At 44.2% G+C, this 70,749-nt stretch overlaps 5 protein-coding genes across 5 annotated transcripts; 2 read left to right on the top strand and 3 right to left on the bottom strand.

Annotated features, from left to right (window-relative positions):
* Window positions 1–8,767: 8,767 nt before the first annotated feature.
* tbx22 (T-box transcription factor 22) lies at window positions 8,768–14,566 on the bottom strand. Its single transcript, XM_068740557.1, has 8 exons — window positions 14,428–14,566; window positions 13,758–14,001; window positions 12,572–12,673; window positions 12,316–12,490; window positions 10,679–10,843; window positions 9,728–9,792; window positions 9,391–9,476; window positions 8,768–9,309 (listed from the first exon to the last, which is right to left on the bottom strand). The coding sequence occupies exons 1-8, from the start codon at window positions 14,564–14,566 to the stop codon at window positions 8,768–8,770; spliced, it is 1,518 nt and encodes a 505-aa protein (XP_068596658.1).
* Window positions 14,567–28,783: 14,217 nt separating this feature from the next.
* LOC137894821 (integral membrane protein 2A-like) lies at window positions 28,784–32,603 on the top strand. The gene is made up of 6 exons (XM_068740291.1): window positions 28,784–28,923; window positions 29,217–29,354; window positions 30,120–30,305; window positions 30,398–30,508; window positions 30,999–31,143; window positions 31,458–32,603. The coding sequence occupies exons 1-6, from the start codon at window positions 28,852–28,854 to the stop codon at window positions 31,550–31,552; spliced, it is 747 nt and encodes a 248-aa protein (XP_068596392.1). The 5' UTR covers window positions 28,784–28,851; the 3' UTR covers window positions 31,553–32,603.
* A 2,270-nt stretch (window positions 32,604–34,873) lies between these two features.
* On the bottom strand, window positions 34,874–37,427 carry p2ry10 (P2Y receptor family member 10). The gene is made up of 3 exons (XM_068740801.1): window positions 37,243–37,427; window positions 36,987–37,167; window positions 34,874–35,788 (listed from the first exon to the last, which is right to left on the bottom strand). Exons 1-3 carry the CDS (start codon window positions 37,425–37,427, stop codon window positions 34,874–34,876), a joined length of 1,281 nt encoding a protein of 426 aa, XP_068596902.1.
* Window positions 37,428–41,886: 4,459 nt separating this feature from the next.
* Window positions 41,887–43,185, bottom strand: lpar4 (lysophosphatidic acid receptor 4). The gene is made up of 2 exons (XM_068740428.1): window positions 42,607–43,185; window positions 41,887–42,524 (listed from the first exon to the last, which is right to left on the bottom strand). Exons 1-2 carry the CDS (start codon window positions 43,180–43,182, stop codon window positions 42,036–42,038), a joined length of 1,065 nt encoding a protein of 354 aa, XP_068596529.1. The 5' UTR covers window positions 43,183–43,185; the 3' UTR covers window positions 41,887–42,035.
* A 5,952-nt stretch (window positions 43,186–49,137) lies between these two features.
* On the top strand, window positions 49,138–51,192 carry LOC137895092 (gastrula zinc finger protein XlCGF57.1-like). The gene is made up of 2 exons (XM_068740578.1): window positions 49,138–49,309; window positions 49,453–51,192. The coding sequence occupies exons 1-2, from the start codon at window positions 49,138–49,140 to the stop codon at window positions 50,829–50,831; spliced, it is 1,551 nt and encodes a 516-aa protein (XP_068596679.1). The 3' UTR covers window positions 50,832–51,192.
* Window positions 51,193–70,749: the final 19,557 nt, after the last annotated feature.

Below are 70,749 nucleotides of genomic sequence, written 5' to 3' on the forward strand. Positions count from 1 at the left end.
ACGACTTCTATTGGACTGATCACAGGTGGGGGTGAGAGTTATCCAATAGTGGTCAGGTCAGAACCCTATGGCATCTCCGTGCCAGGGCAATAGCCTCGCTCTGAGTGTCGGCAAAACCAAAGAGCTGAGTTTGAATTAAAAGACGACACGGGGAGAACGTCAGGGAGAGTCAGCAGCTTTGTTTCTTGGGGAGCCAGACAAAGGTTCATCTTCCTCAGATGGCTGTGCAGACTCAACATGGACTTCAGGATCCTCAGTAGCTTCTTCAGGGCCACCGTAGATGCACGTCGATGCAACAGCGCCATCTTCGTCTGTAAGACCGGACAGTACTGCCCTCCATGGAGAACCTCAACACACGGAGGAAAAGGGAGCCATCAGAATCAAACCTCGAGCTGTTTCTGCTGCTGTTGGGTCGATGGTGCCGCAGCCTCCGGGCCGCACCAGCAGCACCAGTGACGGCTTCACTCCTTCATGCCACAAGACTGCTTGACAGCACACTATAGAATACTCTGCAGCCGGAATGGTGCTAAATTGCACATTGTATTTTATTTTATTTGTATTGGTTTACTTTGTTTTTAATCTACTTTTGTGCATATTCTATTAATATAAATGTAAAACCTCTATTTTGTAATTTCGTTTTATCTATGTATCAGTACAGTACTTTAATGTCGGGGGGGGGGGGGGCTGTGAAAGGAATTTCAATGCCAGCAACTGTCCTATGTGAATGTTGGGCACATGACAATAAAGCTATGATTGATTGATTGATTGATTGAAAATTGCAGCGACTGTTGGGGGGGGGAATGACAAACTTTTTACCTCCAGTTCTCAAGTCTTTACAAGTGAGGAGTGAATCATGAATTTCCATCCACAGCTAAAGCGGCTTCTACATTTAGCAGGTCTTTAGCTGCTGATAGTAAAAGTGAAGAAAGCCATCATGGTTTTTGAAACGGACTCATCTTGAGGAGGAATTATTTGTCTCAAAACATTACATTTCTTGTAAGAGACCAGCACCGGTGCATCTTGGGTAACAGCTTGCCTTCCTGCTTTACATGTTTCATGTCGCCAGGATGAGCTCTCTCTGCGGCTGTCCCGACTACGAGACCAGGCATCATAACAACACCTCAAAAGAAAAGGCCAGGCGGAGCGAGAAAAGGTGGGGAAGAAACTGAAAAAAAAAACAGGTGTCATGTGCTGGAAAGTGCTGAGCCCTTCCTGTGATTCGGCGCGGTGTTGCTGTTGGGAGATAACTACCACGTTGAGTCGTTCCACAATGTTATTAACGTGCACAGTAATGTTTAAATGCAATGCTGTGTTCTCCTGTAAGGCTGCACATCCAGGGCATAATTCCTGAATGACATTTGTGACAGAAATAGTTTGTTGTTTAATAACTAATACCTCATTCCTACACACAGCAATTTGTATTTCTTGTTTCATTATTTGCTCTAAACGGCTGCAGTGACCATTTCTCTTTTTGCTAAAACTTGTGTTATGCCTCATATTACACGCATAAATAGGTGCTTATACTTCCTGTTGAATTCTAGCTGGAACATTTTTGCTCTTGCTGCATGTAGCAATAACCACTCAAGTGGCTCACTAGTTCTTAAAAGCCAGAACAGGATCATTAAAAGACGTGAATACATCTCAATTGTTTTTGCTGTGTTTATTTTGTGTTTTGGAAGACGCATGCATCCCTGTGTTCTCTCTGTCCCCACTTTTCCCCACCTAACCCCTCCTCCCTCTGTCTCCCCCAACAGGGAACAGATGAGAGGTCAAAGGTGTCACCTGTAGAGGAAGCACCTTTAGTCGCTCGCATGCCAGCGCCTCATTACAAACACACGCACACATTCTGAATTCACCGTCTCCCAGGGGGGAGGCGAGGCGAGGCTCAGCTGGGAGCCATTACAGGTGCTGTCCAAGCACACACAAATATCTGCGCATGAAGACACCCGCAGCCCCGTGGCTGATGGAAGCCTTTCAGAGTGACATGCTGTCACCTCTGACCTCTTTTGTGTCCTCCCCTAATCATCATCAGCACAAACCTAACTACATTCACAATCATCAGTGACCCCGGACTGCACATCCCATGCACATGTGTCTTAGAGTTATTTACAACAAAAAGAAAAAGTCACCCAGCAGCTGCCTGACATTATAATTCCATGTCCCCTATGTTATCATCTATTTTCAGTTTTCAATGGCTGACCGTTAATTATGATTAAGAGGAGGTAAGTCTTTCATATGTACTGGGATGCTTCTTCCAGATGTTCTGGAGACGGCTCCCGTGTGAGCGTGGCTCTGGGAGGAAGCTGCTGTCCTTGTTTATGTGTGTGTCAGGGTGTTGATTCCGACTCCTTGGGGAGTGGTTCCTGCTTACAGGCAGGGATCACCAGTGGACCGCTGGTCTTGTCCCCTTGGCCCAACTGTCTGCCTCCTGCCCTCCTCACGTGGGCGGAGCTGCTCAGAAGCACACACGTGCTTGGCTCTTTGAAATACCTCTAATTACAACAAGGGGGATTGGTTAAACTGATAACACACAGGATCTGAAACATCCACACAGTGAGTCATGAGCTGAGATTCGTACAAACATTTAACCCTTCCAGAGCAAATTTAACGCAAATTCATTCTCAGGCTCAGGTTCTCAAATGAGATGATTTTGTTGCTCTGTTGGGTTAAAGTGAGCATCTTCAGACCAGCGGGAAAGTTGTAATGTTTTTATGTTATAATTTATTTTATGAATAAAACACAAGTACAAACAAATTAACGATGAAGTCATTTTTATTGTGCTATTTGTTTTCAATGTCTTTTATTTGGAAATTGCCATTTTCTCTACGATTAGAACAATAATTTGATAGTGGTCTAAGCAATGATTAGATGCACTTCATTGACGACATATATTTAGAGAGAAATTATTGAAGTTGTCCCCATTGAAATGTACTTTCTCCCGTAAACGGGGGGATGTAAGCATAACGTTTCATGACAAAATACTTGCTTTTAGTTAATGACAAATTGAATCTTTAATCTGACACAGATGAGCCTAATTTGTAACCTTGTAAATGTAAACAGTAAAAAAAAAATATAGTACAAAACTAGCTAAAACAAAAGGCACCACTTCCATTGTTGGATGCAGAACGTTTGTATAAATGTATGATATATATTAGAAGATGGATTCCAGTCTGTCAACTGAGAATCAATACTATTGTTTGAATATTTGGGGGTTATTTTTAGCAAATGGGTGTTTATCCTCTTTGTTATATTAACTGCTCTGTAGTAAATAAAATTTCTCATCACAGTTTTGTCACAAATCAAATGGCAAAATTTCATAAAATGAGTTTGTTCTGTTTCTTTTCTTTTTTGCCTTATTCCTCCTCTCAGATATAAGTGTGAACTATTCTATTACCATTCCTGAAGGGTCAGGTCAAAGACAGGAAGTCAAGCTGATTGGTTCTACTCGGATATCGATGGACATGTGTGACCAATCGCTGCTGCGCATAGCTTCCCCCTTAGTTTCCATGCTGTCGCTGCTGCTGCTAAGTGTGTGTCTAATCGTTGCAACCTTAGGCTTTCCGTAGTTTCCACTCCTCGTGACCATTTCTTCCTGTCAAACGTGTTAACGCTGCCTTTAATCAGTTTTATCGTCTCGCGTACTCACATACACCGATACAGCTGACCCTATCCATCCACGGCCTGCAGGGGCACGCTTCATTAAGATTTCACCTCACCCCAGTATAGCCGCCCTGACGTCTCTTGCAGTTAAGCACCCTGTTGACTCTGTCCGTCAGGCTGCAAGTTTGTCTTATTTTTCTCAGGAAATCAGTAAAGCCAACCACGTTTCCTTTGAGGATCCGGTGTTGAAACCCTAGAAAGTATAGCATGTAAACATGTACCTGAAATAAAATCTACCTATAATTTAATCCCTCTTAGTTGTATTTAGCCTGAAAGCCGACAAACTTTCAGATAAAAATGCTGTATACTATATAACCATGTGTCTCAGTCGGCTGGTTGTATGAAGTGACTGTGGATTATGATCTGAATTTGAAGGGTTAATAACGTATCACTGCTGACATGATGTATGTCTCCTGATAATAACAGAAGCAGGAAATGAGATCTATTAATAGGATTTATACCACTGGAATTATATTATTATTACGGCAGCGGATGCGACTGTTTAGTGTGTGTGTGTGTGTGTGTGTGTGTGGTGCATATGGTAAAACACTCTGCAGGTCTGCTGTTAGTCACACTCCTGCGTCTCAAATTGAATTAGCGTTGACAGCGCGCAGCACCAGCCGCGTGTATCTGTGTGCAAGATGGGGGCACGAGCTGTTGGCAAGTGTGTGTGTGAAACAGAAAAGAGAGAGGCCCTACCCTCCCTGAAATCAATTAAGCGAGTATAGGTTTGTACTTCTGGGGGGAGGGGGGAAGGGGGGGCGGGGGGGGGGGGGGGGGGGGGTGCACATCCTGTAGAAAGCAGCCCAGATAGACAGCACCATCTGGGGCAGCAGGCGGGTCAACCCTGGGCTGAGACATGAAAGAAGTAGGGCACGAATAAGAGGAGAGGAGAGTGCAGGCCAGCGCTAAATCACTCGTTTCTCTTTGCCCTGTACCCTTACCCCAGCCCCTCATCTGCCACCCGATACATCACCACGGAGCATCGCTCTCCCTCAATCACTTGCCATCTCTCTCCTTATTCTCCCATTTCTTTGCTGTATTTTTGCCAGGAGTGATAGCCTGTCATACACAGGAAACAAAAAGAGGTAAGAGTGATCCATCCCTCTGTCAGAGATAGAAGCGAAGAGAAAAAGAATATCTCACATCTCTTGTTCCATGAGGGTTGATTTATAGGTCTGAATAAACCAATACCAGAGTGGCCCTCACACACACACACGTGCACCTGTAGAGTCCCCTCAGGCCCCTCGGGGGGAAGCAATGAACACACACTCTGTTTTAGGGGGAGATGTGGCCGAGTGTGATGGACAGCCAGGGTCAGAGTGTGCGTTGTGTTTGTTGGTCATGAGTGGAGTGCTGACAACCACCCTGCACTCAAGAAGCCACTGAAGACAAAAGAATCATTGGAACGGGTAAAGGTAAAGAAAGTGAATTAGATTAAGAGGCCCATGGTAAAGCATGATAATTCAGGTAAGTTTTAAGTTATGGTTTTAACATCGAGGATGAGCAGCACGAAATGGGTAAGATTGTGTTGCTGTGATGGGAGAAGGAATCAAGTCTTTCAATCATGTGAACGTATCAGCGCCCTCAGAGAAAATGTCAATAGTAGTTAAAATGTAAACGTGAATGTTACAACACAAAAGTATTAATAAAATAAAAGCATTTTAATGATATGAACAGTCAAAGTGAAGCTTATCTTATGCAATGTAATAGGGTTTTTTTACTTTATAACAAATACATTTATAAAAATGTTTAATTTTTTTGAAGTTTATGAAATTATTTTTTATTTATTTTTTCATATTCTGGTATTTTTTATGATATTGTTTGATCATTCTTAAGAAATAACAGTAACATTTAAATTGTAATACTTGCATACTGTTATTGGTTGAAGTAAATCCTGTGTGTTGTACCTAATAAATACATACAGTACATTATGAATAATGTACTTTATATTTTTAAAGAATATATTTACTTTATATTTTTATATATACTTCTTTTTGTTAACTTTAGGATGGTCTTAAATCAGTACATATTTTATATACGATCATATCTTTTGCATGAAAAGTCTGAAATGCAATTTCAAATCAAATCAGAAAATTAAGTCACGTAAAAATGCTGGTGCTGCAGTAATTTTTTGGAATCTATTGAACAAATCCATCTTAACCCTGTAAATAATAAACACATCCAGAAGTGTTTGCTTCACAAGAGCCAAGGAGAAAATATGAAAATAAACGAGTAACGAGTAACGAGTAATGGGAAAAAACTAGACAAGCTGTGTAATTCACACACACAAACACACACAAATACGACGGCCAGTTGCCAGGACCCGTGTTTATGCAGTTTGTCCTCCGCTAAGCTAAGGTTTGCCCTTGCAAAACAGAGATGTGTCAGCATGCACAAGCCTGTGCAGCCAGCCCTGCTGCAAGCGGTACGCATACACACAAATACAAATCAACATGCAAATCCACTGAGGCTCCCGGCTCTGTCAGCGCGCCTGTGATCTAATGACCTCCGACTACAACACAGGAACTTTAGTTGTAGCCAAAGACAAACTGACGTGCAGATGCTTCCCTCAACATAAGAGACGAGAGGAATTACATCCAGAAGACAAATTACGTCCCGAGCAGCGTACGCACGCTTGACGGGGGAGCAGAGCAGCGCTTAATAACTGTTAAACTGCCCTTGCTTTTCACATTACTCACTCAGTGTAATGCAATTTCACCCACAGCTGGTTTCACTTTCAACTTTCCAGCTGAGCTCAGTCACATCCCATAATCTGACCTGATAAATAACCGTCTTTTATTGAGTTTGCAGAGAAAATAGAGTCCAGTATAAACCTCCACCTACAGAGCCAAATGCGAGTAAGGGCCGGAGGGCCTGAAGCTGACTGTGTGTGTGTTTGAGGGTCCGCCTGTGAGGGAGTGTGTGGTAGCTATTATTAGGAGATAACTGACACATGTATGTTTGTGTTGTGTGTGTGTGTGCGTGTGTGTATGTGTGTGCTTTGTATGTTAATCTAATGAAGGCAGAGCGTATACACACGCTGCTCGGTGCAGAGCGTTTCTCCCGTTTCTCCCGTTTCTCCCGTTTCAGGATGCCATTTCACTTGATTGGAAACAAATGACTTCAGGGTCAGGTTTCTCTCTCTTTACCGCCTGTCCATCACTCTGAAACGGCACAAAGTCGTCCCTCCTCCTGTTATTCCAGCATTGAGTCGGCACGGCCTCCCTGTTATTGCAGCCGACGCCTTCGAGAGGATTATGTTGACACATTATCAAGCAAATGAACAAAGTTGGGGGGGGGGCGTGTGGTAATCATAGACAGGGTGATTAAAGGTTAACTTAACGCGCTTTTCAAACCAGTTTAGCAAGCTAATGACTTAGATAAGGGAGCCTCGCGGTGCTCCTTACACTCATAGCCGTTTTTTAATAGCAAATGATCTCTGATTCCAAACATTAGCTATAGCGTGCATCGACAGTGCTTAGCATGTGGACGTGACTGTTTTAGGAGACTTGCTCACAACACAGCATAGTTACAGTTACGTATCAGCTAATGTCATTATTAAATGACAGCTTGTGTCTTATTTTATGGAAAGTTTTTGTGTCTTTTTTTGCAGAGCAGCAGGTGCGGAGTTCAGACAAACTGGCGCGGAAAGCAATTTGTCTAATTGAAAGATCAGGAATTAGCCGAGTTAAAATGATTGTCCCTCGTAGCCAAATGTGGAAATGACAGACAGTATCAAATAACCGGCCCGGATTTTCGTGTCTGCAGACAAAGGCCGGGCTGTTTGATAGCACAGCACCTGCCTGCCCGCTGAAACACGTGGCCATCCCTGCCTGAGCTCCTCAATTAGCTCCTTCCTGCTATTTCCACGTCGAGCACGCATTAGCTCACCGCCATGCGTGGCTATGACAAGTAAATTGGTGTTTGGTTATGACCGTTTGTCGGGAAACAGCCGATTTCCACCCCCCCTCCGCTTTTCCTAAACCACTGCTCCTATAGCTCTGCTGAGACGGAGAGAGGATGGGATGGTGCCGAGTTGAGTCTGAGCTGAAGGCAGGAATTATCACATCAGTGGCTGAACGGGCGTGCCCCCCCTTTGGTTTGGACACACACAAAAACACACACACACACACACAATTATAATGGCCCATAGCAGCTAGAGGTTCTCATTCAGGACACTAAAATTTTCTGAAAACCTTCCATGTGTTTCCGAAGGTTTTTACACAGCGGTATTGATTTACTGTTGATCCTTGAGCAACGTTCCGGCTGCTTTAGAAGGAACGGGGGCCTTATTGCAATCCTGTTAGAGACTGTGCCTAATAAAAGCCTGCACAGACTAACCTTTTCACCCCCACGCCTCGCTGATTAGTCCTGTTATTGCTAATAAAGTACAGGAGTGGAGAAACTGTCCGCCTGAATCTCGGCAGCTGTCACTTCCTCTCAAACAGAGACCTGATGATGAGCTCAGGTTTTCAGCCAGGGATCAGCCTGACACTGAAGTCTGAGTTTAGAGCTCGAAAAACACAAAACATATTTTTGGTTCAACATTTTATCATTACAACGTGTCCATCAACGTCCGTCCTGTCGCAGAAAAAAAAAAAACACCGGAGGACCTCAAAAGACATTTGTGCATCATTTCTTATTTAAAACTATATCGTGTTGAGAACATCAGCGTTTCTGCTACGTAGAAATATACTCCATGTTCATTTATCTCTGTTTATACAAACTATATGTATGAAAAATATAATATGTATGATATGAGCAAAAAAGAAAATCTGAAAAAATACTTCAATGGTCAGTTTAACATTCTCATGTTCGTTAATAATGTTGCCTCAGGTCCCATGTTCTGCTCTGCTCTAAAAGAACTCATACTCTCTGGCCCACATTGCAAATCTACATCCTGTCTCTGATCGCTCCATGTCGGACCTTTTGGAGTGCACGCTGTGACCCCGCTTCAGGTTGAGTGTCTATGCTGGTAAATCCAACACAACGTACAAAGCAGTCCCCACATTTACAGTTCTGCTTTTTAATACTCCTTGGATCTCAGTTTTGGGCCTTTGTTTTTTTTTTTACAGGGCCGGAGCGTGAACGTTGGGTCCAGCCGTCAGAGGCAGTGGTTGGTGGTCGGATGCCATGGAGACTGCCTCAGCAGACAGCCCGTGGCGTCTTCAGCTAGCTTGCCGTGCCGGGATATAGCTGAGAGTTGAGGGCTCAGGGGGAGGCTGTAGCGGTAAAGACAGTAGGGCCCCACACTGTCAGGGAGGTGAGGGAAGAACGAAGGCCCCTGAGGGCTGATTGGGCAGTTGAAGGGGAAGAGGCAAGGAGAAGTCCCAGGAGGCCTGTGCTGACACGGGTCCTTCCAGTGAGAAGGTTTCTTTGCCTGCAGTGCTGAGAGGAGCTGGAGGTCTGTCAGAGGAGACAGCGACGGCAGGCCTCTCAGTCTGTCCGCTCCCAGCGGGGAGAAGGCTCTTCCGGGCAGTGCGGAGCTCGGCGAGGTGTCGGAGGCTTTGCCGTAGAGCGGAAGTGCAATGGCTTCAAGAGCTACATCCTGGCAGGACAGCGCAGAGACAGCGAATGGGTGGAGGGACAAAGAAGGGGAGAGAGGGAGGAGATTCTTCACGCTGTTGGTCGGTGAACCTGAGCCGCCTGTTGAACAAGATACCAGACACTTGAGCCACAAAGACAAAACCGGCCTGTAGCAGAGAAGCAAAGAGAGCTGGGCGGCACCTTGGAGTTGTATAGTGAAGGGCTTGAGGTCCAAGCTGAGAGGGCCTCTCCAGGGATACGACTCCAACAAGCCATCCAGAACTCCCCTACACACACACACACACACACACACACACACACACACACAGTCTGTTAAAGCACTACAAATGTCATATTTCTGGTATTTAAGTGTTGGCTATAAGAGGTGTAAAATTCTGCCATCCACAGTTCAACTTCATCTGGAGGTTTTATGTGGTGTCACATGCCAATGGTTAAAACTTAAAAACCTCTTCACTCAGTTTAGCGAATACTTTTTTGACCTGAAACAAGTGTCAGTGTTCGGTGAGGTGTTCCATACCTATTCCTTCCCGGGTCTCTGAACCCCTTGGCGAACGGGTTCCTGTCGATCTTTAGTTTTGTAATCTTGGAGAGAGGAACAGACATGGTTTAGAGTGGACAGGTCAACTAGTGGATGTGCTAAGCTAGCAACGAGGGGCAGTTTTACAATTGCATATAGCGAGCAGCAGAGCTCTCCCTATAGGGGAGCTTATCATGTCAAACCGGGCTATCTGAGGTCGTGCAGTTTTATTTGGTGCTTTAATGGCGTTGTGGAATCCAGCACTTGGCCCAGTCACAGTTCGTTATTGAGTTTCCATAATAATATGTTCGCTGATGGTAAAATGACTCCTGATGAAAAAGGGGGGGGGGGGGGGGGGGGGGAATGGTAGCCAACGATGGCGCGGTCAGCTTGTCTGCACAGGAATGCTCACAGCAGCTCAGACCAACCGGCCTACAGAGAACCCGCACAGAGCAAATTATAAATACACTGTTACTCCAAAGCTGAGCTGAGCTGTCGATTGGACGACGGAGGGACAGTCAGACAAACAGCCGAGTCTGAATGATTTAGAATGGAGCAACACCGCCACCTTAAACAGGGTGTTTGAAATGCAATGCTGTGTGCACACAAAGCCATTGGAAATATGTCCTGCCTTAATGTTTCTGCCACAAAAAAAATATTTAAGTAATAGATTTAAATCAATAACATTTATTTTAATTTTAAATAAAAGTTTATAATGCAAATAACAAATAAAATTTTGTTTTCCCTCTGTGTTTTGCGGAATCCAATAGATTAAAAAATTCTTTTTTTTTACTTTTTGTGTTTTCCTCTTGTTTAGATAAAGGTTCTGCAGGATCAGTTACCGTAAATATTCTATAGGTTCAGTAAAGCATTTATGTGATCAGTTAAATGTCCTTTTCACGCAGTTAAAGGTTCATTTGAGCCAGCTAAAGGCACCATGGGATCGGTTACCTGTTGGTTCTGATAGGCTGTGACCGTGGTGAACTCCGTCTCCGGGAAGGAGAAGCTGTGAACTCCTTCGGCAGGCAGCGACTGTATCTGTGACAAGTCCAACCGAGGGTCGTGCCGGATGATGTGCACTCGTGGCTTGTATTTGTGCATCGACTGAAGGATTATCTGCATGAAGAGCATGTTTTCAATTTTACAAGTTAGGCCTCAATTACAGAATTTAACAGAATAACTTGTTTTTTGTGATACAAAAATAAAAAAATAGAGCCACAGCTTAAGTTTATTACTATTATATAAGTCATCAGATATTTTTTGGCCATTGTTTAGAATTTGAAATGTCAGAGGATAGTTAGGAAATCACCATCCTAATATCCTGAAGGTCAGCGTGATGTCATCAAATAGCTTCTCTTGTGCAAAGTTATCTAATTTTCTATCACATAAAGGGAAGCAACAAATCTTCATTGATCAGAAACTAGAATCTGACATTTGACCTTTCTGCCAGAAAAATTTATGACCTCTATTCACTCTCTAAAAATTAATTGTTGTCCTTAATTAACGGATTTAGTCATCAACGTTTATTGTTTCAAAGATGTGTTTCATGTGCAAATAATTTAAAGACTCGCAAATTAACTGTAATAAAGAAATAAAATAGAATTATGAACAAAAATAAGTCAAAAATCATCAAAACTTATGAAAACACATTAATAGTATTAAAATATATAAATGTTATACTCAGATTCAATGCAGATGTACTTTTCAACCACTTAAAAGAACAAATATTGTAATAATAACTAATCTGACAAACAAATAACTCGTTTTTGGTTCCGTTATTTGAATTTGAATTGAAAAAAATGTAACAGTTGAGCTTTTATTTTATTTTTGGAAAAGTACAATAGAATACTCAAATAAATATTAGGACTTCTGTGGAGTTTTTACCTAGTAATGATGAGGCAAAATAAAAATAAAACTAATGTGTACATGAATTCCATATATAGAAGGCATGCAGGGATTTGTTTTTCAGTGCCAAACATCATCAAGTCGCAGTTTCAGCAGGTTTAACTTTAAACCCAACACGAGCTCCAGCAGATTTCCAAAAGCAATTTAAGGTGATGATCTGACCACAGCTTCAGAGATTACGTGTCTGTTTTAGAGAAGCTTCAGCTGGACTGCTAAATTACTTTCCTTCACTGTATGGACAAATATTGAATCCTCCCAACTCACAAATTTCAGGGTGTTTTTCTATAAACACAGGGATCATGTGAAAATCCTCCCAGCAACCACAACATCTCTGAACCTTCAAGGGAGCTCTGCAGCCGAGAAGGATTTCCACTTCCTATAGCCCTAAAACACACGACCGGTCCCTCTAAATGTAAAGTATACGTGACTTTGACAGCAATCTGGGCACTAAAGCAGCCAAAGCCATGACTAAAGACTAAACTGCTGGTTCTTTGATTAAATTACACCAAGAATATTCGGGGGATTAATAACGGTCTTTTAATTATAACTCTATAGTACTCCCCAATAAAAAAGAAAAAGAGAAAGAAGCATTGACTGATCTATAAAATTCTTCAACTTGTGAACTTTGTGGTAACGATCAAGGGGAAAAGCAGAAAGAGAAAGCAGGACGTGCGCAGACCTACATGTCCCTTATCGTCCATCTCGTTATTGGTGAGTTTGACCCGATCAAAACTGATGATCTGACGCATCCACGTCTCCCCCGAGCACGGCGAGTCCGTGTGCACGTAGAGCCTGGGAGAGATGCAGGAATGGTCCGTGTTTCCAGCCACCATCCACTGCGAGCTGTGGTACACGTACCTGCATGCAGGGTTAATGCACAGGAGTAAATACACTGATAGGAAGGATAACGAGCGCGGTTAATGAAACACACACACACACCTGTAGCGTTTGGAGTCCACGGGCATGACGTCCATCGCGACGTAGTATTGTTGGCACGGGTCCAGATTGCGCACTTTTACGCGCACAGAGGGGAACATTCTCCTAACGAGGAGAGAGAGAAGAAACGCAATTAAAAAAGAAAAGAAAAAGACATTCAGAATAAGATCTGGAATAAGAGTTTGAGGCAGAATCGTTATCACGAGCAGCGGGGGAGTTCAGAGGCGCGTTCAAAGACGCTGAGGGGCAATGAGGGCAACTTCACTGCTGATATTTACAGCTTCTGTTGTCCGTATATTTAATTAAATTACATTTAGATTTCAGAGAACTCATTTTTTGAGATAAAAAGAAAAAGAAGCAGAAGACTGGCGACTTCTTGGCTAATAGAGTCCTTTGAAAGTAAAAAAAAAAAATACATTAAAATACTGTAATTGAATATACCAATAATATATCTGTCATATGACTTCATTAGATATAGCCTTATTTTTGAAAAACAGTTTAATTCGGTTGGACAAAATTTCTCAGATTTCAGTCAACCTCAAATCACCTCACATGATGTTTCATCTTTTTTTTTTTTTCATTTTCATATTCCAAAAATATCTGCAAAATACAGAAAATTAAGTAATTTGTACATTCCTGTCTCGTTGCAGAAAATAAATCTAACACCAATTCTGTGTTTTAGTCACCGACAAACAAAGTCTTGAATTCAGGTCAAATTTGACAGCTCTGCTTTACGAGCCGTTTTACACAGATAGACACGCTGAGCAACAGACTTTTATATCACTGATAATGACGCCTGTAGCGTATATTCTAAAGAAAAACTACCAATTACAGTATATCAGATCGAACTCATTTCTGATTGCACATTTATTTTTACTTTAAATCGATCTTGACATTGAGATTGTAGCTCCTGCTCTTAAACAAAATATTTTTTTTAAATATATACAGAAACTATGAAGATTTTTTTTAAGATCCGAAATTAATCTATCACATTTGGTTTAAGACTATGTGTATAGTTGTTACCGTTTGAACAACTAAACACTTAAACAACATTTATATCATTACGACCCAGTTTTTGCATGCATCAAATACTTTTAACATGACTCAGGTATACTCAGGCCTGCATTTTCAGCAGCATAATAGCTGAACTTCAAAATCCGCCTCTCTCTTATATCCACATTTTGTATACCGGCCAGCTTTGGTGATGATCATCTCGGTGCCGATCTCGTAGAATCTCTTCCACAGCTCGGAGCCCTGAAGCTCCACACGGGCCTCCCTGGCCGCGCGTCCGCCGCTCTCCTTCGACTTGTTCTCCTCTCCGTTGGGGTCAGCCTCCTCAGCGTTGGGTCCCCCCGGGTCAAAAGAGGACTCCTCTGTCCCCGTCGGTGTCGAAGCTGCTTTCTTCTTCTGACTGGCTGGATGCTCGTTCAGGCCTGCAAAGTTGCGGAAACCGGAATGTAAGAATATATGCCTGGAAATACATGCAATTATACGTGACACTTTGATCTCGAGCATAATGGACAATTCACCCGCGACTTTATTTTTGGAGGCTACCATTATCCTTTAAGAATAACCCGCAGAACGGCGCACAAATTTGCTATTTAACATGTAAAATGTTTGCAAAAATCAAATTTGATATGATAGTTTCGTTTATTTAACTGGTGGAATATGACATTTAAGGACGTCACCATGTCCATATGTTGTCACCAGACTTCAAACGCATGGACATGCGTTTGAAGTCTGGTGACAACATGTGGACATGTCAAATTAAATAAAGATCTGAAGGGGGGGGGGGGGGGGGGGGGTTCTTCTTTTCATGCGTAAAACGTGCTTTTGGTAATGGTGACGTCCTTCCTCACCGATGAAGACGCGTGTGTCGCCGCCGGTGGCTGCAGCTGTACCTGCTTCGTGTCCCTCCGACACTTTCATCCTCTTGCACGGTTTCCCGACCAGCGACTCGACCGAAAACGCGTGAGCCCTGGAACTAAGACCTTGCATCTTTGCAGAGACGCCGAGACTCCCGTGTCCGCGCGTCTGAACTTCTGGGTCCTCCGCCGGTTCGGTCCGAACTCTTTCAGGACGGGACGGGGAGCAGCAGGCAGCAGCAGGAACAGCTACAGCAGCACCTCAGGGGAGCTCCACTTCTCACTCAGCTATACTCCGTGCGCGGTGCGTAAATTGATCCAGTGAATCCCCATGCACGTGTTCGCGCCCTCAATCCAAAACTCCTTGATTGCTGGCACGCCTCTCCTTCCCTTTCTCCCCCCTTGGAGGGCTCTGAGTCTCCCCTTTCTTCTCTGTCCCACGGAGTTACTTCCCGTCCGCGCGTCACGGAGAGGGAGGGAAAAGCGCAACGCGTATTCCTCCACATGGGCCTGCGCTATAAAAAAATAAAACAAAAACAAACCTCATATTCCCGCATTAAGGGCTAGCAGAAACATATATCATTCGCTACAGAAGCTACATTATATTTTTAAAACTTATCTTTTGAAACTCATCATTGACTTTTGTCACTGTGAGCAATTTGAAAGGTACAAATTGAGCTAATCGCGAGGAGGTGGCTCCTGAATTCAGTTTAACTGTGATTTAACGAGGTAAATGTTCCACTACTAGACAAAACGGGTGACTAGTTACTATTATATTAACTAATAACAGTTGACATATTTACGGGGCCCTTTGATCTCGGCGGACAGGTGCCACCGGTGCAGGGGGTGACGCTGCTGATTTAGCTGAGCAGAAATACTTTCATTTCAGGCTTCTTGCATCTTGTAGATAAGTATAACATAAACTCACAGAATTGATTGAATTAATAGTACAAATAAATAAATAAAATAAAACACAGCGAAACAATGATAAAGTTATACACGCAGGATTTACGTTTATGTGAAGCACATTATAAGAATATATGTTTTTTTAATTTATTTTTAGGTTTGACCTGTGCGCTTCTCCCTCATTTGGACATCCGATAGTAAACGTTTAAGAGCACGTCAGGGAGAGTCCAGAGACACAAATATTTAAGTCTTTTTAATTGCGACCATCTGTTAGGTATAGAATACCTCCATGAAACTTGCTGCTTTTCTGTTGAAGCTATGCATTTCCTATATTAATTTGAAGGCTTTCCTTAAGGCGGTCTCTTGTCTCCCGTCCCTCCGGTATACAGGAGTAGACTTTTTTTGTTGTCTTTGCGGTGCCCGGTGAGGTTGTGCGCCAGTCTGGTTCTCATAAATGCATGGAGATCAGATGCAGTATACACGACGCACGGAGGAAAGCTGGGCCGTAATGACAGCTCGGGTTTATTACATTACTGCTCGACATGAAATAGATCCGCTTTACACAAATAAAAGTCAGCAAAAGGTTCTATTTAAAATGTTTTTTAATCACTCGATGTAATGACTGGGAGTAGAAAACAAATGAGGACTGTGTTTACGGCACGGTTGGTTTGGTTAGTGATGGAAATCTCTGACAACAGCCGGGAAATGGAGAACTATGACCAACCGGAGTCACATGCGCGCTGTCATCGGAAGCTGTTTGAGCGCTGCGGCCTGGATTTATGTTTACTCTTTCCCCAACTCGTCGTTTCTGTCAATATTGTAACAAAAGTGATGTCTGCCTCTGCGCACCTCTCTGCGCACCTCTGCGCGCCTCTGCGCACCTCCAGCGAAATAGAAAGAGCCTGCGCACAGTGCGCACTAGTCTCCAGTGTGAGACGTTACTTGTCCAAGTTGTCTCCAGCAGTCAGCTGATAAATATCCTCGTCATATACGATTATAAATTGTCAGCCAAGTGACGACGGGCGCGCATCCAAGTGACGCCTGACAGGAAGTTTCAATTTAGGGATTCCGCTGCGAATCTTTTGTCGCATTCAAGGATGTTTGGCACACACGTGTTTCCTCTTATTTAACAATGCGCGCACGCAAAGGCGGAAACAAGAGACCCAAATCCAATTTAGTGGGAGCCTCGGGTTTCCATTAATGCGGAAGTTTGCAATTAGATTTTCCGATCATTTTCCGCCCACACCGTTGATTTCCGCCTTCGGGACTTCATTGATACGGGACGGGATGGTGAATAATCGGCTCCCAGATGGGCCTTTCGTTGCTTATGTTCCACTCGCACACTGAGGGTTACTTATTTTGGCCAATGAAAAGTAAATACTGGCGTCCGCCCCCCCCGCCCCCCCCCTCTTTTTTTTGTTTATTTAAATACCAATGTTATCATGACAAACACAAGGCTTTCGTGTTTTTACGTGCACGTGGGTGTGGGTGTGCTGAGGGACTAGTGCCCAAATAGTAATCGTGATCATCCACAGGCGTCTGTCTGTACTGTAAATGTGTGCATTCTCAACTGTGTGTGTGTGTGCGCGCGCGTGTGTGTGTGCGGGCGTGCGTGCGTGCGTGCGTGCGCATGTGTGTGTTTATAAACAGGCCTGTCTGTCTGTAGCTCAGTGCTGAGTGGATGTGACGGCCCCTGATGGTTTGTTTTAAGTTTGATCCTCATGCAAAGCGCTCTCTCTCTCTCTCTCTCTCTCTCTCTCTCTCTCTGTGTGTGTTTGTAGGTGTGTGTGTGTGTGTGTGTGTGTGTGTGTGATGGCTATTCTGGGCATCGGCTGCTGGAGCGGATGCCCACTCATTGCCAACATGTCAAACGTCCACCACCCGATCGCTGTGACACGTGGAGTGTTTGAATGCGCTGTGTGCTGAACACACTTAGCGTGTTGCGCCGCTAAATGGCTTGAGAGTTCTCAGGCATGCGGGAATGAAGGCTCACCTTGACAACACACACCCTACTCTGAGAGCACGATGTGCTAATTGTTGCCAGCGAGAGTTTTTAGCCTAGATAACCTGATCTTCCTCAGTGAGGCGTGTGTGTTTGTGTGTTTGTTTGTTTACATGTTGTTTCTGGGTCTGAAGAAGACGAGAGCAGAAGCCGAATGCATGCGATGATTCAGCGCTTTCTGCAGCGCTGAACAATTACGGAATGACAAATTCCTTCGACCCTGACATGTCGTCAGTGTGTGAGTGTGAGTGTGTAGTATCACATCTGCTCCTCCTAACCCCTGTCTTGTCCCTCTCTCAGGGGGGGGTGCAGCTGTCTGAGGTCCAGAGTGTCTCAGACTGTCAAGCGCCTGCAGGGATGCTTTCATGGCTTCTGCTTCTGCAGCAGCTCGAACGGCACAGTTGTTGCAGCTCTGATCTCACTCCTCGCTGCCGGTTGACGTTAACTTAAGGGGGCTACCGTGCAGCACATCTTCATCCTTCCTCTTCAGTCACCGCTGAAAAGGATCCAAGGTCTCTGCTCCAGCTCAGCACCGAGAGACGTGTGTGTTTAATCCGATTTGGCTGCTGATGACAAAGAGGCATTCATGTCGTCTGGCTGCTGCAGCGTTCAATCAGCCGATCAATCAATTTGTCCAAGATGAATGTAATTCACAATGCTTTATAATAAAGGCAGTATAGATGTTAGACTGCTAATGTGATGTGAATATAGAATTTTAAAAAATTTGTATATATAGCAAAGAGGTAAATTATTAAAGGCTAAGGCTGGTAACGTTTTATCATATTTGTATGAAAATAAACAGACAAGAAATTGATCAGGCGTTTTCTGCCTGTTAAACATCTGATTCGTGTCACAACACAGAACCTTGTTCCCCCTCATGAGTATGACAGGCCGCTCAGAAACACCAGAGCACCAGAACCGTAGTACTTTTTGATCAAACGTGGGTAAAGATTAGGAACCTTTGGGCTCAGAGCCGAAGGTCACGAGGTATTTAAAGACAAACTAAAGCTGCCGGTTCTTGTCTTTCCTGTGGATTAGACATTAGAATCCTTTAACGACATCAGCTCTCTCAGATCCTCGTGTGATGTGAGCGCTGGATGAGCTGCTCCCCAGTCAGCCTTTTAAAGATGCTTAAATGTCTTTCTGCCTTTCTGTCTGGCTCCTTCTCTCTCCAGCACCTCTGCTCCTCGGGTCGTGAGGACTCGGAGCTGGGCACGAGGCCGTGTACTACCGCCTTCCTCCTGCCCACAGTGTGGGACTATTTAATGGCTCGTGTGGCACGGCATCCAGCCTTTACTGATTCCTTCTGCCTCAGCCAGGCCGGGCGGGTAACAAGGGGATCAGGGCGGGAGGAACGGAGAGGAGCGTTGTCTGCCAAGATGTAGCCTCCTCCTTTCACCACAAGTGTGTTGTGCATTATCTCCTCCACCCCCCCCCCCCCCTCCTTCCCCTCGCTCCCCCCCCCTAAGCCTTTAGCTATCCCTTGCTACTCACCCTCTTCCTATTAAACACATATAGATCTTCATTTGTCCACAATGCTTTCAGGAGGCCCGCTATAAGGATCTGGCTCCATGACATATTCTCTTCACTTGTTTGTATGCCTAATTCTTCTTGAGGAAAATTGCCTTGTCCCCCCCCCCCCCCAATGACTGCCAGTAACTCTGTGGTTGATGGCTGTGGTGAAAAGAAACAAAAACAGCCATAATTGATAATGAGAGTGAGACCCTGAACGCGAGGGTCTGAGCTGAGCGCCTCCTCCACCTCCTCCTCCTCCTCGCTCCCCTCCCTCTAATCAGCTCCTGAGAGTGACGGCTCAGACGGGCCGCTCTGCCAAGCGGGACTCTTTCCAGAAGGATGTGGAAGCCGGAAGGGATGGGAAAACCAATCCGCAGGGTGTTGGGGTGTAATTTCATAATGCCATAATGTGTAACGTGTTGGGCCGGTTGGATAAAATAATGCACGAATGTGGGCAATTCCAGATGTGACAGCGTGCAGCGCTGATTTAGCTGGAGTGGGAATGGTGTTGAGGGGCTCCGCTCAGTGTTGTTAACATGCATGTTGAGGACAAGCCGTGATTATTCGGGGGGGGGGCACCGTTATTTTGTGGGTGCGTGTGATTGGGGGTTGTTGAAGGACCCAAAAGTCACACACGCCTTTTACTGTTTTTGTCCCACAGTCAGCCCAAACACAAATATATTTTTTATCAAAGACTCGCCACAGTGGAGGCAAATTATTTTTAGATTGCTTTGATAAATAAGGGGTTTCATATATCTGGATGTGGTCGTGGGGGGGGGGCTTTTGAAACAACACGTGAAAAATGTGCAGTTCTCGAACAGTGAGCTTGTCATTTTTATTTGCCTCTTCGGATGGTGGCAGCGGTCGTCTTTCAGGCAGTGCCAGCTGGCTGGAAGGAGAAGGCCTGGCCCCGGGTAGCGCTCTTATTATCATCACCACACACTGTAATTCACATGTCAATCACAGCTCCGAGCAGGACTGAGGGGAGAGGGGATGGTTAGGAGGGGCCGCTCACCGGGGTGACGGGCCAGACCGGCAAGGGGGGGGTTGAATACTTCCAGCAGGTCCTAATCGGACCTTTCATTCCTCATCGCTGCAAAACGGTCCTGGATGATTGGCTGCATGGGGCTGAGATGAGGACTGGACTGGCTGCTACGAGGGAAGGAATGACAGGGGGGGGTTAAACTGCCAGAGTTCAGCCAGTCTGTCCTGGCTCGAGGTAGACTCTGGGTAGACAAGCCGAGCTGAGCGATGAAGGACGAGAGAGGAAACAGCGCTAAACCAACAAGAATTCAACGCGTTTATAGCCAGTGGTCAAAAAAAAAAAGAAAACATTTGAATATTTTGCTGGAAATTAATTTCCTGTTTATTACAATGGAGTTTTTACAAGGTGACCACAGCCACATGGCATATATGTTGAATAAATATAATGATTCATCAACAAAACATATAATAATAGGCCTAAAAAAACCAGCCAGCCAGCCGACTGATCAAGATGCCAGTGAGTAGATCAATAGCTTTATTAAGATGTTCTATTCAATTAAAAAAGAATAAGTGTCGCCTACAGTTCTGAACGCACACACACCAAATGTCTGGCGTGCAAAAGCTGTTCCTCAGTTATGTGGCATGCTTCTGATTGGACAGAACCATCTTGTTTCACCAACACACAACTCACCGAAGCAGTGACACCCCCCCCCCCCCCCCCCCCCCCCCCTCTGGTTCTTGACCACATGAGCAAATAAAGGCTTTATGTTTTATACTGTAGCATCATCATGTTGACAATATTACACAGCAGCCAACCAAACATCAAGCGCCGTGTAGGCTATCATGCCAGCTAAAACAATACTCTGGATTAGCTGTCTACAAGGAGATTGGGATTAGCCTATCATTTAGCAATAGAGGAGAAAGAAGGATTTTGTGTTTTGAAGGCTGTGATTTGCTTTGGCAGAGCGAATGCAGCCACATTTTTTGAGGCAACGCTGCAGTGCAGGCGGCGGTCAGGCTCGCTTGCAGCTATCGAGATGCGGCGCTCGGCTTTCAGCTCCTGCAGACATCGTGGATGCAAAGAAATCCGGCACTTGTATGAAATATCTGTGACAGTCTTTGGTCAAAATAGCAAACAGATGCTGCAGGACAGCGTCCCTCTTTTCTGTCTCAAAGAGCTCTGTCAGAAAAGCCTCTGAAAACAAAAACTAAACTAAATTCATTGCATGCACGCAATAAATGTGTGTGCATGTGCACACACATCTTCTGCGCGTTTTCCGACTGTGACGTCACAGTAAGAGAGATTTCTTCCAGTGACGTTTCTGTTCTTAATTACAGAACTACACAAACTACTAACTGGATGGTTTATTTCGCTGTTTTTGGATTGATAATTACACAAACCCTCCATAATAGTGTAGAAACATGGGGTAAGCGAGCGTTTTATAATATGGGACCTTTAAGTGTTCAACCAGAGGGGCACTCAGGAGCGCGTTACCTCCGCCTCCACCCAACAGACCCCCTTAGTCAAATAAAACAGTCATCCAAATTCCAACAGGACTTGAAATGTAATATTTGTGTCTGTTATCAGCGGTGAACATGATCTGCTTCCCAAAGCAGGTGAAGCATGATGCTCGTCCTTTGCGCTGCAGACCTGTTCTTGTCCTCACCCTGTTCATGTCCTCACCCTCATGTCCTCTTTAACTGTTCGGTTCCTTTAGAGAACCCTTTTAAATGTCTTGAAACGGGACCAGCTGACTTGGAGCAGCATTCAAGGATGTGTTAGAGTAGCAAAACTGCAGTTGTTTAAACGTGGCTTTTGTAGCCTGTGAAGCTGAAGGTAAACCTTTCGTTGTGATTTATTCATACGACATCAATTTCAGGGCATGAAAACTGCAAACTTTTTCAACACGGGCCCCAAAGGGTGATGTGTAAAATGGAGTGACTGCTTATTAATCCTGTTAGCGCAGCTTTGAAGTCGTTCAGCGTCTCGCCTCAGATTTTTTTTTTTTGACTCCGGGAGTTTTTCTGAAGTCTGCAGAGAAACTGTAATTTAAATGCTGCCGAAATGGAACTCAAAAGACAACATGCTATTTCAATCAAAAACTAGTTTGAGCTCCATCATCCTGCCAAAGCGCAGTGTAACCAACACACACGCACACACACACACACACACACAGATCTGGCCTGCCAGCCTGTGGCTTTCACTCACGATGCCTTAACGCTGTGCGGTTAGCGTTCCATCAGGGCCATGAGAAATGATTTATTAGTGGCTCCCGCCTGTATTAATAGTTTATGAGCCTCCGTCAGTGTTAATAAAGAGATCCGTTCCCAGCCTGGAAATGCAGCAGCTCTTTAAGGGATTACTGTCAGCAAACAATGGCTGCTGCTCCACAGTAACGACTGAGCAGTGCGTGAAAGTCAATAGATTGTGCTGCAGGGTTAAAATAACAACTATAGCCGGAGAAAGAGAATCAGAGCCTCCGCTCTTCCTCACAAATTATAAAATACACCTCATCTTCACACGCACTCAGTGCTTCAAGTCAAAAAATTCCAGTCCACTCCTCCATCACCCCCCCCCACCCCCCCATCCATGAAATGACAGGACGTCTGTCCTCCATGTCCATCTGGAATGTTTGTTTTATATCTGACAATTAAACAGGTCTTAATTTTCTTTGAGATTTTGAATGCTCGTTTCCATGGAAACGTGCTTAAGGTGAGTCTGAGGGGTTTTAATCCATGTCTGGAAAATATCTGTGTCGTCACCACATCGACCATACAATGTCGTTGTGCCTTTTGATAGTTTGATTCGTTTTATTCGTTGTGCGTGGTTCCCATGGAAACATGTTGTCGAGCTGTTTTAAGTTGGTTGTTTGGTCCAGAGCTCATCTCATGAACTATACGTTCATCACTGTGCACTAAAGGGAACTAAACTTTGGATAGAAAATGAAAGGAGGTTCTGATGCTCTTTTTGGGGGGGGGGCGTTGGGGGTTCATCATCTCCAGACGCCTCTGGTTAGAACCATTCCTCCTTTGCTGCGGCTCAGATGTTGGAGAAGACTAAAGCAGCATGATTCTCTGGTAGCGCTACTTTTACACTTTTATCTGTCTGTAATGTCAGTCACAAACGAGTGCGTGATGATGATGATGATGATGATGAAAGGGAAGACGTGGAGACACACAAGCCCTCTGGCTGTGAAGTGTGTTTGTGTGACATCATTCTGTCTCCCTCTGGTTCCAATCAGACCATCCTCCCCTGTTAATGACACCTGATAGATTAATGACTGATGGAGAGGACGTGTGTGTATGTGTGTGTGTGTGTGTCTGTGTGTGTGTGTGTGTAGGTGTGTGTGTGTGTGGTAGGGGCCCACAGAAAGCCTGCAATCAGACAGTTCTCAAATTAGCGCTCCATAACTACATCCTGACCAGGGCTTAGACTGATCCTTCCAGACAATCAGACACACACACACACACGAACACACACACCTACACACACATACACACACACACACACACACACACACAGGCTATCCCTTTTATCCACAGTGCATTGCATCATATTTGTCTGCTTTCTAGCATGGTGAACTTTGACATGGTGAGAAATGGGGGTGGTGTTGGGGATGTCATCAATTTTAGCAGCTTACTCTTATATCCTCCGCCCCCACCACTCCTCCTCCAAGCACAGACACACACACCCCTACACACACACACACACACACACACTCAAAATCCCAATGAAGCTTTTTGGTGTTATGTGTCCTGTGAAATCATCCCGTCTCATAAAGGACCACACACTCGTTCACAGATTTGAACGCCGATCAACAGATTTTTTGTTTTCGTGACCACAAGTTGATTTTAATAAAAGCATTTTTCAGAGAAAATGTGACTCATGGACATCAAGGATGCATGCTTTAAAAAAAGAGAAACACATTTAGAGAGAAGGAATGCATTGAAACACTTAAACCATGAATGGAAATATGTAAAGATTAGAAATTAAGATGCCCTGCGATGAACTGGCGACTTGTCCGGGGTGTGCCTCTCGCCTCTCGCACATTGACTGCTGGGATAGGCTCCAGCACGACCCGCGACCCGGTAACTCTGATTCACTTTTACTCTTCATGGTTGGTGTATAAAGATAACAAGAACAATTTAGAACCTTTTGATGATGATCCAGATCGACATGTGGACGGTGTAAACCCAATTAGGAGGGGAATGAGCTGCTTGGTGGAGGTCTGCGCTCTCTGAGAGCTTTTATAGTTTCTATTTAGTTTGATTTGTCATGTGTGTGTGTGTACCTGATATGATTTGGTCGGGTTTCTAGATTAAATAAGTAATTGATAAAATCAGCTTTAAGTTTTACAGGATATTAAAAATTCATTTGTGTAATGTACATCCCCAGAATATTCCTGTCTTGTATTTAACAACAACATGAATAACATTTTATTTTATTCTGTTAAAAACATATATTCTTGGACCAATACCCTTTTCTTATGTCTATGAAGGAGGTTGTGTTTTCTCTCGGGTCCACTGAATGGTTTGTTTGATCGTTTGTCTTCAGGGTCACACAAAAGCTGATGCACAGAATTCCATGAAAGTTGGACATGGGGCAGTTCTGCAGGGATTTGTTCCTTACTTCCTTTGGCAATGTGAGATCAGGCAGTTTTCAACCCTTCCCATATAGTTACACACAAAAAAACTACAGAGCGACGAGACTTTGTGGAGGGATGGGGCGTAGGGTCTGGAAAGCTGAGCAGATGTTTGGATTGATCAGCCGGGGAAGGTACGAGTGCTGATCCAGTTTCACTTAGGATCATCGTTAGGGATGCTAACGGACACATTAGCTCTTATTTACTCTCAGTCTTCTTCCTGGAGTTCTTACTTTGATGTGGAGCGTGGAGCAGATGTCGGACCCCCCCCCCCCCCCAAAAAAAAAACCGGTCATGGTGTTTAAGCAGAATGGAATAAAGGTGCACCAGTGCCGTCTGGACACTGGTGAAGGGTGTGTGACGTGTAAATGAGACTTCAGACACACATCACAGCTGTCATGCTGAAGCAGTTATCGCTAACGTGTGCTGCTCACCGCTACGTCCACCAGTGGTTGCTGAATGACAGCGAGCCTTATGCAGGCCCCTCCTACCCCCCCCCCCCCCCCCCCCCCCTGCAGACGGCCAACCTCTTCAGGGGTCTTTCATTGGCCATGAGAGGTTATAGTCTGTCAGCTCTGCGCTGCAGCAGACGTTGATGCTGCCATGCTTCCCTCAGTCAAATAAAACAGCTGGAATAAGAAGAGTGCACTCCGTACCAATGTGTGTGTGTCATCCTGTGTGTGTGTGTGTGTGTGTGTGTGCCCGTGTGTGCGCGCACGCGCTCTGCTCCTCCTGTGAACCTGACAGAGGTGACATCAGTGAATCTGGAAATGATTCGAAGGCTATGATGCTATTGGCCACAATTCAGAGAAGGGTGTGTGTGTGTGTGTGTGTCATCCTGTGTGTGTGTGCGTGTGTGCGTGTGTGTGTGTGTGTGCGTGTGTGACCAAGAGTCAACATGGACGGAGTGTATGTGTAGCCCTCTGGAGCAGTCTCATGATGATGAGGTCATTTCCCCCGAGTTTAACCTTCAGCAACTTTACCGACATGCGTCAACTCCCATCCCTCCGTTCTTCTCTGCACACTTTCATCCCTCGTCGTCCGGTTTGACTCGCCCAACTCTTCCCCTTCTACCTGTGCCAGCTGCTTACCTTCATCACAAGCGCCTGTCTTCCATCTCTTTCCTTTCTTTCAGCCGTACATGCTCAGCTCTCCCCTTCACTCATTGTTATCTCACGAATAAGTCTGGCCACGGTTAACGACGACTCCAACAAGCAGAAGCGTTTTCAGACTCACCGTGTTTGTGCCAAAGCAAAAATAAGATTTTAAGCAGATTCACTCACGCCATAGGAAATAGTTCTATTAGGTATTGGCGGCGCCGCTATTAGACAAACTCGATTTCCAGCAGCTCTTGGTGAAATGTGATTTACTGCTGAAGCAAACAAGAAAGGTTTATTCACACAAAAAAAGCACAAGATGCCACTAAAATATACTTAAATTATTATTTACTACCAGTTCTGGGAAAACTTGGTTATACTCCATGTTTTGAACAGTGTTAGGAAGTTTTCTGAGTAATAACTAAGCCAGGTTTGCAGCCTGCAGTGATAATCACGTTTCTTATTACGGGCTGACACACTTAAAAACACGTTCACACACTTTTTGTGAACAACCAGTTCAAACCCAATGCTGATACTTGATTGATGTTGATTGATTAGCAGAAACTCCTTCAGCATGAAATGATTAGCTTTCTCCGAGGAGAGCCGGGCTGAGAGGAGGAAGGACGGCTGAGGAGGAGTGCTATATGGGAGAGGGAAGGGAGCTGTACAAGATGATACTTACAGGAAATACTCATTTGTCACCCCTGTCTCAAAGCCACACGTGCATTTCCAAAAGTGCGTGTGTGTGCGTGTGTGTGTGTGTGTGTGGTAAAGACCAGGAGACGAGATGCACCACGCTGCTCTGAAGGGGCGTCTGGAAGGTGCTTTGAAGCAGCATCGCTGCTCTCCGCCACACATCAACCCCTTGACGACATGGTTTTCTGTTTCTCCCTCGTATCCATCTCTGTCTGCTCGCGCTCTCAGTTCTGACCGCTAAACGTTCTCCCACTTCAGGCACATGGTGATTATGGCGGGTCCACATGAAGACATGCCAGTGACGTTATGAAGCAGGCGAGGGCCCGTCTGAACTCTCTGGTTCCGTTGGGCTCTGTGGCTCTGTTACCAAAGCAGTTGCAGGAATGAGCGTGTTGTTCTGATGGTGGCTGCATTCGGGGGGGTTGGGTTATTAATGCAGGCCGGATCGTCCGTTGGGGGGCAAAAGCGGATTTGTAGGTCAGCGGTGGAGGTTATGGCTGTGGTTCAGCAAGTAGTGGTTAGACGTAGGTCTCCAAGAAACAAATGTACATCTATGTAATGCCCCCTAAAGTGACATGAATGTGTGTGTGTGTGTGTGTGCGGGTGTGTGTGTGTGCATGGCTCGGCAGCACTGGAACGGTCATTTGTCACTGGTTCCATCACATGTCTGCAGCTGAAACCGATGACAAATCTATGAGGTGAGTCTGTGTGCGCATTCATATACTTGGGGGGGGGGGGGGGGTGTCATGCATAAGCACTTGTTTTTCTCACACTTCAGGAGGCCAGCTACATGCCCCTGCAGACGTTCACAGTTTTGCTGGCATTGCAGGCAGGGCGTGCGCTTCTCTTGCGCATGCAGGTGGATGTACGCATTTGTGTCGCCTTCATTGGACATTCGCTGCAGACCGCGTGCAGGAAACCCTTTTTGGCGTCCGAACTCCATCGCCCAACGCCTGCCAGCCACCGTCATGGTGCTCATTGCCTCTGTGTGCCTTTGCACAAGAAAACATGGGTGTCTGTTTGTGTACGTTTTGCCCACTTTCGGTCTGAAAGGCACTGAAATCCTACCTCGGAGGCACGTTAGAAAGTTTGAGACGTAAACTGGATGGACAGCAAGTTTAATCTGCCGTTAATCAGCTCCTCGGAAAACTCGCTCAAGCGTCAGACGCTGCAGATTGCTCTGCCCCCCCCACCGTAACTCTTTCTGTTTTTCCCAGTCATCACTTTCCTCTCCCCAGAACTACTCCGTTTCACCCCCACCTGCCCCCCCACACTGTGTCTCCACCACTCATCCCTCACTTCCTCTGTCTAGAACAAGAGTGCACTGCCCCCCCCCCCCCCCCACTGTTGTGTGTGATGCTGAAAAGCCCTCAGGATTAAATCTAAATCCTTTGTTTATCATCTCAGCTATTACTGCTAATGCTGAGGCCCGTTCTGTCTTGCTGCTCGGCTGTGTGTGCGTGTGTGTGTGTGTGTGTGTGTGTGTGTGTGTGTGTGTGCGTGTGTGTGTGTGTGTTCATGCATGCATGTGTGGCCAAGCTCTCACATCAAACACAGCGTAAGATGAGCCCATAAACAGGCTTCAGAACCATTTAGGATTTTCAAGGAAAGTCAGTTCTGGTGGGAGGGGGGGTTGGGGGGGGGGTGGGGGGGGTGCAGAGGGGCAGTTAGGTACAGAAATCAGCTGCTCTGTTTATGTACCTTTCAGTGGTAATTACCGGTCCAATCTGTCTGTTTTGCAGAGGAAGTATCAATGCTTTACAGAGTGCTCGTGTGTGTGTGTGTGTGTGTGTGTGTGTGTGTGTGTGTTTGTGAGGCCGAGAGGTGCACGTGGCACAGTTTCAGTGCAGAGGGCCTGGAGAGACGCCACAGAGTTGCATGGAATTAGAGTGCCGGTGCAGCAGTAAGTGTTTATTTACTCGTACGCGAGTCAGGAGAGTGAAAGCAGAGGAGGCAGAGGGACCACCACAGACCGGAGCACTGAGGGTGTGTGTGTCACACACACAGCATATCCTTGGCACTGGGCTGCGTTTCCATGCAGTGTGAACCGAAGTGGGCGGACACACTGGCAGGTAGAGCGCCCGGCCTGGAGCAGGGAACGTAATTACAGAGTGGAATATTCACATAGATGAGCGGGCTACTCGGAAGATGGCTTTAATTACATTACAACATGTTCTGTGTCATGTACTGTGTAGAGAACACAAATTAGGTAGAATGAATAGTTCAAGTAGGATGAATGGAAAACATTCTCGCTGCCGCACGATGGCGCCAGAGCGAAACGAACGGACTGTCATTGCAGACAACAAACGACAAACCAGGGATCATGATCAATTTGCGCCAGTCGCATAAATGATCAAACGCATAAGCTGTTTAATGTCTGCTACATATTTCCCACATTAAAAAAAAGGGGGGCTTTCTCTTTCTCTCGTCTCGGATGTCGTTTTTAAATCCCCTCCGGCCACCGGAAGCGCTGCGTAAATCCGAGGTGGTAAAAAAAAAAGTGCGTCACAGCGCAGACTCAACCCAGCCGCCATCGACGCGCTTCACTCGTCCGCTTGTTTCCCTCGTCATCAGCATGGTGAAGATTGCTTTTAACGCGGCCCTGGCGCAGAAGGCGCTGGGCAAAGAGGCGCCCGCCGCGGTGACGGTGAGGAATCGGTTCCGGCGCGGCGTCCGGGCGCGGCGGCGATGCGGGGCCTCCGGCAGCAAGCGGGTCTGCCTGTGACCGCAGATCTGTCTGTCTGCATACGCTGCTCGGTGGCATTTTTAATTTAGCAAAATTCAATGTTGAATTCTTCCTATTGTGTTTTTGCGTGAAGTGCGTGGAGAGCTGCGGCGGCCCCTGGTGCAGCGCGCAGTGGGGGGGTGCGCGTCTTTCGACGCTCACTGGGATGAATGGATTAAATGTGCGTGTTTTTGTGCGTGTGTTTTCCTGTGCAGGACCCTGAGCTGGCCTCTCCCCCGGCGGCCAGCGAAGGCTCCACGGGGCGCTGCCTGCTCACCCTGCTGGGCATCGCCTTCATCCTCAGCGGGCTCATCGTGGGGGGGGCATGTCTGTATCGGTACTTCACCCCAAAGGTAAATAAATGCGTGTTTGCGCGCAGGTTCGCGTACGTGTAGTGTACGTGCAGGGGTCTCCACCCCCAGTTTCATCAGGCCCACCCCCTCACTTATTTATTTATTTATTATCGATTTGTAATGATCAGATTTAACCAGAACAGTTTAAATGGGTCAGTCCAACCATTTACCCAGCGTGGCATGGATTTTTACAGGCCTGACCCAATCAGGCCCGCCGAACTTGTCCAAATTATATCATTAAATGAAATGTCATTATAATTAAACCTGATTCATTTGGCCTTTTCCCTGTAATTTGTACAGTGAGCCTTGCATATTCTTGCTTTGCTTCCTGTTTAAGGACAAATCCTTTCATGTTGTGGTTTTTGCATGTCATTTATATTCGTTCATGCAAACGCTCCATCCATCGGCTCCTGGCCTGGCCCCTCTATCAAACTTTAGAACCCATTGAGGCCCGTTTCCTTTTAAGCAACAGTTTGGTTGTTTTTTCTGTTGCTTCAATTCGGGCCAGACAAAATATGGTAAATAGTAGATTTCAGCATTGGTTTGAGGTTTTTCCAGATGAGTGCATTGAAACTACAGAATGCACCAGGAGCACGAGAAAGCAAGAAAAATGTTTTTTTTTAATGCAAGAAATCTTTTTATCCATCTTTTAAAATGAAAATCCAGAGTAGTAGAAAATCCAATGCACCTCCTGCCCCCTGGTGGCCGAGGGCCGTAGGCGGCGCTCTATCAGAGCGATTGATTGTGCTCTGTCTTGGCCCCCAGAGGCTGTATCACGGGGCGATGCAGTTCAGTGACGTGTCGCCCGGCGCCGGAGGAGAGAGCCAGCCGTACTACCTGCCCCGGGTGGAGGAGGAGATGGAGATCTCTGACAACATGGCCGTCATCAGCGTCCCTCCGCCCCGCTTCGGACCTGGGGACCCAGCTTACATCCTCCATGACTTCAACAGGGTAACGCTCCGGCGCCAAACACTCGGCTCAACGTCCAGTCGCAGTGGATTGAGTCGTTTTTGACGTGTGTGTGTGTGCGCGTGCGAGGGTAGAAGCTGACGGCGTATCTGGACCTGAAGCTGAGGACCTGCTTCGTGATCCCCCTGAACACCTCGGTGGTGCTGCCCCCCCAGGACCTCATCGACCTCTTCTCTCAGCTGATGGTGAGGCTCTGCCGGTCCGGAGAAACGCGACGGATCCAGCAAGCTCTAAGAAAAAACAATCAGACGGGGGGCTATAAGTGTCATTTTGTAAAGGGGGGGCGGGGGGGGGGGGGCTTCCAGCCGACGCTCCGCTATTCCAGCCAGTCTGGATGTGAGTAACTCCATGAATCAGATTCAGGAAGCTTCCATTGTGTTCTTTAGATTTGTGGTTGGAGGGAACGTCCCTGAGCCGAGGTTTGGAGGCGGTGCCAAACCGGCCGTTAGAGCCACGATGCTGAACATGTTCACCGTGGGCGCAGACGCTTCTTTACTCGCCACCAGGAAGCGCTGAATAAATTACAACTGTTGTTGCTTTATCAATATAATCCCCAACAATCTGTCCAGATTTTATTTTGTTTTATTTATTTCCCCCCCAAGCCCTATTAGGCTGCAGTCGTGTTCCCCGTTTCAGTGCCTTTCATTAAGCCGTGCTCTGGTTCTGCTGTCCCAGTCCGGATCCTACCGCAGCTACCTGGTGCAGGAGGACCTGGTGGTGACGGAGCGCATCCTCGACCTCAAGCCTCTGGGCTTCTACATCCGCCGGCTGTGTGACGGGAAGGAAACCTACAGAATGCAGCGCCGCTCCAGCCTGCCAGGTCTGTTATCGGCGCCGTGCACGCTCCCAAAAGTTGTCGGCCCTGCCGTTTTGGAGTTGCCGTGGTGATGTGGTTGATTTGGTCACGTGACGAAGCAGAGTTCTGTCGGCAGATTGAATATTAAAGTGCCAGCGATGGCGCCGGCAGGCAGCTTGTAGCCACATTAGCATTCAGCCCCGTCCGGTGTAGATCTATAATAAATATTCACCTGATGTATTGATAAGATATTTAATAATAATGTGTGGATTTCAGTCTGACCAGGAAGTGAAACGCTTCAGGCATATTTAGGACTAATGCCGTTTTTTTTTTTGCAGGCGGACGCATCCAGAAGCGCTCTGCGGAGGAATGCTTTACCTTCCACCACTTTGAGAACACGTTCGTAACGCAGACCCGGATCTGCAAGGCTTGATGGGGGGCGGGGGGGGCGGGAACGGGCCGGAGCCCGAGCGACGTAGAGTAGGAAGGCGTAGGTGAGACGGAGCGAACAACTTTTAGCAGAAAGTAACTTTTGTACAAACATTTAACTCTAATTTAGTTGTTTTTGCGCCCGCTGCTTTAACCTGAGTGAATAAGTGAATTTATGTTCAGCATTAAATAGCCTAAACCTCCTCCTGTGTTGTACGCCCCAGAACCCGTACGAGTCATAACTCTCCTAGTCTCTAGTAGTTAGTCCTGTACCGATAACCAGCATCAGCCTGCTTACTAAGGATGCGCTAAGTTTCATTTGGTTAGTTTCTTCTTCTTCTGCGTAGCTTCCTGCAGACGTGTTGTTGTCGTATCCCAGCATTCGCCTCCAGACGAGTCCTCCTACTCGCGATCCTGTGTGTCAGTGCTGTAACATGGTTGTCGGTGTCTTTATGGATGTAGCAGAGTGTTCGGAGCCCTGAGGCCTCCGTCCTCCCGCTGTGATTACTTCACGTAAACTGAGCAGTCCAGCACCAGTGGGACCCGTGTCGTTGTTTGTGTTTAGCCTCACGCGTTCTAATGAGCCTCGACGGCGGTCGCCGCGCAGAGAATAAGCTACAAGGAGATCTGTGGTTAGAAGTCTCATTTTGAGTTCCCGTTTATACATTTGTAGTCCTGTGACCTCGGCTGTAATAAACGGCTCACAGAAAGTGGCTGCGTGTTTTTTGGAGAGAGCTATTTATTTAAAATAGTCACGGAAAAGAAATGTTCTTTAAAAAAAAAAAAAGAATTACAAAAAAATGTGCAATAACTGCATAAAACACTCTGAATTTGAAAATCCCGCAAGAAAAAGTAAAAAAATAAAATGCAAATAGCTTCAAGTCATTTGGAGTCGTTTCGTATTCAGAGCCTGCACAGAAAGAGAATCGCACAGGAAGTGTGTTTGTGAAAATGTCTGTTTCTGCTTTTTATCTGAGATGGGTAGATCGAACCAATTTTTGTGTGCAGCTACTGAAAAGATCACTGTCGGTGAATAAAGCTGAGTTCCTACCGAAGGAGTCGCCTCTTTCTTAACACTTCGGGAAGCCGAACCTCGCACCTTAACCTCCTGAGCTTCTGGTTTAAGGAGTGGCACCATTGTCTACATCCTATGAATCTCGTCCTCCATAGCAGGAATAAAGACCTTCCCCCCCACACACACACGCTTTAAAGGAATGCACGGACTTCATCTGGAGGACCAGGGGGTTGAGTTTTAACTCTTCCTTATCGACACTGATTTAAGTCGCTCTCTGAGTCCTCTGCTACCGGGAGGCATACACATGGTGCTGATACATGCGGAGCGCCTCACTGCTCCCACGGCTGTGGTTTCCCACGTCCAACTCAAGCCGGGGGCTGTTTCACCCGCTGCGGGAACTGACAATGTTGGTATCAGGAGAGCTGCTTGCTTTCAGGTGATGGATATATTTGAGCGGCCGTGCTTGTTTGCCACGACGAGGAGTTCATATGCTTCATGAATGTGTTAGTCCAGCACCGGTAGCCCGTTGGTGTTTCAGACGGCATTCTATGTCTTGGCTGCTGCGCGCTGGCACGGATGGCATCTGTCAAAAAAAAAAGAGGAAGTGTCACAGGAAACCAGCTTCGGATGCGGTCGGATGCCGATGCTGCACCGAGAGCAGTTTCCCTCAGTCTCTCTCTCTCACAAACACAAAGAGGCCTGTCAAACAGGCCTTCAACCGACACACCATGTGTTTAAAACCTGCCGACTTGTGAGCGGTTCTCAATCTAAGGGTCAACGTCCCTCCAGGTGGTCACAAGGTGAATCTGAGGGACAGCGCGGGACGGAAGTTCTGCTACATTTACACTCATTTAATCTTTAACAAAGTGTGTTGTGCCAAAATGCAACTTACTACTTTAGCTGTAATAACAATGCAGTGGCGTTAAAAACCACATTTGCATCTAGAGTGTGGCATTAAATGTGTCAGCGGAACGAAAGTGTCGTTAATTGCCCGGCCGCACTGCTTTACTCTTGTACTTCAGGCCTCACTGACCTTGACCCTGCATGTGCAGCCTCATCGCTCTCACCTTTGCACGTACCGTATTCCTCTTACAGAGGTTGTCTGCGCTGCATGTCCTGCAATCTTCCCACAGGAGGCACGTTCTCATTGTGTGATTCACCTCTGAGTTGTTGCCGCGGAGCGACAACATCTGTCCTCGATTCGACCATCAGCACTCAAAAACGTTTATGTGTTCTGCTCCACGACGCATATTACCAAGCCTCAACACAACAGACCTCGCATTGGGGCACGGCCCCAGACTGAAAGCAAGCAGCTGTCACACAAAACACGCTGAATGAAAACCTATTAGGGTGTTATCAGTGCCTCACCTCTGTCGTCACAGCCGCCGCGCATCATCCTCTCAGCCTGACACTATTCTATCTCTCCCTCCCTCCCGCCTTCTCTCTTTTGTCAGTCGTTCCTCTCCTTTCATCACTTGTTTTGCTTTCAGTTCCTTCAGTTTCCTTATTCCCCCCCCACCCCCCATATTTTATTTCCTGCTGTGATACCCTCTTACTCTGCCTCCGTCCTCTTTGTCTCTGCTGTCTTGGAGTGTTAGCACACACAGGGCTTCCTGTGGGTGGGTGTTCGCAATAATTCTTCACACCACGCCATCTGTTATTACGGCTGAGGATGAAATCTAGATGCTAAGTCCTTTTGTTTTTGACAGATGAAGACGTCACTCTATCAGAACAAAGCATTGCTAAGCAGAAACTTCTTTTATGCCTTTGGTTTATTTCTCTGTTATATTTTACCGTTTGATATTTTAGTGAGTCACTACCAGACTAAATTCGAGTCAACTTGACAGCAAATTGAATCAGGCAGATGTTCCTACAGTGGACGAGACGCATCTGCATAGGGTGGGGACCGGCAGACTTGGGTTGAACAGACACAAGGGCGTGGTGGGGTTGAGCAGATGCTGCTTCACAGCTTTGCACCGCGACAGGAAGTGCAACAAGCAAACTTGCACCTGCATTAATTTTACGTCCCTTAGAGGAAACCTCACCGAAATAACCGCCACACAACCAGTGTAGGTAAAACACTGTATTTACAGTACATTCACACACATTCTTTTATAGGACGGCAATATTCACGTTGATATTTTGAGCTTCTCGTTTCAAAACAGGCACAATTCACTAACTACAGTTAACTTCCTTGTCCAGCTTTGTCTGCTTTCAGCAGAGTGCATCATGGGACATGTGTTTGTCATGTTTAGCTGCCATTCCCTAAAAAAATAGAATAAAAAAAATATAAAGCACATCTCAACAACGCTACTCTCTGTCTGACCAGCTGCTCTCCGTGCTCATCAGCCTGCGCTGCGGTTGAAGCCGTGTTGAGGTGCTGATGGGGGAGGAGAGGAGCGACGAGGTGAAGGAGGAGGTCCTCCTCGTCAGGTGCAGTCGGAACTCAGCCGTCAGAAAGTAATAAAGCAGAGGGTTGAGGCAGCAGCTGGAGCTCGCCAGGCACAGAGACACCGGGTGGAACTGAAGCACAGCCAGCCGCGTGGCACAGTGGGACACAAAGTCCTGCGACACCATCATGTAGAGCAGGAAGTTGAGGTGGTAGGGGGCAAAGCAGAACAAGAAGAGGGCAGAGCAGCTCAGCACCATCCTCAGCGCACGCCGCTTCTCGCTGGCGGTCTGCTTCCCTGTCTGGCCGTCGGAGGCGACTGACTGCAGCCGGCTTCGTGTCGAGGCGCTGGGCGCATTTGGATCGTGCTGATCCGGGGTCTGTGCCTGTTTGAGGGACCGCACGATGCGGACGGAACTGTAGCAGATGCAGGCCAATGGAATGACAAAGCCGAATAGCTCCGCCAGAGCCATCATGGCGACAGCAGCAGAGACCGGAAGACGACGCATAGGCAGGTCTTTAAAACAGCCAACTCTAGTGGAGCTGGGATTGTCTGCTGGCCGGAACCTGCTGGGGCTCTTGCTGAAGCGTGGCGTGGAAAGCCGTGTGCAGCGAAAGGGTGGTTGGGTCGAGGCGGCGTCCGGAGGAGACACGTTATACGCTGTGTCTGTACCGACGCTGAGATCGCTGCTGCTCCGCATCAGGATAAAAGGCGAGCAGGCCAGACCGACCGCCACCCACACGATGACGCTGATCATCAGATCGTACCGCCTCCTCCACCGGCGGGCGGCGAACGGCTTGAGCAGGAAGACGCACCTCTGCATGCTGATGCACACCTGGTAACAAAAAAGAGATAGTGAGATTTAGAGCCGCAGGAAACACATTTTGGGAAGTGGGATTTACCAAGACGATGGGAAAAACAGTCCCCTCTGAAGACTGGGGACGTTCAGGGCAAGTTGATCAAACGCACCTTTCTTTTGGGGCCACCTTCCTTAGCATTCTCAATGTAGGAACAGGATTAAAGGTTTAGATCATTTTGGTCATGAGTTCTGGAGCTAGACTGACATTTTTTATATCTACACGTTTTCACAACATTACAGTTCAGCATTACGATTTTCTTCTGGGCGTGCACTACAGAAAATTTGGAAGTGTTAAGATGGACAACATTATTCCTGATTAAGTTGTGCTCATCCCCGTGATCTTTGCTCCACGTCCCTAACCGTTTACGCCACAAGCGGAGTACAAGTTGGTCTGCGTCTGTTCATTTAGAAGCGAAGGATCAGGCAGTGATGGATTACAGCAAGGCAAAGGCCGTTTTCTCTCTTCCTGTCATGTGCAGGCGTTTATCATTAGCCGCACCGATGACACGTTGACGTGTTCAGAAACTTCTCACGATGCTGACTGCTCATTTCAACAATGCAGTTTGTTGGATGTTTGCTCCCGCAGTTCTGAATGCACCAGCGCCGGCGGATGCTGGCAAGCTCAGGAGAAAGCCGACAAGGACCTGAATATGAAGCCAATGCACGACAACCGGTAACAGTGACGTATCTAGGATACTCCAAGTCTTTCACGTCGCCCTTCAGTCAGCTTAGTTCTCAGTCACTGTACTTAGACACAAAACGTTGTGAGGTGTGAACCAGACATCAGTGTCTTTCAGTGAGTCAGCATTTTCTGGTCCTGGATGGTTGCTTGTAGCTGATGTATAACTTTATAACTTCAATCACCTTAAACCTCTGTTCTAATTGGCCTGTTCAAATTCAGCTTCAACAGATTCACCGATTGTCAGCAGGAGAGTGGACTCACTTTTATTCTGGCCATTTTGCCCTTGTCTTTCTTGCAAACGTGCAAAAGATGCCCTCCTAGATTTGGCCACTGATGACTGCTACCACTCGGACCAGCATTATTACCCCTGCAGGCTTCATCGACATTTTCGAAGATACTCAGATTCATATAGCAAGCTTCGGGCACACTCCTAATAGCCTCGAGTAACTCTTGCAGCTTTCTTCGTACCCTTTGGACTTGTTGCCTGCTTACCAGGAACACAATGGCGGCGTACATGTTGAGGTATTTGAGGTAGAAGCAGAACAAACAGACGGCTTTTCCAAACGGCCAACTGTGAGTGAAGTAATAATAGATCCTGAGGGGCAGAGAGAGGATGTGGGCCAGGTCTGCTACGGCCAGGTTAATCATGAAGATCACTGCCTTGGTCCTCTTGCTGTCGAGCAACAAGCAGAAGAGTTAGACACGGCCAGGCGCCATCAGAGGCGTCTCGTGGGAGTGTCTGCCTTACCTGATGTGTCTGCAAAGGACCCAGAGAGCAGTGGTGTTAAGCAGCAGCCCGGGGAAGAAGAGCAGCAGGTAGAAGTAAGTGTACATCGTCTCCATTCGCTGATTCCAGCCGGTCATATTGTGACCACACTGTGAGGAAGAGTTTATCAGGGACTCCTCCCACCGTCCGGACGCATTCAGAGCCATTTGAATTTTACTCAGTCACCCGCCTGAAAGAGAAAAATGAGTTTGGTACCACTTTCACAGTAGCGTGGCAAGGAATAACACCTCCCCCTTCCGCCGTACATAATACATTATGCGTTTGTTTTTTGTACTTTTATGTGTTATCTGTTATTTAGATACACATAGTTACATATCAATATAACTGTAGGCATGTAAATGGCCATTTATCTGGTGCGTAGGAACGGCTTAATTTAGATTCTAATATTTCTTCAGAGAAATATATTTTCGGTTATCAAACAAATCGGTTTTAGATCGGTATTACACAACAAATTATGTCTGAGAACCGAACTGTATATTTTTGTAATGCCAGATCCATTCTGATGCTATTCAGAACAACACTGTGGATCACGTGACCAAATCTCACCCAGCAGATGAGGTTTATTTGGTTGCTTATTGTCATCACATATTTCCATCGTCATCTTCACGACGATCATTCCTGACCTTGTAAACTTCCGTTGACAGTTGAGATTACTTTTCCTGCTGTTTCAGTCCCTTCAAGGTTTAACCTTCAGTCTTGTAATAACAACATATTATTATTAGTGGGTTGTAGTTCAGTTATATCTCAAAGATTACACATCATTAGTTACAAATTGCAGCTTTTTCTTTTTAAAGACAATTTTCAAAAATTACATTAAATAAATTACAGAAAAACGACTAAATATTAAATTCCATGCAACTGAAATGTTGCAGCCACAAGCCAAAACGTATTGACTCCCCTTTTCTTTCTTGCTAAATCCTGAATGTTTCTTAAGATATGCAAACATTTGCAGTGTGTTTTGATGGAAAGCATAATAAACATCTTAAAGGAGGCCTGACAGAAGGAGTAATAAATCAGAGGTTACTCTGTGTCACTGAAGGCTGGGTCAGGAAATGTGCGGTAGAGAGGCCGAGCATTAACGCTGCTTATCACTGAAGGATGGTCCTTCCTCTTGCCGTCAAGTCGAAGCCACACCCTTCCTGTAACCGTACCATCGGGGGGGAAACAGAATCAGTGACAGTTTTTGCTGCGGTGCCGCCCTTCTGAACGGTTTGAACTCTTGTTGCTGCTGGCTTTGGTCAGGGTATCAGCTCGACACAGTCAGCCAACGGATCCCTGTGCAGTTTAGAGTTGTACAACAAGACTTTACGTTTTAGGAAGTCACATGTAAGCCAATATTGTGCAGGATTAAATTGCTGCGTTGCATTTCCTGAGCAAAAAGCATTTCGAAAACACATTTGAAAAATGTCGAAAGCTCTGTGTCTTGTTTCAGCTTAATATGTAAACAGCTGCATCTAATAATGCCCCATGTATAGAAAGTACCCTTGTAAAAACAATAAATTAAAACATATATATTATGATTTTTTTTTTTTAACATTTCACAACAAAATTAAGAATTGCCTCTAGTTTCTAATACACACGAGGATGCATTTTAAGTGAAACAAGATTTAATTTGAAGCTTAAATTTGACCACCGATGCTCAGAACACATTATTGCCCTAAAAGTTTTTACCTTGTCTTTCCGGCAGCATGATCAGCAGGAGTGGCGAGCCGTGACCTTATACTCCAGCGGCTTCACAGCCCTCTGTAAAACGCATGCTAGGTGTGCAAAACGCGCCCTCCTCCTTCCAGACGAGCGGCGGCACAGTAAAACCAGTCATGCACGTGCATTAGCCTGCCAACGATTGTGGTTTGTGCTTTGAATGTGTGGCTGCGCGAGGTGATAGCGACTGAGGCATGGTTTTGAGGGGAAGGGGAAGTGCTGCCCTTGATGCATGCATATTTTGCCACCCATTTGCCACGTCACCAACTGCCTGGCAACACAACAATCCAGATGCACACATCATTGCACAAATAGAGAAGCGTCACTAAAGCTTAGGTTAGGACATTCAAAATGTCGACAGATGGGAGATGCTCCTCTCAGTTTATTTTGAGGGACCATGCATACTCCAACCTACAGACAAGGGGAGAACATATGAACTCGGCACAGAAACGAATCCAACCCGGAATCTTCTTGCTGTGAGGCAGCAGCGCTACCCACTGCACCATTTTATTTAACCTTTATTTAACCAGGTAAGTCAATTGAGAATGAATTCTCTTTTTTAATAACGACCTGGGCCTTAGTTGCATGTTTTTGGTGGTGGGAGGAAGCCGGAGAACCCGGAGAGAACCCACGCAGACACGGGGAGAACATGCAAACTCCTCACGGAAAAGCCGCAAGTTGGATTTGAACCTGCGGCCTTCTTGCTGTGAAGGTCGCAGGTTCTGCACCACCGCGCCATCCAAATACAGTCTGTTGAACTAAAGAACGACATGATTCCCAGGTGTTCTTCTATGTTCTTTTATCTTATTGCCACTAGATGGCATCGATCTGATATGCACCATCTACTGAGACGCGTTCTAGTTCAGAGGGACTGATTACTCCTTTAAAGGAGACATCCGAAGGGTTGGGACTCGGCTACAGAGATTTCGGCACATTCCCGAAGTGAGCCACTCAAGGGGCAAAGCCTGGTGTTTGCATATTTTTCCACAATCCCACTCCTCTTATTTCCTGCTCCACAGTTCTTTTCAGCGAAAGTGCACTAGTCATCCTCGAAGCGACCCTTGACCCCAAGACCCCGAGTACATGTACTGTTTTGTCTTTGTCTGCTTTGATGCACATGGTGACATCAGTCACAGAGTCCTACCAGGCTTACTGGATTGATTTCTCTCTCTCTCTCTCTCTCTCTCTCTCTCTCTCTCTTTAGTATGCGTTCAGCTGCTGCAGGTGTGGCAACCCACTAATCCCACAAATCTCTAACTGTGTGAAAGAATGGATAAACAACTCACATTAAGGTCTTGGATAATGTCCCCATCCCACTGTTGCAGGTTTGTTCCCCTCTCCCGCAGGAACCTGCAGCATACATGCAGGAAGCTATAGATGTCCCAGCCACTGGGCCTTAATAGTCAAGCGTTCCAGAGCTCTCTGCATGGGCGTCTTTCTATTTGCTCTGTACTGTAATGTCTGCCAACTCGTATTTTGTGTGCATGATTGTATATAATTTCTTTCTATACCATATAGATTTAAAGAGGGAAGAAAATGACTTCAAGCTCACTTAACTTTTCACCTTTATCATTTTGGCAATGACGGTGGTGTTAATGGTGCTGTGGATTGCTTTTTGCAGGTCCAATACTTCTACAATTGAGCCATATAAGTGTTATTCCATTTTAATGGTCATAAATGGTCTACTTCTTCTTCTTTTGTAAGACAAATGGGATTAAAGAGACATTAAAACATGATTGATGGTGCAACAAAGCTAATACGCAGCAAAATGTTCCACTGTTTTGGCCTCTCTAGCTCTAAAGTTCCTCAAAGCATAAACAGTTTGTTATCAGTCAGTGACAAAGTTAACCAAAGCTGAACTGGATGCAAAAGCAAAAACTGATTTACCTTTAGTGGCAATATGAATTTGATTGATCTGTGATTTGCCATTTGAAAAGCTGGCATGCGTGGTGAAAGTACCGATGGTGTATTCGAGCTCTTTCGATTACAAGCCTCAACCAAATGGAACAACAAGTTCATACACACAACTCAGCTATAACTCATGGATCCGCTGAGTCACGGCACGGCTGTTTTGCATTTCATGCTGTGCAGTGGTTTGTGGTATTTACTCGACTGTATCCAGTCTTACTGCGGAACATGTGCCCATTGCTGGTGCGTTTGAGACTTTGAGTAGATCTGCAGTCCCGGTGCCAGATTAAGACAAAGGGACCTCATTCAGAAGCAAACAATGGGCTATTGCTGCAGCCATAATAAGCACTTGGTCCGTCACACACACGCCAACGTCCTCGACTGGATCAGAGCGGCCCTTTCCTCCGTGAACGAGATTACACTGTCTGCTTGATGACACTGTGGGCACAGGGAAGGAATACTCCCCCGAGTCTCAGACCTACAGTCATGCTGACAAAGGCCAGTTCAGAATGCGGCTGAGCGAAACAACGGGCAGGAACAAGGACAGAAAAATGAGAAATGCATGCAGGAAAGTCATTCCAAACAGACATTTAATGGCCTCAAACATTAACATGAGACACATTTAGCCCAGCAGGTGACTGCGCTGCTGTGTTATAACAGCAAAGAGTCTCAACACACTGAAGAATGTCCAAACATTAATGTCTACAATGATATAATGGACTGTGAAAGCCTGAACCTCAGAGCAATTAATCTTAAGGGCTCACTGCGTTACAAAAGTAGTGAACGATATATTTCAACAATGTGGGTGGAAGTCAGCATCTTATTCACAGCCCAGCGCACATGTGAGTGTGTGTATGTGTGTGTGTGTGCGTGTGTGTGTGCTAAGCCTGAGTGATGATGTGTTGGCCTCTCTTTAAGAGGCTCTGCGTGTCTATGGATGTTAGTGCTGGTACGGCCGGGTCTCTGGTCCCCATAGAGTCTCATAATACACACACACAATGGACCATTCCAAGTGTTGGATTAATCCGTAAAGCCCAGGCCATACCTCAGGATTTACCTCAGGAATTATATAATCTGCTTAGTTATGTTTGCCACATCCAGGACCAATCCGCTGATTGTTTTGTTTTTCCTTCTTTACATTCCGATCAGAACTGACTTTCAGACACCTTTGAGTCTTTCCCGTTGCTGGTCAGAGAGTGTGTGTCCCTGGGGACAGTGTTTGTTGTGTCCTGGGTCTCAGTCTCACTGCGGGGGATGCTCTCAGGCCGGGAGCCGGAGCCTTTTCCTCCCATTGTCAAGCTTTTTTGGAAGCTCTCTGAGGTGAAGTAGTAGACCACGGGGTCAAGGCAACAATTGAGGCTGGCCAGGCACAGAGTGATGGGGTAAAGGGTTCGGGCGAAGCGCTCCACGGCACAGTTAACCAGGGCCTGGGTCCGCACCAGGGCATACAGGAAGAGGATTGAGTTGTACGGGACAAAGCAGATGATGAATATGCCCAAATGGACCAAAATCATCCGTAGGACACGCTTCTTACTGTCACAACCATGACCCACAGTGACGGGACGCCGCAGTGTCCGCAGCACAAAAGAGGAGCATACCAAGTTGGCCAGAAGGGGAAGAAGGAACCCCACAATCTGTGAAATAAATATGAAAATGTGTAAAGATGTATAAATTGTATGTTACAATGTCCTTCGGTCAGATGGTGCTTTGGCTCACCTCAATGAAGATGGTGATTTTGGACAGGTAGGTCCTCCAGGTTTTCTTGGAGAATCCCTCAAAGCACGTGGTGGCTCTGTTTGTGCTGTTAATGGTGGAGAAGAAGGTCACCGATATCCCCCCTCCGACGATGGTCAGCCACACGGCGGCACACACCAGCATGGCGTTCCTGCGTGTCCGGATGGAGCGGGAGCGGAAAGGGTAGACTATAGCCAGGAAGCGGTCTACACTGATGCAGGTGAGGAAGAGCATGCTGCCGTAGATGTTTGTGATGAAGGCCGTTCCCGATACCTTGCACAGTCCATCTCCAAAGGGCCAGTGGCGGTTGACATTGTAGAAGACCTTGAATGGCAGCGTGAAAACAAAAACTAAATCGGATAGTGCCAAATTGGTCATGAACATTGTCGTTTCGTTGCGCATCTTCATCCGGAAGCAGAAAACAAAGAGCGCAGCGCAGTTGGTGATCAGGCCCAAGACGAAGACCACGCTGTAAACCACAGAGTACAAGTTGTACTTAAAGGAGTCGTCGATGCCACAGTCCTCCATTCCGCTCTCGTTGAGCGCCAGGCTCGCCATGGTAACCGCTCGAACCAGCTGGCGATCGCCCTTGGAAAACAGGTACGCCAAAGCCCTCAGGGAAAGTGGAGGATTGTGTCGCAGGGTCGGCGGCGTCAGCAGGGGATCCCCGAGGCCGATCTCCTCCGAGTCATGGCGGACAGTCAGACACAGACGGAAGCAGTCGGGATTTCACGTCTGCGGGGGGGCTGGCCGGTCTTCTAGTGGAGAGAAAAGGAAAAACGCATGGTCACATTCCTCACTATCTTGCATCGCGTTGTGTTGGTTTTCTGATTACAGCACGGACACAGCCGACGAGGTGGTGAACGAGACGCACCTGATCCTCATTCCCCTTCATCATCATCATCTCGCCTTCCTGCCTGCTCGTTGCCAGATTAATGCTATTTCACACCAGTGCAGTCTCGCACACCTCCCTCGTTTGCTCCTGTGTCTCCCCGTATTTATTCCCCAAGCGTTCTCTCTGTTCCCGCTACGCTTACTCACATCCAAGTATTTTTGTTATTTAATTGTATTTTTTTCTTTGGCTTTCTTTTTTTTTTGGTCCGAGCTCCGGACGCCAGCCAGTCCATCTTTTGTTTCTTATAGTAAGTTTCAGTTTGGGCAGCGTAGTGTAGTTGTTCGTTTATTTGATGCACGCCCGTCACAGCTTTGAGCGTTTCGTTGTTTTTTGTATATTACCTGAATTAATACTTGATTAAAACTGTTTGAATTTTTCTCTGCGCCATTGTCTCTGCATGTTGGGGTCCAGACTCGGCCGCTAGAACTCAACATTTAAGACATTTTACCGGTATATAAATATTTCCGAAGACACCGTAAAACAGAGTTCATTGAGACATTTACTGTTTTACTCTTGATTTAGACTGAAATGAACACAGGAAGCCTCGACTGCATTACAACTGAGTACAAGTTGTATGCCTGTAAAATTATCTATTTTAAGATTTATCGAGATATTCATGGTGAAGTGTTTCACAATCTAAACTGTTCACAAAGAAGAAAAGTAGAAAAAAAACCTCAAACATATTTTTTCATTGGTGTTGCTGCAATGGTTTATTTGCTTATTTGCATGTTTTCCTGTTTGTGTACGACTTGGAGCATGTACTGCTATAATTTGTTTACTTGCTGCTTATGAATCTTTTCAGTGACCGCCCTGAGCTAATGAGGAATAATTACTACATGCAATACTTTGGTTTTAGATTTGAAGTTCTGCAGGAAAGCAGAACATTAGCATGAAAGCCACTCTGTTAACAACACTCTTTCAATTTATGCTAATGGCATCATATTAAAATACAAATTCTTATCAAGTGCAAAGAATTCCAATGGCAGCATTAAGAAGCCCAACAGAACAGTGTTTACACAAACAAGTACTGCACTATGTGTGTTTTTATACACAGAGACACTCTGTATTCACAAAGTACACTCACAGCAGTTTTCCCTGGCAAATAAATATTTTATAAACGTGAACCACAAAGGCGTGAGTCAAAACAACAACAACAACAACCACCCGATGCAGCATCTGGCTGAATGGAACATTTACTCAGGAGTAACTTTCCACTACTCAGGATTAAAAAAAAGACAAACTCAGATGACTTTATGTCTTTCATCGTGGACTGCAGGACACCTGTCTCTACCATCCTTTCACCTCATGTGAGAACATTTCTAAATCCACACACGGAACCAGTCCTCATCTTCGGCAGCATCACGCAGCATCCAGGCGGCACCTCCTGGGAGTGTATCTGGGTACATGTCTTTTTTTACCACGTGCACTCAAAGGCCAGGCTGTGAGCGTGAACAGTCCACCAGGCCGGTCCTGTGCCAGCTGCAGTGGGACATCTTTACTGCTTTTTCACACGCCTCCCAGAAAGTCTCTGCTGGAACTCACAATACCCTGACTGTACCCGCCTGCACGGAAACACACACTTTCTCACACACACACACACTGTAGGGTTGTACACGGCTCCCTCCCGGGACCTCTGAGAGTTCTGGCTTCATTTTCAGCTGCAGTTTCTGCAGGGAGTCCAGTTTATATAGCGCTGAACGGTTCATGCTCGCTTGACAAACCTTCACTATAATTTTATTTTTAACAAAAATGTATTATGTCAAGTGTTTTTTCCTAGGTCCGTGTATTGCTTCTAACGTCATTTTACCGGCACTTTGAAGTTGAATGTCTGTATTTCTTTCTAATTCACATGCATTATTAGCAGTTATGGATAAAGTACAAAGGCCACTGGGAGAGAAGATGGAAACTGGACACAGTAAGGTTCCAGGTTGGGGTTCAAACCCAGCACCCTCTCACTGTGAGGCAGCAACAGTGCTAACCACGCCACCGTACTAGGGGGGCAAAAAAAAAGCTCGTTTTAAACTAATCAAAAAGATAACTAGGATCCAATGACTAAAATCTACACTACAATGGCACAGATCACAACATAAAACATATACAAGGAGAGTTTTTTGGCATTTAAAAAAAATGCTCAGCCCATATAGCAGGCACACGTCAAAGTACAGTTCAGACCTGAGTGTGTGTGTGTGTGTGTGTGTGTGCGTGTGTGTGCGCGTGTATTTCATGTACAGGTCGTGGACAGCTGCAAGATGAAGCGTTTCCCCCCGCCGTCGGCCGCGGCAGCGACAGGAACAGGCCTCTTGGACCTGCTGATCTGAACGGCTCGGGTTCAGCCTCAGCTCACACCAGCTGTTCCTTTCTCTCACGAGAGAGGAGAAAGAAGGAGGGAGCGGCGGAGGTGAAGACAGCGGGGCTCATGGTGAACATCCTCGCCACGTTCAGCATTCATCGAGCCATAATGTAATGAATGGGTGATTTCAAGTCAGTGTTTTCCTCAGTATTATCTTTAGTATTAGTATTTTGGGGAAGTTTTATATATATATATATATTTGCTGTTTAAACTGTTGGTTAAACAAAAACAGTGGTTTAAAGATGTCACCTGGGGAAAATGTTGAAGTTATATAATCATGGTATCATAGAAATGATCATGTAGCCATGGTTACCTGATTAGCTCTTCTTCTCTTGGTTTGTTGGTTTGACAGCAGTAAAAACATACAGAGGAGATTTCCATCAGACCTGTAAGGAGGATGAAACTTAAATCAGGATTTAGACACCGTTAGGTTTACATGATCCAGCTAAAGGTGCAGCTGCCATAGAGGTAAAATACGCTTCTGTATATTTTGAGGGACTCAAAAACAAAACGTCCAAAATCTATTTTCTCCGTTTTTTCATGACGTATAGACTCATGCTGTGCTTCTATTATTGCAGCTGATTTTTTGATGTTGATTCAGTCTAAAATTGTTTTATCATAGGAGTTTACTTCCTGTCCAGGTTCACGTCTTGATTGGACTGCGGCGGAACTTCATTACAGTATTCAGTTCTGTCGTGAGGATCAGAGGCTGAAACGATTGTTTGGACATTTCTCCTCAGATCTAATTTGCGTTCGGTGAATCTTTGACTTTATTAAAGTCCTGATCATTACGACTGAAGCTATAACATTGAGCATTAAATCAACTGGGTTCAATACTTCCTAAAATAACATCGCAACATGTTATTAGAGGGTAAAACGTGTCAATTATTAATAATCAATTTAAAGTATTGCTCTAGGCTGAAAAGTATTCATGTTTGATTGTTAGCCGTTAAAATAATACTTTTTCAAGGTACTGCATGCACAAAACTTTTACATTAGTGGCTGGTCCCTGCCTGTTGGACCTGGAAGGGGGGGGTCATGATTCTAGTACCATTCGTGGTGACGGTCATTATTATTTTAACTGTTCTACTATGAAATATACTGTTTTGTTTTATCCTTTAAACACATTTTTTAATAGACAATAAACGGATAATGAGTCATAATTTCGCTGTGATTCGTGTGAGGACAGAAATGTCCTTGTGCGAGGATGAGGAGCGACTTACTGGCAGCTGAGCGCGACGCAGCGCGCCTCCTGGGTCGGTCCGGCTCCGGAGCGGCTCTGTCAGGAGACGGACTCCATGTTCCTCCTCTCTGACGCTTCGGTGCCGCTCAGTCCAAACACGCACGCACCTTACACGCTCTAGTCCCGAAGGCTGGCTCCGGCCGCCGCAGGAGGTGGGACGGCATCACTTCAGCGCGCCTGCTCACCCGAGGGAGGTTGTGCGTGTGCGTGTGCGCGTGCGCGTGCGCGTGCGTGTGGAGGAGAGCAGAATGCATGGCCACAGGAAACGAGACAATAGCACCTCCGCTGGAGGAAGAGGAGGAGGAGGAGGAGGAGGAGACAAAATTCAATAAAGCTGCTGCTTCTTCTTCTTCATTAAATATATGAAAGGTTCATCACTTTCTGTATTAAACTACATGCCTTTTGTAGTGAGTTTTGACAGTTAAAAGGGTTCATAAACTGCTTCTTTAATCTTAGCTATAGGCGCCAGGGGCGTCACTAGGTTTTCAGGACAGGGGGGGCTTAGCCCCCAGGAGATGCACAGGATGTGAGCAAATGTAGCGTACGAGCACAAAACCTCACAAATGGCTAACAATGAGTGAGAAATTATACATTATTATTATTTCAGTCTTTTTTTAATACAGTACAACAACAAACAGGTTTAAACAGTAACAGGATGTTTACAGCATTAACAATAATAAAAAAATGGCTATAATTACAAGCTACTTGGTGGATGGATTCGGGAGAGAGTCGTGATGACTATCTCCGTTTCTGCCCCCCTGAAAGGTGTATTTTTAGGGCTGTTTTGAAGGAGGCCAAAGAGGTGCATGTTTTGAGGGTAGGAGTCAAACAGTTCCACCCTTGGGGGGCAGTATAGTAAAAAGATGATTTACCCATGTTTGTCTTATAGGAGGGTGTAATCAGGTTGTTGTTTGAGCTCCCTCTAGTGTTGTGGCTGTGGGTGTCACTAAATCTTTGGAGGTGTTTATTCAGGTATGCAGGGATTGAGGGGACTGAGGGCAGAGCTGCATTGACTATTTTAAATGCCAATCCCATTTTGATTATAGTTTTAGTTTCACATATTTATAAAATATTACTGTATACGTACTTTTGTTTCCTCTGCCAAAGAGATGGTGTTTTTAACTGTGAGTTTGTTTATGTCTGTTAGAAAAAGCAGAATATTATTTATTTCATGCTGTTGAACTCAAAAAGCTCCGGAAACCATTTGTCAATCAGCCTAACAAGAAGACTCTCAAATTATAGTTTATATAAACTATTAATTGTGTTTTTGTTATAAAGTCACATAACTTAATTTTAATGCAAATGGTTTGAATATATTTAATTTAAAACAAATTATTGAGGTTTTTCCTGATTTTTGTATATGCCCTGCAATGAGTTGTCGGCTATTTCAGGGTGTACCCTGCCTCCCACTCAGGGTCAGCTGGGATAGGCTCCAGCTCCCCCTCGGTCACCCTCCACAGTATGTGGTACTGTATATAAATATAATGTTTATTTTCTCCGGTTGAGTTTTCTGTGGTTATATGTGTCCTTTTTTTTAAATTTCCTTCTGTTTTTATCGTTTTTGTGTGTTTTCTGATTTTTTTCAGTTGCTGGTGGAATAAGTGGAAGTTGATGTCCTCTCTCTGTTGATTTGAAACAGAACATTTTTCAATCCATACAATCAGCGACAGCGGAAATGAAAAAACAAATGTTCGGACAAATTCCTAGTCGGAGGTTTTTTTAGGGGGACAGCAACCGGAAGTCAACAAATATTTGTCTGTTTTCCGATTTTTTTTTCAGTCGCTGGTGGAATAAGTGGAAGTTGATGACCTCTTTCTGTTGATTTGAAACAGGACATTTTTGAATCCATACAATCAGCGACAACGGAAATGAAAAAACAAATGTTCGGACGAATTCCTAGTCGGAGGTTGTTTGGCGAGGACAATAACCGGAAGTCAAAAAATACTTTTAGTAGCGTTAGCTACTAAAAGTATCTATAGCTATGAGTGAGTGAAGTCGACATTATATTTGTTTCAGTTAACTAAAATGTCTTTGTTTGACTCTTTGAGAGATTTTGCTAAAAACAGACTAACAGCTGCTGATGCGGATATTTCTGGATATTTTGCGAAAACTGTCGTCAGAAACGAAGAAGAGAGAAATCGTCAGCGCGGCCTGCTGGATCTCTGCCTGCAACCCGAGTTGAAGTTACACAGGATAGGTACACGAAACGTCATTTTCAAGCAATGAAACGGAAGTTTTGACGATCATTTAGTCCATATTTTATCAAGCGGTAACTCATTTCTTTATGCGTCTATGTTTGTGTCATCGCAGTAGCGTCATACTCCTTTGTTCTCCCTCCAGATCGCCCACAGCCTCATGCCTGTAAGGAGGAGGAGGTGGAGGCTCCTGTTGATCAGCAGCTCTGGAACCAGGAGGTGAAGTCCAGTATAAAGCAAGAGGACCCAGAGCGTCCTCACCTGAAAGAGGAACCAGAGGAACTCCTCACCAGTCTGGAGGGAGATCTTCTTGTACTGAAGCAGGAGACTAATGTCGTCATGGTGGATCCTACTCATGAGGAAAATGACCGGAGCGACATTCAGACTCTGTACATGAAAGCTGAAGAGAATGCAGCAGAGACAGAGTCTGTCGTCAACATGCCGATTATAATCTCTGTGGTTGGAGCAGCAGACATTGACCTGCTGATCTCTAACAGCTCTCATGTATCAGCCAGCCATGATGAGGGAGGTGGAACAAGCAGACAAGATGCTGAGATTGAGCAACAGTTCCAAGCACAGGGAAACAATAACACCAGTAAGAAGTCATATGTTTGTACATTATGTAACAAGTGTCACATAAATAACCGTAGCCTGAAAGTCCACATGAGAATCCACACTGGAGAGAAGCCTTTCATTTGTAAAACTTGTGGCAAAGCTTTTACACAAAATCGCAGTTTGAAATGTCACATGAGAATCCACACTGGAGAGAAGCCTTACATTTGTAAAACTTGTGGCAAAGCTTTTACACAAAATGAAAATTTGAAAACTCACATGAGAATCCATGCTGGAGAGAAGCCTTCCATTTGTAAAACTTGTGGCAAAGCTTTTGCACAAAATGAAAATTTGAAAACTCACATGAGAATCCACACTGGAGAGAAGCCTTTCATTTGTAAAACTTGTGGCAAAGCTTTTACACAAAATAGCAGTTTGAAATGTCACATGAGAATCCACACTGGAGAGAAGCCTTTCATTTGTAAAACTTGTGGCAAAGCTTTTGCACAAAATGAGAATTTGAAAACTCACATGAGAATCCACGCTGGAGAGAAGCCTTTCATTTGTAAAACTTGTGGCAAAGCTTTTACACGAAATAGCAGTTTGAAATGTCACATGAGAATCCACACTGGAGAGAAGCCTTTCATTTGTAAAACTTGTGGCAAAGCTTTTACACGAAATGAAAATTTGAAAACTCACATGAGAATCCACGCTGGAGAGAAGCCTTTCATTTGTAAAACTTGTGGCAAAGCTTTTGCACAAAATGAGAATTTGAAAACTCACATGAGAATCCATGCTGGAGAGAAGCCTTTCATTTGTAAAACTTGTGGCAAAGCTTTTGCACAAAATGAGAATTTGAAAACTCACATGAGAATCCACACTGGAGAGAAGCCTTTCATTTGTAAAGCATGTGGCAAAGCTTTTGCACACCCTCGGTCACTGACAGTTCACATGAGAACCCACAGGGCTTAGAATCCTTACAGTTGTAAAACTTCCACCCTGTAGATGTATATATATTGTTTTTGTTTATTATTTTAGTTCATTATTTGCTCATTAATATCTACCTCCATAATTGCCCCAGATGATGTTCTGTTCCGGTAAAAAAAAAAAAAAAACTTCACCCTGGTGAGAAGCCCTTACTTTGAAATATCTAGGGGGGAAATGTTCAGGATATGAACTGTTGATTTTTGTAAGATTGATTGAGAAATTATTTAATGAAAAAAAATGTTTGAGACAGAGTTGGTTAAAATTGTTTTGTCTTCAGGAACCTGTTTCCTAGAAATATGTGTCCATCAATAATGATGGTGTTCATTGTTTATTCAAGAGTGTTAAATGTAATAAATATATTAAACATCACTTTGTCTTCTTACTGCAGAGAAATTATCGAACATCATAAGCAACCAGAAATTGAAGTTTTCCTAAAGGACACTTGGTAAATTAAACTTTCTTTTAGTAAGATTTCTTTTGTTGCAAATTTGTTCATTAGCCAAAGAAGACTATCATTTTGGCCAAATCTGTATCTTTACAATTGTCAGAGGAATATATTCTTTAAGACTTTTGGTTTAAATCCAACTCTAAACTCATTGCTATCAAGATGTGTTTCCCTTTGGAATGGCTGCACCAGGCTTCAGCTAAAGTGGAAAGTGTTTCCGCTGAAAGTCCTTAGTACATAAATCATCGACATGTAACAATACCAATAAAAATAAAAATAAATTACTCCATAGATGCAAAATAGCAATACATTAAAAAGACACACAATATGTACAACGTAGCTGGAGAAAAAGGGGGGGGGACTAGGCACGAGTCTAATTTCCCACAATGAGCAGCTGTTCTTGGACCAACCAGTGAACAATCAGGGATTATGTAACACTTTATTGATATACATGCAAAGCATAATTACATTTCAAAGTGGGAGTGACATTTTAAAGAGTCGAATCAATAGTCTGGTACCTCAGAATAAAAACATTGAGCTGTCCTGCATCACTATTGTCACGGACAAACTTCTCGTCTAGGAGGTATTTTTAGCAAAGTGAGAGGGTGTGTTTGGACAGATTCCCATTGTGTTCAAGCTGGGATGAATGTGTGTGTGTGTGTGTGTGTGTGTGTGAACAGCAGAGATCTAGAGAGGCACTTGACAGAGAGGAAGTGGTCTTCGGGGGTCTGCGTCTGCCAGGCTGTCCACTCGACAATAGCAGCAGGGAGGACAGGACATCCTGCTTACTGCATGATCTGAAAGCAGACACAGACACACACACACACACATTGAGCATGCACATACACAATATATTACACAGCACTGATGTATTTCAGCGCTTCATTGTTGGTGTTGAAGTGCATGTGCATGAGTAATACATCGAGACAAAAAACACGCTTCCTTTGTGGCGTTGAACAATTTAATTCCATTGTCCTTCGTTTAGTCAGCAGATATTGTGCTGCTATTAGCTGGCAACAAAGAGTTTCCTGCTTATTTGGAAAAGATATAATTTTAGCAGCAGTGACACACAAAAAAAACATAGGTTAAAAGTGAGTGGGTGAATCAAGGACAACAATAATGGATCTATGCCATATGTATTCTGTCTGTATGTTATATCATTTATTTTAATTTTGTAAATCAGGAAGACTTTCGTGCTATAATTTAAAATGTATTCTTATTTATTTACAATCTGACAAGAAATCAATATTTTAATCCTTTTCTGTGTTGTTGTTTTTGTCCTGTTTTTGGCCTGTTGCATGAATCCTACTGTTCCCGAGGAAGCTGGGTAATTAGGATGCTTTAGAACAGCCTGGGACTATTTGGAATGGTATAGAACTTTCGGATTTTCCCATAGACTGTGACAGATTGCACAGGGGGGACACGAGAGGTTTGAGTGAGTTGCAGAAGCGTCCTCCAGTCTGCCCGTCCTTGCAAACACACGCCTCCCTCCTTATTCTCTGTGTTTGGCAACGGTAACTAAGTTATGCTGCCCCGGAGAAGGCCATGTGAATCACACCATCCAGAACAAAGACCACATTACTGCACTGATTTCCACCCTTTCACCCCCTCTCTGCATCTCCTCTTTTCTGCTTCCCCCTCTGTCTCGGTCTTTAATGCCATGATGGGTGCGTTTCCTTCCCTTCCCGGTTTCGAGGCAGCCTCGCCGCGCCACACATACCTCTGCCCTGACAACAGAGCCGGACAAAAGGCCGTAAAGCATTAAAACACCGGCGCCTCGGCCCTCGCCGGCTATCTGCACCGATATTAACACCAGTGCAGTGGGGGTGTCCTCCTGTTTGGACATCAGCAGAGCAGACCCTGGATAGATGCTGCTGGTGTGACGATGCCCCACAAGAGGGAGGCCAGACACACTCTGCAGATACAGATATTGGACAGCGTCTGTTTATCCCACAGCAGTGGCATCTGCAGCGTGAGCAGCCATGGGTGAGCGCAGGCTCAAGAGGCAGACATGCTGACCGGACTGACCCCAGCCAGTGCAGACAGAGCCTGCTGTTCGTCTCTGATGTGGTGGATTGATGTGTCTGCTGGAGTTCAAGATGCTGCAAAGTCAAAAGGTCAACCTGCAAAGATTTGTTTCTCAATAGAAAAGGAATTTCAATGTGAAACTGCTGTAAAGCAATTAAAGGACCACATGTCTGAGATTTACTCTTTGTATTGCAAAATACAAATAGGCATAAGCAGCGATCGTGAGAAATCCCAGCAGTGGTCTGTGAGGCCATTAAGTACATTTTCAGCTCAAGAGAAGGCTTCTTAATCCATTTTGTCCACATTTGCCACATCTCGCCTGAACTGAGGGTTACCCACCCTTAATCATTTCCAGTGGTCTGAAACTATACTGTACCCAAATACACCCAAAATGAACATGGGGGATGTACGGAAGACTCCGGGGAAAGAGATGAGCGGCATTAAGTTGGGTACAGTTTGCAAGTACAGTAACAAAAACCTACAATGTTTTCATTGTATCTGGAATAAATTAATACAAGGCAATATGAAAAGTCACGTTTAAATAGAAGCCATGTAATTCAATTGAAATTACAATGCAATACTGGAATGTATGTAAATAAATGAAAAGCAGGAAAGAGTGGAGCATCTAGTTAGAAAAAAAACAAGACTTTCAAAGAGATGTCGAAAAGAAGAGTCCCAAAAATAGAGCCCTGGAGAACATTTAAGAGCTTACAGACCTTTAAATCGTGCAAAAGTGGACAGTTTTAAAACAGCAAAGATGTCTGTGAATGGTTTTGCAGAGATACCTACTGAGCTTCGCATGAAAACCAGCTTGCCCTGACACGTTCCATATCATAAAACCACTGTGCATCTTCATCGCTCAATTCAACTTTCTAAACACACAGCTTGGGGCATTAAATAACCCCGTTTGTAACCCAACATTGCTCACGAGGTCCAGGTCTATCACTCATTCCAACATTGCTCACCACCAGCAAACGATTGCCAAATTAGGTATGGATGTATGACATTCCATCCTTGTCTCTATGTGGACCTTGTTTCTCTTAACGGTACAAGTAGAGTACCGGTGTCTTTTTTTTTTTTTTTTTACCTCAGCGCACAAACATTCCATATTTCCTGTGTTGGTGTTGATTGAAGATGTTGGATGCGCATGGAGAGGCAAACACCCATCACATGGGACATGGGACATGATGTAATTCTGCAGACACTTACTGGAACATTTTACTGGAGGAGAGTCATTTGTAGTACAAGTATGAGAAATAACTGCACACTACCTACACTGGTAGGCCAGACCTAACAAGGAGGTCAACAATCCTTGGGTTAAATCTCACCTTGGCATGCATTGATGCTGTGCTACTAAAATCTGTCTCTTCACTTTGAACCAAGGAAAATTGGAAGGAATCTGCCACCAGTGTTTGTCTCTCCTCTTCACCTTGTTGTTCCTCAGTTTTAAGCCTCAATTGATTTGTTCCAGGAAAACACACACACACACACACACACACACACACACACACACACACCCCCACACACCTCACACCCACACACTCTCTCTCTCTCTTCTGCTTCCTCCTCAGAATATAGCTGCTCTGTGCTTTCCTCTGCTGGACAAAAACACTCTACAACAAAGATGTCAAACTCATGGCCCAAGGGCCAAATGTGGCCCACCACGTCATTTTTTGTGGCCCGCAAGAGCTGTGTGCAGACATTTGTTTATGACCGTTGATTGATGGAGTAATTTTGTTTTCTTAACCTGATAAATTAAAAGGATTAATGTTATAACTTGACCTCCAACGAGCAGGTCATTGCCCTCTTAATTGGATTTACTCCGTCCACATGGTGATCTGACTCATCAAATTGTTATTGGTGTCTTTATACACCAACTATGAAAAGTAAAAGTGATGTGTTGAATCCTTAAATGGGGTTTTCATTATTCTTATTTTTATATAGTGCTAAGTATGCACAGCAGAACATGTCAGGTATGGCTGCATGAGATACACTTAATTTAATTTAAAAACTGTACTTTTGAGTTGAAACAAATGGTGGCAATTTCAACAAACTACAAGTTTAAAAAAAATATTTTTGTATCGAAAACGTACCGAACCGTGAAGTTTGTGAATCGTTTCCTCCACTAATATATATATATATATATATATATATATAGCATAAATACTATATGATAAATAGTAAAAAATAATTACATTCAAGAACAAAAGAACAAGATGATGGCTTAACTCAGATTAGTCTGATGCCAAGTTTAGTAATAGTTAATTCCTTGACGCTGGCATTAAGTGTTATGTGTTTATCATCAGTAGTTTATCACCCTCTTTCCTTTAATGAAAAAGGCTCTTTCTCTTCTCTGGCTTGCTATAGAGGACAGTATAATGCAGCCATAAGTTCCCCAGCCATAATGCCCTCCTCAGGGTGCAGGGGAAAGCAGGAAGGGGGGGAAGAGGCAACAGGCCCAAACAGAATCCTGGAGAGATTTGTGGCTCTGAGGAATCCATCAGAAGATGAGAGTGCAGAGAAGACGACAGTTCCAGCAGCACAAGAATCCAAACCAGGCTGCAGCTGAGCCGAGCCCAGCGGGAAGTCCTGAATCTCCGAGTCTGCTGAGGCCAGCGTGACACCAGTATGGCCTCCAGTCCCACGAGCCCCAGTAGGAGCAGGGAGGTCAGGTGGTGAGCGTCATGCAGCCGCTGACAGAGCAGGTTCACAACCTCCTCCATGGAGCCCATCTCCCCCGCCCACCAGGCCGCCATCACGCCCAGCCGGAGTGTCCAGCGCAGCAGCACAAGACTGTCTGTGAGAGCCAGGTGGCCCAGGAACACGGTGGAGGGCTTGGTTGAGATGTGAGGAGAGCGAATCAGCACGGAGACCCTCAGACTGAACACGCAGCCCACCGACAGGGGGACCTCGGCCCTGTGGGGGAATAACAGCGTCGCTGCCAGCTTCAGCAGCAGGAACCGGCGCAGCCATCCTTTAGAGGCGGAGAGCCCGCCTTCCACGACGGACCCAGACCAGCACCAAGCGCCGATCTCCCAGAGCGACTTCAGAACCTGGCTGGATCTGCAGAGGCGAAGACACGAAAACATTCATTCATGCCTCTTCAACGACTCACTCAGCACACACACACACACACACACACACACACATGACTCTCCACCTCATATTATTACCCTCTTTATGACTATGCCACAGTGTTGGGTAAGCAGGGAGACGCCCAGACAGGCCATCGAGCCCCCCGGCGAATACCTTCGGCATTATCATGCCTCAGTTTGAAGCTCGCCTTATCAAAGTCAAAGTACGAGTGTGGATGTCTTTCATTTCAAGGTAGGAGAGCCTCTTAAACGGCAAGAGGAACAGCAACTATAGGACGTTAACTCGACTCCTCGGTGTGACAAGGTGTTTTTGTTGATAACAAATACAAAGCTTTAGATTCAGTTTGGATTCAGCTTAAACTAGAACAGATATTTACTTATAAAAAATTAAAAAAAAAGAATAATCTTGTTGGTCTGAGACTCACCTGTCTCTAGGCAGAAAGCTTGGACTGAAAGTCATCGTCCTGTTTCACCCAGAGGAGGGCATATGGCTTTTCTCCCCATATTTAGCGTCTTTCCTTTCGCGAGAGCGTCGAGGGCGTCCTCTCTCCTCGCTCTGTCTGAGTTGATTGTCTCGACTGAACCGGGTCTCTTCAGATGTCCTAATGGGAGGAAAGCCAGATTCTGACTCACGCCGGTGGAGAATGTGCGCCTGAGGAGTTACCCAACATTATTGAAAGTGTAAACCGCTGTCTGCATGTTTTTCCATGCAGCGCAGAGCCAAAAAAGGAGCTATATGGGGCATAGCTGGTGCCAAGGAAGATCCTCTCATACAATCGGTTGTTGAAGAAATTTTCCTCGTGACTAATATCATTCCAGATACTAAACTGCTCAGCGCTAGAGAGTGCAAGTAATCTTGTCACGGCAACAGAAGGATTAACCACGTTGTTTTAGTTTCAGAACATAATCCATGTGTTGTCAGGTTTGACTTTTTAAGGCAGGCCAACTACAACTGTGTCCATGACAACCATGGCGTGTTCATGATGATAATTGCCCTTAATTATTGTTTTCGTGCGATGAGACTTTCCTCTGATCACTCAACTCTCGCCGGTGTTTTGATTTGTGCTCTTTAATCCTAACAACCAGTTGCACCCTCCTGATGGTTGCCTGGGAACAGGTGGTTTTTACTCAAATAAAGATTTATTACGACTGAAAACCTTTTTTTTTTTTACTGTTCATGTAGAATGCCTGCCATAATTCATCAAAGCTTTTCCGATTTCCTTTACAACGCATTAAAAAATACTTACATTTTGAATATTACATTGATTTCTTATCATGTTTATGTGAGCCCGGCGATGAACTGGCGGCTTGTCCAGGGTGTACCCTGCCCCCTCGCCCATTGACTGCTGGGAAAGGCTCCAGCACGATCTGGCAACGGACAAAGCGGTTCAGAAGATGAATGAATGAATGCTGAAGTGAATTTTACAATACAATGATTAGATTTCTTATGTATGTCAAGTAAATATGAATGAGGTGAGGAAATACTGAAATATATCTCACAGAAAATTTGTGAATTGTTTAATTAGCATTTGTGTCGCCCACCTTCACCTACTGTATGAGGTAAGGGCTCCCTCGGTTCTTTTATATAGTGCTAAAGCCTAATAAAAGTCAACTACCTTATCTAGTATCAAATCACAGTCAATCACACACTCATAAAATAAGGAAAATGATCAAACTGTAGGTTAAATGAACATATAATTTACTTAACTAATTAACAAAGAAACATAAAACAATACACATCGGCTCTTGAACGTGTGCTGCAAATAATAAACTATGTGAGGGCCCACTTACCAATCACACACACACACACACCAGCCGGTTTATTTCCAAATATAAGCTTTACAGTTGCAGGCCTGAGCGATGCTTGAAAGCTTTATGGCCGCTTCACTCTATGAGCGAACCAAAATAAAACGGTACCTGAGTTAATGATTCAGTGGGTGGTCCAAATTCCCACGAAGAAGAAACTCCAAAGGTGTACCAAGATGGCGGCTCGATCTCCCGTGTGCTGATACAGGTTTAGACTCCTGTGATTGATGTCCAGAGAAAATGTGTTTCCACAAAACACCCCTCCAGCAGTTTCTCACCACTTCACTTGCGACCAATCTTTGCATCCAGACATCATCTGACATGAATTTTCTAACTGTAAAAAAAAAAAATAGATTACAATTTCACTGAATTCAGATTCAGATTCTCTTTCAACACCTGAAGCTGTTTAAATGTAATATTATGATGAGTGTATTCATGTTTAACCTGATACATATTCACTGTACACCTCGCTGTCATGTCATGTATACAGCACAGTTAACAGTGAGGACCTGGAGAGTTGCATGATCTGTCCACTGGGTGTCCCACCATTACCCTTAATTGTTCTAGTCCTACTCTGAGAAAATCAATATAATTACTCATCTCATCTTTACCTCCGCTGAGACGGAGGTAATGCAATCGCCGGCGTTTGTTTTGCCTGCCCGTCTGTCTGTTCGCAAGATAACTCAAAAGGTTCTGGACAGATCGTGATGAAATTTGGGAATGTTACCAGGAACAGATGATAACATTTGGTGATGATACAGAAGAGATCGTGGATTATGGATCAGTTTGAATTTGCATTTCATCGGGTCAGTCCTTGGTATTCAGGACAGGAACCTAGACGGAGAGATGATTTTCCCCTTTACTTATAATGGAGGCTTATTAAAAATAATATCGTGTGTAATATATGCATTCAATTCACTCACCAAAAATCAGTCATGAAGGGATCCCATATGCACTATCATGTAAAATGTCTAATTGATCTGATCCAGAATCAGGTCAGGAAAAATACTAAATTTTAACATTGAACATTTTACGGATTCAAAAATCAGTTAAACATAAAATGCATGAAACTCGAACAATGACTGACATCATGCAAGATGTCATTTTGAGCACAAATGCAGACAAGTTAGAAAAAAAGAGAAAAGAAATCAACTCTGATTCACTTTTACTCTTCATGGTTGGTGTATAAAGATACCAAGAACAATTTAGAACCTTTTGATGATGATCCAGATCACCATGTGGACAAATCTAATTAGGAGGGGAATGACCTGCTTGGCAGAGGACTGCGCTCTATGAGTGCTTTTCTAGTTTGATTTGTGTCACCATAATCAAAAATGAATAAAAAGAAATACAGAAATAAAACGTGATAAAATGGGACAGTGTGTGCAAGCAGTATGAGTAATAGAATAAAGATGTAAAAATAAACATATTTTATCCTTAACATAGTTGAAAAATTAGTATACCACATGACTTATATTCATTAAAACAAGCAGTATTACTACCATCTACTATCCACCATATCCATACATACGTATATAATATAAAGAACTTTAACTTTAAAAAGGAGATTCTTTTTTTTTGGTATTTGTGCCAAATGTCATAAAGGTTGTCCATGTGCCATATAACCAATTACCTGAATCTCCTAATTATGTTACCTTTTTTATCTTTGTCTGTCTGTCTGAGCACATGTTCAGCCTCCCTTTTAATCAGAAAGACATAAAATCAGTGAGAGACCAGACCGCTGAGGCTGATCCTCGTGATTAGAACATAGAAATGCACTGTTGCTATTTCAAAAACAGATTTGTTTTCAAGCACATGATCCACTGCCTCCTCCACTTACACAAAAAGATATTTGTTTCCGTTTTCCAGCAGGCATATCTTCTAGGAAGGAAAGCGCTATGCACTGTGTGCATCAATGCATTGTACAGACACTTTCATTTATGCTCCGCTTTCACTGCTCCTTAAGCGACTTGGAATTGGCAGTCATTATAGCCTTTATTTTAAAGTTGGCACTTCTTGTTAAAAACATATATGAAGACCAGATGCACTGATTTTCATGCAGATGTTAAAGTGAACTGGAACGCCAGCATTCCAGTTTATCTGAAAACTGTGATAATCAGTGCCATACTGGTTATTATAAAGCAGCCTCTGCAGATCATCATGTGTGAAGGCGTCACTAAGGTATGTGTGTGTGTGTGTGTGTGTGTTCAGTTGCAGTCATTTGCAACAATTTTAATTTGGTATTTATTTCACATTCACATTTATTTTAAATGTAATGTTATCATGCACACATATTATCTCTGCAGGGCAGCGATTTGCTCCATGCATCTTTTCTGTCTTTTTGACTTGCCATGTGTGGCTCCTTCCGGGTCCAGCAAAAATGTATGTTATTTGGTTTAGCCATAAGCCACAATGTTATTTGGACCAAATGAAGAGTCCAAATGTTTGGCAGGTGTGGTGCGTGTTTCCCTGTTGTCTCAGAATGTGCCACGTGAGTGGCAGAGAGATTTGGATTTTATCGATTTGTTTTACTGTGCTTTTCACGCTCCTTTACTGTGCATGTGTTTATGCTTGAGTCCATCCATGCATGAGAAACTGCTGAGACTGGTGCTGTGTTTTTTATTATTAGATTTTTTGGGGCGATTGTTGAATGTGCCGGCCGACAAATTCAGTCAAGGCACAGTTGTTAATTTCAACTGCTAGCGCTACCGAGGCGACACCCGGAATCCCCCCGTTGATTTGTGGAAGAGGAGGAGGAGAAAATGAGACAACATATTAGCCACTCCTTCATCTGTTATCATATGAGGTTTCTCCTAAAGAAAATGGACGAGCTCGTAGTGCTAAATGGAGTACTGAGAGAGTGCCACACTCCCCTGCCTGTTTGTCTCCCCAGCTTCCATCAGCATGTGGACGGCCACACCAAGGGCAACAAAATGCACAACTGATGCCTACAGCGTCTTCCCACTTCTCCCCCCAGAGTCCATTTGTCCATACCCCCCGATGGTAAAATCCATTGTCGCTGTACACAGCTGAAGACACTCCGATTTTCATTCAGTCAAATATTTTTCTCTCTTTTCTTAATAAGTTGAGCTTCTTCTGACTCTGTCTATCACAAAAACGGAGAAAATGCCTTGTAAAAAAACGTATACAAAAATAAGGGCCTGCAAGTCTGACTGTAGCTCAAAAATAAAGTTAAAGATGTCTCTGGAGCGACAGAAAATACTGAGAGCGAACATCCTTTGTCGAACCTGGTTGCTGTCATTGTATGGGACTGCAAAATGGTGTGTGTGTGGCAAAGCAGAATGATGTCAGTTTCACCTTTTACAGTTAGACGATCCGCTTCGCTTGGCAGATTCTGAACCGTCACTTTGAGACTGTAAACCTTAAGTCTTGACTTTCCTCAGCCTAAAATAAGATTAATCCAAAGATCGTCAATCCAATCGCATCGATCAGTTTTGAACAAAAAATGAGGCCAGGCTAGAAATATGAACTGAAAACAGTTACATTGGGCCTTTCATCCTCACGTGTGTAACACTGCTATTCCATGCAGTTCCATTAGAAAAATCCTCAAAGCCCTATTGGATTCTGGAAATGATTAGACTCTAATTCTAGTTTTCCAAGCACCCTGGCCATTTACTTCACGTGCCAAAAATAGACTTATCTCTCAATGATAAAGAATCCTCTTTTTTTTAGATTCCTGGATCCAGATGGTGATCTGCAACATCATCAAAAGTTATACATTGTTCTTGCTATCTTTATGCACCAACCATGAAAACTGAATCGGAGTTGATTTTAATTGTTTTTTGGATCAGTAAATTGGGTTTTCAGTGATGAAATTTTATATTTAATCCTGACATTCCGGATCAGATCCAGAATACATTTTGCATGATAGTGCATATCGGACCCCCTTTATGACTTTGTGAAAAAGCCTCCATTTTAAGTAAATAGAAAAGCTGTATGTTATTTGTTTTTGTATTCAGATGCGTATCTGGATCGCTATCAAAAAATCCCATTAAATCAAAATTTAATGGGATCTGGGTTGAACAAATAGCCATCATCAGACTGTTATTTTTTTCATCAAGATCCATCCAGCAGTTTTTCTGCAATCCTGCTAACAAACAAAAAAACAAACAAAAACAACTGCAGTCAAAAGCAAAACCTCATTTCGGTATGAGGAACATAAGGTGCACAAATGATTTTGCATTGCGATGCACGTCAAACTTAATTGACCCCACCAGCCAAAAAGATATCAAATACTTTATTCATCCCAAAGATCACATCTTTCCCTGGACCAATAAAGACGAACACATTCTTTCAAAAGAATGGGAAAAACATGGGGAAAACAATGCTGTTTTTTATCAACTAGATGCGGTTGACTATTCCTAATGTCAACCTAATAAAATAAGATAAATGTCAGCATAAATGTGTGCAAAATAAATAAATCAAATGCCACATTTCTTTGTGAGCAAAAAGTTACTTCCATCCATTGCCTAATCTGCTGTCCCACATATTTGTCTCCTGCTATCAATCACTGCAACAAAAGGACACAGCATTTACAAGAGCAGGAAGAAACGCAAAGTCCATGGAATGAGTTTGTGTATTATTTGTAACGTAATGATATGAATACAGCGGAACTTCGGTTCTCAAACGGCAAATGTCTTTGCTCAGTGTGCACGTTTTTTCGTTTTTAGTCTTTTGAGCTCTTAGCCATGGCTCCAAACACAGGCAGCAGTGAGACACCTGCCGAAGGAAAGAGGGAAGCTGACTTGTTTTACTGGGCGGGAATGCAAGTGGCGATTGCAAGGTGAAACTCTTGCTTGTCTATCATTCAAATAACTGCAAAAAGAACAACATTATGCAGAGCAAATTGGCCATTATGTGGCGGGCAAACACAAAAGTTGGACTACCAGACAATTCTTCATTGAATGGGTGCACAAAGTGTTTTCTCCCCAAGTAAAGGAATATCTAAAGGAAAGAAACCTGCCAGTCGAAGTTAGTTGACGAATTTACCTTCCTCAAAGTCAAATTCCAACCCCCGGCCTAATACAACGCCTCAGCTTCGACCCATGGACCAGCAGGTCATTTTGAATTTCAAGAAACTCTATTCAAAAACCCTCTTCCAGAAGTGTTTCCAAGTGACCAATCACGCCATGTTAGCACTTGCGGAATTTTAGAATGATCACTTTAGTATCCTGAATTGCGTCACTCTAATTGACATGGCTTGGAGCCAAATGAAAAAATATCTGAAGGATTTAGATCCCATTAAATTTTGAGAGTGATCCGGATACCCATCTGGAATAAAAAAAAAAAATTAATCCAGATTTTCCCATTTACTTCTAATGGAGGCTTTTAAAAAAGAAAATCATATCTTGTAAAAATTTGCATTCAATTCACTCACCAAAAATCACAGTCCTAAAGGGGTCCGATATGAACTATCATGCAAAATGTCTTCTAGGATCTGATCCAGAATGAGGTCAGGAAAAACATATTGCAGAGGCATTGCTGAGCTGAAAGAGACACACCTGTTACACATCAGCTCCTTCCTCTCTGGACAGTTCTCTGGCAGAACATCGTCTCTGTTTCCTCAGTATGTTCAGCCTCTCCTCTTCTATGTGTCGTCCCGTTCCCCCGTTTGATATCTCACTCGGTTCGCATGTTCCTCTGCTGCTGTGAAGCGAGTATTTACTGTTCGCCCTTTGATATCGCTGTGTAGTTCCCTGGACAACCAGCCCAACAGACAAACTCTATTCTAGAGTTTGTCTGTTCCGCGTTCCGCGGGATTCAAAAATCAGTTTGAAATACACATCAACTCCGACTCACTTTTACTTTTCATGGTTGGTGAATAAAGAGGAGTCGTTGGATGCGGATCTCATCACTCTGCTACTGGTATGCCGCCTGGCCCGGAGTGTTGAGGACTTCTTCCCGTCATCACGCCTCCCCGCACGGATCCAGTACTAGCAGAGAGTTCCTTTTGGACTTGGAGAAAACAAACAATTCTCTGGCGGATTTTAACCCGCTCAATTTGTATGATGTTAAGACTATCAAGGCGAATTCACCCAGCTGTTTGTTAGTCCTGCGTGTGAACTGATTCATCAACTCACCCAGAGGCTTAAATCAAACCTTATCTCCCGATGCCTCAGATATTGTTCTTGGAGATATGAATCACTGCACATTATCAGACACTCTGAGATACTTTTTATTTAAATATGTCACATGCCCCACTAGCATGGAAAACAGTTATCGGAATATTTTGGATGCTTATAAATCCATCCTGCTCTACCAGTGCTCCAGTGCTGAAATCTTCGTGAAGGACTGGACTGATGATGCCTTCCTGTCTCTGCAGGGTCGGCTGTACCGCACTGATTGGGATAGGTTTATAGAGTCATGTGGCATCATTGATGAACCTACTTACTGATGTAATTTGCAGCTGCATATCCCATTGTGAGATTATGGCGCTCCCTGTTACAATGGTTAAGATGTATCCTAACAGCAAGCCATGGATCTCTCGTCTAAGTCAGTGAAAGGGCTATTGCAAAAAAAAAAGAAAAGAAAAAGGATAAAACATTTAGAGAAGGGAACCTTTTAGAGATGCGCAACGTAGATAAACATATCAAATGCAGTTCTTCCTATAGTGTACATCATACTGACCAAACCTTTTTTTGTTGTTCCTAGGATTAAAAAGGAAATAGGGAAATTTGCATTTCGATTCAAAGCTCCTGCTGATTGGAACTGTCTTCCATCTTCCATCCGCTCTATAAGATCTTCTAATATGTTTAAAAATGCCCTGATTGCAACTGCTTTTAATTTTGTTTTGCTATGTATCTTATGTATATTTTATAATGTTATAACTGTAATTTTTGCTTTTTTTATTATTTTGACGAAGACCCACGTATGCATGTTTGTGTGTGTTGTTTGAGTGTGTGTATGTGTGCAAGAGTATTTTTATTTGGTTTGTTTTTTGTTTTTTGCACGTCTGCACTGCTGTATTTTTGTAGTTATGATTGAGGACCCTCTTGAAAACGAGATGGTTTCATCTCAAGGGGTTTTATCCTTTCAAATAAATTCAAATTCAAATGAGAAATTAGGGCTGGAAAATTAAGTTATAAGGACATTATTGGAAATCAGCTCAGGATGAATAATCTGGGCTCTGCCTGGAGCAGTATGAAAACTACTGTAGGATTTAAAAAAAGAAGTGGACTAACATATGGTTTTGATGGCTATAATTCAGATCTGCAGTTAGCAGAGGCTCTAAAAACGGTAATTCAGTATTTATTTATTTATTTATTTTTATTTATTTATTAATTTGTTTCAAGCAGAATAAAAATTAAAAACAAAACAAAATTATAACTTTTTGCGTACAAGAAACCATACATCGACTAAAGAAACAAAAACCAAACAAATATGTCCAAAACAACCACCAAAGTTCATGTACACAAAAATAGCAAATAATACATTATATAGTGCTTGAAAAGGAGTGGGAAGAAGAAAAACTTATTAAATCCCACCCCCATAATACAACTGTTATTTCTCATCTATTGGAAAACCAGTTAGCCCCAGGAACGTGAATCTGCCTGTGCTTTGATTTTGGAGACACGTCATAAGGCTCTGACTGCATCCTGGTCAAGCCTGTCGGTGGAATGCGGTTGCATTTCCAGTCCAACTCTTTCTTCAGTGTAGGTTCTCAGTCATCCAGGTCATGGTAAATCATGAAGAGAAGGGGAAAACAAGAATCAACTGGACTTGTTCAGTATCTATCCTCTCTAGCAGTCTCTCAGAGTGGAAGAAGCCTCTGGGGTGAGCGGTGAAACGTCTTTGATCAAACTTGAACAAGATTCTTTTTTGCTTCTTTCTTAAGTTCTGCTGCCACGTTGGTTCGTTCCAGTTCGTAACTGATTTCAGGATAAATGAGGATCTGTTTTTGTAGAAATTGTATTAATAAATGATCAGGCTGAAGTATTATTAGCCCGTCAGATGATATTTTACTAGTCTGTGGTCAATCAAAGGATTTTCTAATTCTAATTATAAAATCCTTTTCATCTAAAATTATAATTATACTAATATTTTCCTTTTTATTTTGCTATTTAATTTGCCAATAAACTGCATCAGATCTGTTTAGGGTCTATTTCTAAATCTGTATGAATTATTCCCTTGTATTTTTGAAAAGTGCTCGGGCAGCTCGAAACACAGCAGAGTTCACAAGATCCTCCTTGTGCATTTACTTCCCATAAGACTTACAGCATGGACAAAATCACTTTCAGATATTATTCAACTTGCAGTTTGAAAAGTGCTTTTGTCTGAAAGGATTCTGACACAGATAATATAAATGTAATATAAAATAAAATGTGGTTTTGTTTATTATGACCTTCAGGCAGACGATAGCGGCTAACGATGGCGTGCAGTGCGGAGGAGGAGAGAGTTGGACGGTACGCAGACACTATACTCAGTAATTGTACCTTAACATGTACTTTTACATAAACGTAGACATAATAGTTCAGACTCTGGAAGGCTTTGTGTTCTTTATAGCATCCTTCTGTTTGAGGATTGTACATATCGTCGATGTACTCCGCTCGTACTGACGTGAGGAAACACTTACACGGACACCACGACCATGTTGATCGATAATTTAATTCATCTCTATCATCATCATGCGTTTATTGTTCTCGCTGCCATCCTTACCACTCGCTTCCTTTGGACCCGTCACTTATTATAAAGAATATTCACAAATACAGTGAAAATCACTGAACGAGTCTCAGCGTCAGCATCGGGAAGCGTGCTCCTATCTCACATTTATGCTCGTATCTTAATGCAACATTTTGTCTGCAGGCCGGCTCGTATCTCGGAACACACTGGCATGTTGAAGCGCTCGTACGTCGAAGGTATTTCTGTATGTCAAAATATGTTTCTGCAGAGGGTGTGTGGTAACATTGTGTATGTTTTAACTTGTTTAAACATCTAATAGCTTTTAATTAATCCACAGAAGAATAAAAGTGAGCAGCATCAATGAGGTAATAACACCAAAGACAAAAAAAAAAAATGGAGCAGATATTTAATCTAGGGACAGGCTTTGCGTGAGAGCAGATGGGGCATAAACCAAACACTGCAGGACAGAAGCAGCAGGCTATGAATTGTATGAAAAGGACTTCTGTGGCATGGGCTCATATGCAAGTCGGGGGAAGAGCTATATCCGGAAGAAGAAGTTCAAGTTGTTTACTTTCTCCTTCATGTAGCCATTGCGTTTGCCTCCTCCCATCACATGACACCTGGTCACAGTCTCCTCATCAGGGCCGTCCCTTGACCCTCCAGTCCCACACAAAGAGCGACTTGTTGCCCCCTCATCTCTGGATTGGAGCTGTCTTAAGAGGATCCACAACATACTGTTGGTGTAGGAGGCTGTCAGCAGCGCTTCATATTTAGCATCACCGAATAGAAAATGTTGTGTAACGAGTTGAAGCAGCTGCTATGCAGGACAGCAGATATGATGAATATGGCTGCTTGGAATCGGGAACGGTGAAGACCCTCACCTCACACTTAATTTAAACATTTGAAATCCAAACATTTCTTATTTTTAAGCAAGCTTCATAAAATATATATATTGCAGTAGTAGCTAATAGTGGACTACGAGTCCCACAATGCTTTGCACCTACAGGTCGCAGGGGACTTCCGGGTTATCTGATAAACACGTTACCAACTAGAGTCCAGCGTGTCCCGTGTCCTCATTATACATATATATATATATATATATCTTGTCTTTTTTTCTTTTTTTCTTGTTGTTTCCAGAATACTGCTCTGATCTCCGATGTGGGGATTTTTCTACTTCACAAAATAATTTTGTAAATCAAAGAAAATATGGGCGTATTGATACTTGAGGCCAGTGGAGTGGGGAGAGAGACATCTGGAGAGGGGAGACCATAAAGGTTTCTGCATGAGAGCTGTAAAACAAGCTTATTGTTGTGGGTGCACGGGTCACACAGTAGTAGTCTTGTGTTTTTCTTTTAATATTTGAACATATGGTTTACGTTAAAATAGACCCTTTCTCAGATGTATTCCCTCCCAGAAGCTCAGAGCATGAACCCCCATTGATCCAAATCTGTGTGTGCCTCGAGGGCTGTTTTTCACTGAGGAGCGTCGGAGTATTCAAAACAAAGTTTCAATCAGAATTGTACCTGACAGATCATACTGTCTGCCAGTCGAGGGGGGGAATTTGCATACATTCACAAACACACTGCAGTTCTACATATTATGAACCACTGGCATGGATTTATAATTGCATTGTCCTCTGTCTCCGCTCTCTGTCCCTCTCCCTCCAGCTCTTTGTCGTTGTCTTTCTTTCACTCTCCCGCCATCTTTCTGTTTTTGTTTTTCATATTGTCTCTCGATCTTACGATTTATATCTATCTTTTTATTTTTTTCATTTGTTTCTATTTCTATGCATTTGTTATTTATGCTCTCTCTCGCTCTCTCTCGCCCACTAGGAGTCTTGGGTTCTGCTCAAGGTTTTTTCCTGTTAAAGGGAAATGTTCCCTTGCCTGTCACCAAAGTGCTTGCTTGTGTGGGACAAGTTGGGTTCTACAGCATAAGAGCAGGTGCCCTGCTCTACCTGGAAAGTACCTTGATTTTTTGGGATGGTTTGCTGTTATACAAATAAAGCTGCATTGAATTGAAACACATAGCGAACAACATGACTACTGGGAGGTAAATCTTAACATTCCTCAAGACTAGCCCCTGACATGTTCATTTACATGTTCCAGGGTGATCCTATAAATGGAGTGACCAGATTGCATTGTTTTTAAATTACACGGATCAGATTAAATCCTCTGAGGCTCCCCGCATAGGGGCACACATAAATCAAAAGGTAAATAGCAAACTCGGAGAACATGAACATCCTCAATGTAGCTCAGGTTACTTGAATCCTTCAATCCTCCTAAAAACAGTCCAATTATTTGCTCTCATAATGTGTTGATCTTCCAGCTCGAGCTCTTAAATGTGATTTTTGTTGAAAAAATTCCCAACCTTTCCACCCACTTTCATGGTTATCTGTCAAAATGTTTAAGTGTGATAGACAAAAAAAACAAAAAACATATTTTGCAATGACCATAGAAAAGGAAAACATTCCTCCATTCCAAAATTTCACGAGATCTTCCCTGTCATACGCCAAACCCTCCCACTAAGATGCATGAAGATGCAGGACAATCTATCAAGCGTGTTTTGTCTAATCCACTAATCCAGTCAGACCGAGGCCAGCAAAAATGTCACATCCTAACACAGCCTCAGACTCATTCCTTCAAGGGAAATTCCAGCATTAACTCTGGTCAGCCCTTTTAATTTTGCCATTTGTGTGAAGCCGTTTAAGAGGAGCAAAGCCTTTTTATTTCCAGTTGAGCTGTGTTCTATTTATTTTGCTTTAGTTGGGTTTTGCATGGTTTATTTAAATCCAGCCCTTCTTATTAGACATCTGGTGCCTCTCTTGTGTGCTTTAGTGAGCCCAAGTATCAGACTCTAGACTGATGACTGATGTTAGTTTATTAAAAGAGGTGACATTTTTACCAGCATTTATTACCTTAGCCAGGGGGTCTGGCTTTCTGTCTGCAGGATTACACAAAAAACTACAACAGATTTTCATGAAACGTAGTGGGAGAGTTGGATCCAATAATTTTGAATTGGATCCTGATAAAGGGGCAGAGGCAAAAATATTTACTGAATGTAATTAACATGCCCTGCGACGAGCTGGTGACTCGTCCAGGGAGAATCCCGGCTCTGCTTGCCACTGACCCGTCAGGCGGATAAAGTGGATGTAGGCGTGACAATTCAGGCTGTCAACAATGGAAAATGGATGGATGTATGCCTTTAACATGGAGAAATAGGGCCTTTTTCCTCTATTTGCATCCAGTAAATGTAAATTACCCTTATCTTTTTACCAAATCTACTGGAAGGTTCTGGAGTGTAGCTCAGAGAACCATGGACATTGGAATATAGCCGAATGGATCCAAGGCTTTCCCCCTTTCATACTTCCTTAATGTTATTAACCTAAACGAATTAGATTTTTATTGGGTTTAGTGAATTGCAAGTTGGATCAGGCTTTAACTGCTGGACGTGGAGGAATGGGCCCTCCTAGATACAAGCTGTACTGAATTGAATCTATTCCACAGTGTCAGGTCTGCCATCAAGAACCCAATCAGCCAATACAGGGCGTCGTCGACCTACAACGACAATTGGTTGAGAAGACTACTATGGTTTAATTGTATCAATAAATTAATTTTAAAAAGGTAATGTGTTCGCTACACAATGGTTCTTTGTAGAGATTTGGAAACTGTGTCTAAAATGAATTATTATATTTTAAAAATTTAAGTTTTTCATTTTTAAAACACTAACCCTAAGGTCCACTTGAAAGTAAATACAGTAGCCCCATAGGTTAGAAGTTGATGAAGTCATATTAACCTGCAGTTTCTGATTAAGTGGAGGAAGAAAAAGGATTTGCAAGGGGAGGCAGCAAAAGGGCCAGAAGTATGCTGGAATAAACAGACTCCATACA

This window comes from Brachionichthys hirsutus, chromosome 6, assembly GCF_040956055.1.
Source record: "Brachionichthys hirsutus isolate HB-005 chromosome 6, CSIRO-AGI_Bhir_v1, whole genome shotgun sequence".
In the NCBI taxonomy this organism is placed as follows: Eukaryota; Metazoa; Chordata; class Actinopteri; order Lophiiformes; family Brachionichthyidae; genus Brachionichthys; species Brachionichthys hirsutus.

Bases quoted from the DNA above. Each gene is read 5' to 3' on its own strand.
- tbx22 (XM_068740557.1), bottom strand. From the start codon at position 14,566: ATGCAAGGTCTTAGTTCCAGGGCTCACGCGTTTTCGGTCGAGTCGCTG. The intron at 14,002-14,427 runs GTGAGGAAGGAC...GCAACTTTGCAG, and splicing joins CGACACACGCGTCTTCATCG to GCCTGAACGAGCATCCAGCC. The intron at 12,491-12,571 runs GTGTGTGTGTGT...CCCTGCATGCAG, and splicing joins GTGGACTCCAAACGCTACAG to GTACGTGTACCACAGCTCGC.
- LOC137894821 (XM_068740291.1), top strand. From the start codon at position 28,852: ATGGTGAAGATTGCTTTTAACGCGGCCCTGGCGCAGAAGGCGCTGGGC. The intron at 29,355-30,119 runs GTAAATAAATGC...CTTGGCCCCCAG, and splicing joins ATCGGTACTTCACCCCAAAG to AGGCTGTATCACGGGGCGAT. The intron at 31,144-31,457 runs GTCTGTTATCGG...TTTTTTTTGCAG, and splicing joins GCGCCGCTCCAGCCTGCCAG to GCGGACGCATCCAGAAGCGC.
- p2ry10 (XM_068740801.1), bottom strand. From the start codon at position 37,427: ATGGCTCTGAATGCGTCCGGACGGTGGGAGGAGTCCCTGATAAACTCT. The intron at 37,168-37,242 runs GTAAGGCAGACA...GTTGCTCGACAG, and splicing joins GTCCTTTGCAGACACATCAG to CAAGAGGACCAAGGCAGTGA. The intron at 35,789-36,986 runs GTAAGCAGGCAA...TTTTGTTACCAG, and splicing joins ACGCCGCCATTGTGTTCCTG to GTGTGCATCAGCATGCAGAG.
- lpar4 (XM_068740428.1), bottom strand. From the start codon at position 43,182: ATGGCGAGCCTGGCGCTCAACGAGAGCGGAATGGAGGACTGTGGCATC. The intron at 42,525-42,606 runs GTGAGCCAAAGC...TTTATTTCACAG, and splicing joins AAATCACCATCTTCATTGAG to ATTGTGGGGTTCCTTCTTCC.
- LOC137895092 (XM_068740578.1), top strand. From the start codon at position 49,138: ATGTCTTTGTTTGACTCTTTGAGAGATTTTGCTAAAAACAGACTAACA. The intron at 49,310-49,452 runs GTACACGAAACG...TTCTCCCTCCAG, and splicing joins GTTGAAGTTACACAGGATAG to ATCGCCCACAGCCTCATGCC.